General features: G+C 46.9%; 2 protein-coding genes across 8 annotated transcripts; both read left to right on the top strand.

Moving 5' to 3' along the window:
- The first annotated feature begins 11,828 nt into the window (after window positions 1-11,828).
- SERPINA12 (serpin family A member 12) lies at window positions 11,829-42,750 on the top strand. 6 transcript variants are annotated; one of them, XM_054447493.2, is made up of 6 exons: window positions 11,829-12,271; window positions 13,507-13,861; window positions 31,237-31,887; window positions 33,580-33,850; window positions 40,060-40,207; window positions 42,271-42,750. In XM_054447493.2, the coding sequence occupies exons 3-6, from the start codon at window positions 31,254-31,256 to the stop codon at window positions 42,460-42,462; spliced, it is 1,245 nt and encodes a 414-aa protein (XP_054303468.1). In that variant the 5' UTR covers window positions 11,829-12,271; window positions 13,507-13,861; window positions 31,237-31,253; the 3' UTR covers window positions 42,463-42,750. The 6 variants fall into 6 exon arrangements, with proteins under 6 accessions (XP_054303468.1, XP_054303465.1, XP_054303463.1 ...); XM_054447490.2 differs by lacking the exons at window positions 11,829-12,271; window positions 13,507-13,861 and adding an exon at window positions 25,417-25,555; XM_054447488.2 differs by lacking the exons at window positions 11,829-12,271; window positions 13,507-13,861 and adding an exon at window positions 25,417-25,555 and having other exon boundaries at window positions 31,221-31,887.
- Window positions 42,751-53,593: 10,843 nt separating this feature from the next.
- Window positions 53,594-67,072, top strand: SERPINA9 (serpin family A member 9). 2 transcript variants are annotated; one of them, XM_054447474.1, is made up of 5 exons: window positions 53,594-53,669; window positions 59,917-60,561; window positions 62,439-62,712; window positions 64,953-65,100; window positions 66,497-67,072. In XM_054447474.1, the coding sequence occupies exons 1-5, from the start codon at window positions 53,633-53,635 to the stop codon at window positions 66,698-66,700; spliced, it is 1,308 nt and encodes a 435-aa protein (XP_054303449.1). In that variant the 5' UTR covers window positions 53,594-53,632; the 3' UTR covers window positions 66,701-67,072. The 2 variants fall into 2 exon arrangements, with proteins under 2 accessions (XP_054303449.1, XP_054303448.1); XM_054447473.2 differs by lacking the exon at window positions 53,594-53,669 and adding an exon at window positions 55,269-55,419.
- Window positions 67,073-70,872: the final 3,800 nt, after the last annotated feature.

Genomic DNA, 70,872 nt, shown 5'->3' with positions numbered 1-70,872 from the left:
ATGAGATCTGGTTGTTTAAAAGTGTGAGAACTTCCCACTCTCTCTCTCACTCCCGTTCTTACCATATGATATGCCAGCTCCCCATTTGCCTTCCACCATGACTGTTAAGTTCCCTGAGGCCTCCCCAGAAGTCAGAAGATCCTGGTGCCATGCTTGTACAGCCTGCAGAACTGTGAGCCAGTTAAATCTCTTCTCTTTATAAATTACCCAGTCTCAGGTATTTATTTATAGTAATGCAAGAACAGCCTGACACCTTTCCTGGCAGCTGTGGGTCCCTGAGACCCTGGGATAGGAGAATAGGAGAGGAAAGACAAAGATAGCTCTCAACAACTTGGCCAATACTATTATCCTCATGAAGTCAAGAAGTTTTATGGCAGAGGTTCACATCATACCCTAGTCTTGATACTGTCAGTCTCACCTGGGTTTAGGTGGATCTTGGAAAGACTTTCTCCCTGAGGTGCCTCAGTGGGGGTGGGAAAGTTTTTTCTTTTTTAAAATAGCTTTATTGAGGTGTAATTGCTTTACAAAACACCGCTGCACTTGTTTAATATATATAATTTGATGAGTTGGACATATGCATCTTGTGACACTGTCATCACAGTCAAGGTGTTAAACATGTCCATCATGTCCAAAAGTTTATTTGTGTCCCTTTATGATTTTTTTTAAAAGAACACTTAATGTGACATCTATGCTCTTTACAAATGTTTAAGTGCCCAATATCATATTGTTAACTTTAGTCAGGGAGGGTAGATTTGGATGCAAAGATAGTCACTGGTTGATGCTGAATTAGATTCTCTTCATCACTAAATTTTCTAAGTTTTTTTAGGTTAAGAATCACTAGCATTTTTATTTTTAAAATATTTTTAATTTTTATTTTAGGTTCAGGGGTACATGTGAAGGTTTGTTATATAGGTAAGTTGTGTGTCACAGAGGTTTGTTGTACAGATGATTTCATCACCCAGGTAATAAGCATAGTACCTAATAGGTATTCTTTCTGATCTTCTCCCTCCTTCCACCCTTCATCCTCAAGTTGGTCCCAGGGTCTGTTGTTCCTTTCCTAGCATCCATGTGTTCTCATTTTTTAGCTCCCACTTATAAGTGAGAACATGCAGTATTTGGTTTTCTGTTTCTGCCTTAGTTTGCTTAGGATAATGGCCTCCAGCTCCAAGTTGCTGCAAAAGACATGATGTTGTTCTTTTTATAGTTGCATAGTATTCCAATATTCCATGGTATATATGTACCACATTTTCTTTATTCAATCTACCACTGATGGACATTTAGGTTGATTCCATGTCTTTGCTATTGTGAATAGTGTTGCAGTGAACATTCACGTGCATGTGTCTTTATGGTAGAACAATTTATATTCCTTTGGGTATATATTCAATAATGGGATTGCTGGGTCAAATGGTAATTTTGTTTTATGTTCTTTGAGGAATCACCACACTGCTTTCCACAGTAACTGAACTAATTTACACTCCCACCAGCAGTGTACAAGCATTCCCTTTTCTCCACAATTTCACCAGCATCCATTATTTTTTGACTTTTCAATAATGGCCATTCTGACTTACGTGATATGGTATCTCATTATGATTTTGAGTTGCATTTTTCTAATGATCAGTGATATTCAATGTTTTTTCATATGCTTTTTGTCCACATGTATGTGTATGTCTTCTTTTGAAAAGTGTCTGTTCACATCATTTGCCCACTTTTTAATGGGGTTGTTTGTTTTTTGCTTGTAAATTTGTTTAAGTTCCTTATAGATGCTGGGTATTAGACCATTGTAGGATGCATAGTTTGCAAATAGTTTTTCCCATCCTGTAGGTTGTCTGTTTACTTTGTTGATAACTTATTTTGCTGTGTAGAAGCTCTTTAGTTTAATTTGATCCTATTTGTCCAGGTTTGTTTCTGTTGCAATTGCTTTTGGAGTCTTTCTTATGAAATCTTTGCCAAGTCCTATGTCCAGAATTGTATTTCCTAGCTTGTCTTCCAGTCTTTTTATATGTTTACATTTTACATTTAAGTCTTTAATCCATCTTACATTGATTTTTATATGTGGTGTAAGGGTAGGGGTCCAGTTTCAATCTTCTGCTTATAGCTAGCCAATTATCCCAGCACCATTTACTGAATGGCAAGTCCTTTCCCTGTTGCTTGTTTTCTCAGCTTTGTCAAAGATCAGATAGTTGCAGGTGTGTGGCATTATTTCTGGGCTCTATACTTTGTTCTGTTGGTCTATGTGTCTGTTTTTGTACCAGCGTCATGCTGTTTTGGTGCCACTACTGTATTAGTCCATTTTCATGCTGCTGATAAAGACACACCTGAGACTTGGTAAGTTGTAAAGGAAAAGAGGTTTAATGGACTCACAGTTCCACGTGCCTGGGGAGGCCTCACAATCTTGGTGGAAGGCCAAAGCTGTGTCTTACATGGCCAAGGGGAGAATGACAGAATGAGAGCCAAGTGAAAGAGGAAATCACTTATAAAACCATCAGATCTCATGAGACTTATTGACTACCACGAGAACAATATGGGGGAAATCACCCCCATGATTCAATTATCTCCCACCAGGTCCCTCCCACAACATGTGGGAATTATCGGAGCTATAATTCAAGGTGAGCTTTGGGTGAGGACACAGCCAAACCATGTCAAATACCATGCTGTTTTGGTTACTGTAGCACTGTAGCATAGTTTAAAGTCGGATAATGTGATACCTCCAGCTTTGTTCTTTTTGCTTAGAATTGCTTTGGCTATTTGAGCCCCTTTTGGTTCCATATGAATTTTAAAATAGTTTTTTTCCAATTCTGTGAAGAATTTCATTTGTAGCTTGATAGGAATAACATTGAATCTGTAAATTGCTTTGGGCAGTATGACCATTTTAATGATATCAATTATTCCTATCCAGGAGCATGAAATGTTTTTTCATTTGTTTGAGACATCTCTGATTGCTTTGAGCAGTTTTTGTAATTCTTGTTGTAGATATCTTTTACCTCCCTAGTTAGCTCTATTCCTAGGTATTTTACTCCTTTTGTGGCAATTGTGAACAGGACTGAATTACTGATTTGGCTCTAAGCTTGAATGTTGTTGGTTTATAGGAATGCTACTGATTTTTGTATGCTGACTTTGTATCCTGAAACTTTGCTTAAGTAATTTATTTAGATCAAGGAGCTTTTGGGCAGAGACTATGAGGTTTTTTAGATATAGAATCATCAAAACAGGGATAGTTTGACTTCCTGTCTTCCTATTTGAATGTCTATTCCTATTTCTTTCTCTTGCCTGATTGCTCTGGTAAGGACTTCCAATACTCTGTTGAATAGGAGTGGTGAGAGAGGACATCCTTGTCTTGTGCTGGTTTTCAAAGGGAATGCTTCCAGCTTTTGTCAATTCAGTATGATGTTCTTTTCTAAGTTTTCACAAAGTCCCCATACTTCCCTGGGGAGCTCCCATAAGGAAAAGAGAGGACCCACCTCAAGGCACAGAGACCATTCTGAAAAGAGAGAATCTAGTAAGGTGAAGGGAGGGAGAGTGTCATGGCCTAAGTTTGGTCATGTCCAGGTCAGGGCTCAGAGACCCTGGGGCTCTGCTACCACCAGGCAGCCTGAAACAATATTTCCCTGGAGGATTTCTGTTTCAGCTGGAGGTAGAAACTCAGGATGGAGAGATGCAGCAGAAACAGAGTGGCTTTGGCTAAGCTAAGTCTTGCCTTGTGAGCCATAGTGGCTTGGAGTGGCAGTGTCTGGGTAAAGAAGACCTTTCCCAAAGGCCCTTCCCTTTGCTACCTGAGATGCAGACTTGGAGAGATCACAGAAAACAGGGAATAATTTAGAGGGGAGAAAAAAGCTTCCAGGAAACTCCATGATGCAAATGATCCTCTTCACTCTTGTCAAATTTAATCACATATATTTCATTTGTTTGACGCTTTCCTTAAGTAAGTTTCTTTGGATGATAAGAAGCCAACTGTGGCCCAAGGGCTGTCTCCTAGAACAAATGGATAGTGATGTAATCCAGCCCCTTCCTTCCTCTTCTCCTTCTCACAACCTTTTATACTTTTTTCATTGTTTTGTTTTTCTCTATTACTGCCAACTGAATTTTATCCCCTCCTTAGTCCGCTTGGCAGGACGAAGCCACCAAGAGCTCCAAATTTTTATCTCTTTCATTTCAGAGAGCAGTCACACTAAGCATCCCTTAGCTTGGAATCCAAATTCCTCAAGAAGGAGGCTAACTGACCCATCTCAGGTCAATCATCTAGACTAGTCATGTGCAGAGGTTGGGGACACATCGTACCATGATAGCAGCTGCCATAGTAAAGATCCAGTAGATGGAAAATTGAAAGTTTTCAGTTAAGGGGGTCATCAGCCAACAAAAACAACAGGTATCAACTATCACTGTTTAATTTTTAAACTTTAATGAACTTGCAGTATTTTATGACATAACAACTTTTAATATCTATTCATAAGGGGCAGTATATATACATTCCTCAGCTTCTTAGTGTAATACCTATATTTTCTCATAAAATAAAAGCAGAAAAATAATATCTACAGAAACTCCATGTCCATGTGTGTCTCCTCATTCAAACCCCTGATTTTCTCTTTTCCATGAATGAGTATGTGTAATAAACTGTTCTGATGGCAACAACAATATTCTTTTGCCTGTGTCATCTAGAGAAAGAGACCAGGACAATGATCTGTTGTGTTTCACAAACCTTTATGAATATGCTAAATTGTGTATCTACAGATACACAGAATCGTGCCCTTTCGTGGTTTAGAATGTGAATTATTCCTCAATAAAGCTGTTGAAGAAAAAGTCTGTGTAACCATCCTCCCAACAAATATTTCTTGATCATCCACCTCAAGCCAAGCACTGTTCTAAGCCCTGGAAGAACAGCAAGGAAGCATCTTTCCCTGCTGAGGTTACGTTCTAGTACAGGGAGGAGACAGACAATAAGCAAATAAACAAATACAGTGATAAGTGCTAGAGGGAAAAATAAGGCAGGAACAGGGGGTAGAGGTAGGGGATTATGTACTATTTGTTACATACCGTAGGTCACCAAGGGAGACATCTCTGAAGCTAGCATTCAGGCAGAGGCCTGAGAAAGTGAGGGGGTGGTCTGGAATCCCCAGGTTCCAGGCCCAGGAGCAGCTCCACGGGACTCACACTCCAGCCAGGGCTTCTACACTGTGACCCACAGCTTCCTCGGAGGCCAGCCAGTCAGGTGCCATGGCAGGATGGGTGGGGTGTTCCCTCTAACCCTCCACAGCCTGCCCTGCAATCAGAGAGCACCTCTAGTTTGTTTGTGCTTGTATTATTGGGGCTCCATGTAAAATTATTTTTGAAAAAACGGTTGTGCTGCAAAACCAAACACTGAAAAGAACAGAACTGGGTTTTGGGATGGGGGTAAGAGGGGCAGGTGGCCTTATTAGAAAATATTATGCTAACATGTGAGTGAGACTAGGATGAAGGCATAACAGGTGTTAGGAACTGAGTTATGTCTACTCCAGATAAAAGTGGGTTTGAGTTCCTAATCCCCAGCACCTCAGAATGTGATCATATTTGGAAACAGATTCTTTACAGAGGTAAAGTTAAAATGAAGTCATTATGACTGCTGTCTTTCCAAAGAGGGGAAATTAGAACACACAGACAGAGGTGCACAGAGGGAGATGACATGAATACGGCCACGTGACGACAGAAGCAGAGACTGGACGGATGCAGCTGCCGTTTGAGGAGCACCAAGCATTGTTGCCACCACCATAGGCTGGAAAGAGGCAAGGAAGGTTCTACCCAGAGTCTCAGAAGGAGCGTGGTCCTGCCCACACCTTGCTCTCTGACTTCCACCCACCAGAACTGAGAGACAAGTATCTGTCGTGTTAGCCTACCAGCCTGTGCTACTCGCAGCACACTGATGCTGCAGGTGACACATGATCCCAGAGCTCGGAGTGCTTAGTTCTGTGAGGAGGTGAGGGTGGAGTATGGCACAGGACACTGGACCTACTGAAGAAGGGCCACCTGTCAGGCAAGTATTGCAACAGCTGGTGACAGTGCTGAGGGCCTGCCCAAACCAAGCCCTCGCAATCAGCTTGGGAGGTGTGGCCACCTCAAGGACAGGTGGCATCAGGACCTGGTGCTGAGGGAGAGGGAGGGGTTAGGGTGATGACCAAGGATCTGGGTGGCATCCACTAAGATCATAAACACAGGCAGAGGAGTGGTAGCAAGGACTGGGGACAGGGGAGCCTACCTGGGGCTACTCGGGGCTGAGGGCATTTGGGGAGGTGTCCAGGTGACAGTTGGGCATACAGGGCCAGGAGAAGAGTTCTTCCCATGTCTGGCTCCTCAACCTTCAGGACTCAGAACAAACGTCTCCTCCTCAGAGAAGCTTTTCTGCAACACGGGAAGTTGCCTCCAAGTTACTCTCTGTCCCATCACCCTGTCTGTTCCCGTAACATTTGCCATCATCATTCATTACTTGCTTCTAGTCTGTGAGTATTGCTTCTTCTAGCCTGTCTCACCATTCTAGTCTGTCCATCCCACATTGTTTGCTGCTGGGTCTCCACTGCCCAGTGCAATGCAGCACACAGTCAGTGCTTAATTGGTATTCGCTGAATGGAAGAATAAATAGAGAAAGCCCAAATAGCCAGCGGGCTCTCTGGAAGCAGAGGCTGGGATGGCGTTAGGGGTACAAGATGCTTGTCAGGGATCCCCACCTAAGGGTGGAGCAGAAGGAGAAGCTGAGCTGCAAGGCCAGCCTGCAAAGCTTTGGCCTACTCACTCCTCAGCATGAGAGCGAGTGCTGCTCAGTTGAGTTCCCTGTTGGGCTCAAATGGCTGGACTTTGAATCTCATCTTGCTCAGCCCCTGGGTGACGCCTGCCCCAGGAAGGGCAGACCCTGAAGGAGCAGGCAGCCCTGACCACACTCGCCATGGCTGAAGGCAGTCCATCTCCACGCCTTCCAAACCCAAGCTGGACGCACAGATTCACAGGGTCTGTGAATGGGATGAAACCAGGGACAGAGAACAAATGTTGAGTCCACAAACAGCCTGTGGTCCTTATCACAGGAAGTGCACAGGTCAGGCACTGTGGGGAAGAGAGAAGGGTGTGGCCTCTTCTAACTCTGAAAAAAATTCAGGGAGGCTTTTGTGGGATGGTGGAGTTTGAGTTGAAGAGTTTGTTTTGTGTAGATATAGGAAGCTGGAATGGAGGCAGCCCTAGGGTGGGGAGCCATCTCTTCATATTTATGAGAAGGGATGTGCAAAGCTTAGCTGCAGTGTGGACATTCCTGGAAAGGTAGGTGGAGGCCCACAGATCCACAGAGAACGGGTCCCAGATGATGGGCCACAGACAGCCTATGTGAGGACAGGCTCTGTGAGAAAACAAGCTCTTTCCCAGCAAGGCCATTACGTTCTCTTTTAAGACACAGCAGGGAAGCTGAGTAATACAGGGTCTGCTTAGGAAACTGGAACGGGGCAGCCCAAGGCAGGGCATGCAGCTGGGAGGCTGGGCTTCTGCAGAACATCATGTTATGCAACTGTTCTAGAATCAAAGTCCCGTTTAAAGAAAAGAGAAGCAGAGTTCAAGAGAATGTTGGCATAGGGCATCTCTTTAGAAACCACTGGGAAGGTCATTAAGGAAACAGGATCACAAGTCACCCACAAGGTGACAGAAAAATCTGTCTTCTACCACAGTTGCCCAGAGACAAAACAGAGCTTTCATCTTCTAAGAAAACCCCTGATGGTCATTGCTGTCACCCTCCAGGGTGGGAGACAGAGCTGCTGGCACATTTTATCCTTCTGATTAGAGATGGAACAATGGGGAAGGCCATCGGAGGTGGCACCACCAAACTGGAGATGATGTGGCCAGGTTCAATGCCACCTGTCCCCAGTGGGTCTCCCTGGGCGGGAGCAGTGGGGTTGGATCTCATGCCAGGTGGCATTTCAGGTCCCAGAGGGGCTTCTGCCTGCTCGTACTCCCCGCAGCTACACCTGCCTACTTCTCCCGACCGTCTCACCTCCTCCCATGCCTAAGCCTGACACAGCAAAGACTCTGGAGACTGTGGGCCCTCTGGACTGTCACTTAATCTTTTACTAGATTAAGAGTTCCACTGAGGAATTATGTGCATGGTTTGATTTTTTCTTTTATTAAATTTCTGAGTTTGAGGACTGTCTTAGTCCATTTTCTGCTGCTATTCAGGATACCTGAGATGGTAATTTAAAAATAAAAAAGGTTTCTTTCTTACAGCCTGAGGCTGGGAAGTCCAAGATCAGGTAGCCATATCCGACCAGCTTCTTGTGAGGGCCTCATGCTGCGTCACAACTTGGCAGAAGACATCACAGGGCGAGAGGGTTGCACTGAAAACCAAACTGGCTTCTATAAAAAAGCCCACTCCTGTAATAACCCATGAATTCATTAATCCATGAATGGACTAATCCACTCATGAGGGCAGAGCCCTCATAACCCAATCACCTCTTAAAGGCCCAACTCTTAATGTTACATTGTTTCAACATGAGTTTCAGAGGGAATGAACATTTAAACCATAGCAGGGACCTAATTATCTAGATCAGCCAACTGGCACAGTGAAGCCATAGATGAATTACAGACATTTCTCCCACTGGATTCCAGGTACAAGGTGAGGCCATTGCACTTCCCCCAGGAGAGGCCTGCACATGTGGCAGCTTGGGGGAACTTGGGTTAGCCTTGTGTCCTCAGCGCCTGCCACAGTGCCAGGCGCAGAGAGGGCAGTCAGTAAGAACCCGTACATGGAGGAATGAATTAATGAATGGCAGTGGCAGGCCAAGAGAGGGGATTCCATCTAGAGCAGCCATCTAGAGCAATTTTCTATTCCCTGTCTCACTGTTGGAATGACCTGTTATCTCCTCCTGCTGTATCTTTCACTATCAAAGGCGACCTTCAAAGCCTTTTTTCTCACTCAGGAATAGAATAGTTGACCAAGAAGAGTTCAAAACTGGAAGTCCTGAAGGTTAAAATGTGTTTGAATTTTAAGAGGATGAAAGAGAATACAATAAAGAACTTTCTCTTTGGGGCCACATGAAAACTATGGTTCAAAACAGAAATAATTTAATAATTACTTAATTATTAATTGTTAATAATTATTTAATATTATTAGGGTAAGGATTTGTTCAGTGACTGCACCATCATCACAACCACCACCACCATCAACTCCATCACTACCACAACTATTATCACCACTGTCACCACCACCAGCTCCGTCATCACCATCACCAGCACCACCATCACCAGCCTCTCCATCACCACCACTGTCATCACCATAACTATAATCACCACCATGACTACCACCGCCCCAGTTATTATCAACACCATCACCACCACCTCCATCACCACTACCTCCATCACCACCATCATCTCCATTATCACCACCTCCATCACCACCACCACCATCATCTCCATCATCACCACCTCCAGCTCCATCATCACCATCACCAACACCACCATCACCAGCCTCTCCATCACCACCACTGTCATCACCATAACTATAATCACCACCATCACCACCACCGCCCCAGTTATTATTAACACCAGCACCACCACCACCATCACCACCACAACTATTATCACCACTGTCACCACCACCAGCTCCGTCATCACCATCACCAGCACCACCATCACCAGCCTCTCCATCACCACCACTGTCATCACCATAACTATAATCACCACCATGACTACCACCGCCCCAGTTATTATCAACACCATCACCACCACCTCCATCACCACTACCTCCATCACCACCATCATCTCCATTATCACCACCTCCATCACCACCACCACCACCATCATCTCCATCATCATCACCTCCAGCTCCATCATCACCATCACCAGCACCACCACCTCCATCACCACCATCACCACCACCTCCATCACCACCACAACTATTATCACCACTGTCACCACCACTACCTCCATCACCACCATCACCATCCTCTCCAGCACCCACTGTAACCACCATAACTATAATCACCACCATCACCACCACTACCACCACCATCACCTCCCCAATTATTATCACCACCGTCACCACCACTACCATCACCACCACCTCCATCAACACCACCATCATTATCACAACTATCACCACCAGCCTCACCATCACCTGCATCACCACCTCCAGCTCCATCATCACCATAACCACCACCACCTCCATTATCACCAGCACCACCACCTCCACCACCACCATCACCACCACCTCCATCAACATCACCATCACCACAACTATTACTTCCATCACCACCACCACCTTCATCACCACCACAGCGCCATCATCACCATCATCACCACCTCCACCACCACTCTCACCACCACCATCACCATCACAACTATTATTTCCACCATCACCACCACAAGCAGCACCATCACCACCACCTTCATTACCACCACCAACACCAGCACCATCACCACCAGAACTACTATCATCATTGCAACTACCACCACTCTCACCACTACCACCACCACCATAACTAATATCACCATTACAACCACCACCACTCTCACCACCACCATCACCATCACAACTATTATCTCCACCATCACCACCACAAGCAGCACCATCACCACCACCTTCATTACCACCACCAACACCAGCATCACCATCACCACCAGAACTATTATCACCATTACCATCACCACCAGAACTATCATCACCATTACAACCACCATCACTCTCACCACCACCACCACCATCACCACCAGAACTAATATTACCATCACTGCCGGCACCATCACCCTCTTCTCATGGAGAAAGTGACGTGTAAACTAGGCTTTGAAGCTGGGTCAGAATTTCCTAGGTGGACACGAAGCAGGTATTACAAACCCAAGGTCCACAGTGTGTAAAGACAAGAAGGGCTTGTTTGGGGTGGAAAAGGCTAAGAATATTGGCCCTTCCCTAATGCAAAGGTAAGAGAGGCTGAACAGGTGAGTGGACTGAGGGCTTGGGGAGTGGTAGACGTTCCATTACAATCCCAACATTTTTTCACTGTTGCTATTTAACAAACTTGAATTTTCTGTCACAGGCAAAGGAGTTTAGAGAGGGAAATAACACCTCTTCATTCATATGTTTATTTGTTAATTTGTTCAACAGGTATGTGTTGAGTGCCTTTTATGTGCAAGGTTCAAGGTTCAACGGATATAGTTAAGAAAAAAACCACAAAAATCTGTTTAAATAATCTCATTAACCCTCACGATAAACCTAGAATGTCCATTTTGGTATTGTTAGCAAATAAGGCTTCTAAGCCCTAACTCGATGTTCACATTCTTCATGGTGGTCTCCTGTGGGGTGTGCGAAGTCCATTTTACAGAAAAAACTGAAGTGTGAAGAGGTTAAACATACTATCCAGACACATCCAGCTAATCAGGAATATAGCCAGGATTCAAAGCCAAGCTGCTCTGACATCAAAACTCGTGACTTTTCCCTTTCAAAGTGCTGTCTGTGATAAATGCCTGAAGCTGTAACTTCAGACATCAGCCGCTGGTGAGTTATGAGCACTGGGATATTTTTGACATTTAATTTGATGTGCTTGCCAGGGACATGCTTTCATGTTCCTTTCTTTTCCCTCCTGCTTAAATGCAGGGAACAATGACAAAGTTCTCTCTTGTCAGTATTTTCCCATTTCCCCTTGAGAACACCACAGGCTCCCCCAGGAAGTTTGCTGAGCACAGCTGCCCTTGGCTTTCCCCAGCCAGCGGCCACGGAGGCTTTGAACACATTCAAAGGGCCATTTCTTCCCCACACACTCCAATGCAGGCTTTCAGCCTGAACTGTCTCTGGGAGACTGGAGGTGTCACAAGTTGGGAGGATCACTAGATAATTAGGGAGACTCCCAGGTGCCTGGCAGACAGTCCTCACCAGCCCCCTGCCAGATGTCTGGCTGGCATCTGAGGGGACCGAACATGGCAAGAAGCAAAACAGCAGCACAAGAAACCAGTTTCTTCATCTGAAACTGAGCAGGCTCCACTCCAGAACAGAACCCACAGTCCCAGGCGCTGGGCCTTTTCTTAAGTTGGGAAATCACTCATCTCCAGGAGAAAAAAAGAGCAAAAGCTTCCAGTACTGGGGATGTGGGGAGAAGTTTTTAAAAAATATCAGCCCAATATATGGGAAAATATGGGATGCAAGCATCCCCAGGTGTCAAGCGTCCGGATCCGTAGACACACTGGGACAATGGTGATCAGTATCACTCCCTCTGACTCATCAGCCCTACAGGGAAGACACCATGCTGGTGCACAGTCAGTGCCAAACCCATGTTTGTAAATGAATAAGGTGAGTGAAGTTATAGAGGGAGCTAACCAGAAATCTAGGAGGTACCTCTTGTAGGGAAGAACCCAGGAAAGCCGCCATGCTTGCTTTCGGAGACAGAGGTGAGTAGCGAGAAGATGCTGCTCGCAAAAAGCCTCCAAAACACACATTTGAAATTCTCCACTGTGCTTCCTGCTGTGACAGGCATTGCCTGGGTGCAAGGCTGTGCTACACATGGTCCCACTGTCTGATGCCTGTGATAGAGTGAGGAAGATACACACACACACTTTTATGCTGAGAGCTGTGGAACTACGTGGGGTCCTTGGCTGCTGGGACGCAGAGAGCCACGTGCTGTGCCCCCAAAGGGCAATTTTGTTCACATTTATGGTCAGCAAGTTCACTGCTTTTCCCCCGAGGCTTTTTCCTCCCCCGTGTTATCCCTATTTTACTATTTTAATGTGTGTGTGTGCAATAGCTACAGTGACACATACAGTTTTTCCTTCCTATAGAAACTGCCCCTCCCTAGGTGCCTGCCTGTGGGAGCTGTCATTTTATCACCTGTTCTGCCCTGACCCCTGTGTCCAGAAGTGTTTGACCCAAACAGGGGCACCTGAACCAGGTGGGGATGGTCTGAGCCTTGGAATTAGGACCTGGGGTCAGAGAGTGCAAAGGCAGCAGGTCTTGGGGACAGAAACCGTAAGGTATAAGCTTTGGAAGATGTTGGGGGAGATAGTTCCAGCCAGATGTGTCACTGTAGCGAAGAATTCTCACCCTCTGTGGTTCCAGATAAGAGTTGGCTACAAGAGAAAGGTACTTCTGGTTTGGAAGGCAGAAGTTAAGCAGGAACGCTCTGAGGTTGCTGTGGGATGCTAGGCGCTGCCCCCCTTCACCTGCTGGTGCACCTGGTTGTTGTGAACAGCATCTGTGCCAAGGGCTCTTCCAGCCCTCACCAGGCCTCCTCCTTCAGTTCTCCAGGTCTCAGGTCAGGCGAGGAGCACCGGCCCCTTCCTCGGGTCACTGTGTCAGCCAGGCTGGAGTGACAGATGTGGGTTCTGGTCTGTCCTTCAAGCTTTGACCAGGCCTCATTATGCCCCATCTCATACCCAGGTTTTCTTCTCCCTCCCCACCTGGCTGACCTGCAGAGGTTCTGGGCTGACCACCAGACCCAGGATGACAGCCTTCCACAGACTTCTCCCCAACTCCCACCACTGGGGGACCTAATCCCTGCAGTAACCTCTAACTCATATCACTCTTTGCAGTGTTGCTGGCCTGGTGGAAGCCCAGCTCATGTGGAGGAAGCCAGCTTGCAGAGAGAGCAAGAACAGAGCCAGCACACACATTGGAGCAAAGGCAAGGGCAGATGGAAAGTTCTGGTGACATCATGTCAAGGCTCCCATCCGAGGCGTCCCTGAACCCCACTCTCTCCAGGTGTAACCTGCTTGCTCAGCACTGCCTTGGATGCTGCGGGCTGGTACATTCCCCACTTGCAAAACTCTGCGGGGCTGGGTTCCTGTCTTTTCTTTCCAAATATCCCAGGAAGTGGATGGTTTTATCCAAATTCAGCAGATGAGTAAAAAGAGTCTTCGGGAGGTGCAATAGCTTTCCAGGAATGAGGTAACTGGGAGCAGAGCTGGTGTTCAAGCCCGGTCTGCTCAACTCAAAATCCACAGCATTTCCCTGCCCTGAAATGACCCACATCTGCACTGCTTGCCCGCATCTGCTCTGTTTGCCCGCATCTGCACTGCTTGCCCACATCTGCACTGCTGGTTTTTGGCCATTTGAGTATCAGCTCCTTGAGCACAGAACCTGGCTGTCTCTGCCGTCCCCAGCTCCTGGAGCAGGGCCCAAGTGGAGCAGCATTTGCTGTCTGTGCAGGTGCAGACCCTGGGATATGGGAACATGAGCGAGGCTCTGTAGGGCAGGCATCCCCGTCCACGGCGATGCTGAGTGGGCGGCTTCCTGCTCCTTCACTGCCTCTAGACATGGGGGTGGGGGGAGGGGATGACACAGGTGGATTTGATTGCCTCTTGCAATCAAATTGCAAGAGGTGATGTAGAAACTCTGGGTTCCTCCCGTTTTATGGCCACCTTCTCCAGGAAGCCTTCCCGGATCACCCAGACAGCCCTAGGTCTTCCTGACACTCTGACGCTTAAATTCTCATCAAGCAGCAACCCCTTGTCATTCTGCTTCATAGACTTTCAGTCTATGGCTTGTCACTCCCAATCATCTGCCTCTCCCACAGAAACATGTCACATAGTTTCAGGATCCCCCAGGCATGTCACCTTCAGCCCAACATTGGTAACCTTGGCTGTGCTGGCCCTTGGGGACCATCACTCCAGGCTTAGCAGACCCTGACCCAGGTGTCCAACTCAGCCACTGAGTCAGGCCCAGCAGCAGGTGTGTGGCTGGTTGCTTTGGCCTTCTTTTCTGGCCAGAGAGCACCATTTCTCTGGCCACCGTGGGTTTCCTCAGTCCGTGGAAGCTGGCCTCTGCCTTGGGGCCCTGATTCATTGCCTGTTCTCCCACTGGGCTGCAATCCTGTTTTGACATCCAGCCTAATCCTTGCCCACCTCCATACTCTCCCCTGCTGAACTGCACTCCTACCAGTGGCTGCAGAAGCCCTGAGTCAAATAACTACAGACTCAAAGCCCCACCACCTGCCTACCTCTGGCCACCAACTGCCACCACCTCCGAATTCCCTGGTCCTGCCCTTCCTCTGAGTCCTTAGATCTGGGACATTGCCCAGACCAAGCCCCTGGAATAGACCCACTGGCTCAGAGAGCATCTGGCTCCAACTGCCGGACACCTACATGGACCCAACTGCACTCCACCCCCAATGCCCAAAGCAAGCCCTTTAGAGCCACCTCCAAGGGCCCACCCAGGTCCCCAGCCGGCCCCAGCCCTGCTCAGTTTGCCCACTTCTTGCATTGAGTTCTAAGGTTGTTCTCCCACCTCCGCCAGCCATAACTAGGAGATGAATCTCAGCCACAACTAGGAGATGAATCTCAGCCACAACTAGGAGATGAATCTCAGCCACCAGCGGCTGGCAGAGAGTGCCCACCAGTAGCTGTGGTGTCCAGCTCTGTCACGTGCCTGCAACACACGAGTCCCATCTGGCCTGGCACACCCAGGGCTGTCAGTGTGTGCCAGGTGGGAGACAGCTGTGGCTGGGAGGGGGGTGGGTGTGGACACACTTGTGGTTCTTTGGGGTTGCTGCCAAAAACAACCGTCTCTGTCATCAGTGCTATCACAAAATAATAATTAAAGTTATATGAGGATAAGAATAATAGTGATTGATAATAATAAAACAACAAGTCAGCCGCCATGGAGTACATAAGCGGCACAGTCCAGGCACAGTCCCAGGGCTTTGCATGAATTATCTCAGCCTCTCAACAGTGGGGAGGTGAGTATGATTGCCCTCATTTCACAGGTGAGTAGGTTGAGGCACAGATGTACTGAGATGTGGGGTGGCCTTGGGAGTGTAGGCCCGCCCCATGCTGCCCTTCTCAAACCCATACCCCTTCTCGGACTGTGAGTTCCCCAGGGAGCCACTGGAGCAACCTCCAGGCTGTTCATCCAAGGAGGGAAAGCATTTTTGGTCTTGGGAAGTGATGCAGAGGGGCTGACTGGCTGAAGTCCCACTGGTCAGGTTATTCTGGCATTTGGAAACACCACTGGAAGACAATAGCAGCTGTATGGTATTTAGGTTTTCATCCCAACACCGCAGATTTCAAGCTGAGCATCCAGTAATTTTTTAAAAATTCATCCCAGAGTGGAGGAAAATGAAAGCCATTGGTCCAGCCCTTGGGGAACCCTGCAAAATTCCGAAGTCACAGAGCAGCCTGTGCATGGGCGGTTATGGTTTACACCGCACCTTTTACAGTCACTACTTTAATTTATCCTCCCAGTGGATTTCTCAAACATTTCCTCAGTTTTATGGGTGAGGAAATCAAAATCCTGAAAGATGAAGTAACTTGAGGAGGGTTGCATGGCTGGGAAACAGCAGCCATGGAACCTGAATCCAGATTTTCTGTCTCTACATAGAATTCTCTATAGTCTTTTCCCGCTCTCAGGTCCTCCTCCCTGATTCAGATTCTTGAGTCTCTACTGTTTCTTGGTTTGCACTGCTTAGAGGTATCTGATATCAGCCATTTGCATCTTTGTATTCTCTCTCCGAAAGTAATTGTCCTTCATTTTGTCTTGGATTATAAAGGCAGTTCTCTGTAAGAGGACTGTCTGGTATCAGCAAACAAGCCGTGGCAGCTCAGAGTATGCCCTTGCAAATAAGGGTGACCTGCTTACCAGCCCACACTTGGTTTCTATCAGCCTTCTTTCGCTTATCCTGGAAGGAGAGCTGAAAACCTGGATGACTGAAGGGAAACTTCCCTTCTTCCACCTGCATGGTGAGTCGTGGGATGGCTGCTTCCAGAGCTACCCTCGGTATCACTCCTCATTCTTATGCTAGTGGCTTGAGCTGGTAATGGAACCCACTGGGGAATGTGTGGAACATTCTTGGAGAATAGATGTGTGGGCTTGTGTATTTCTTCACTACATCTTCTCTGTGACTTGGCCCTTTCCTTGGTCTTAAGTAGACAACCACTCTGTTTTCCCAAATTTCCGAAAGCTCAGAAATGAGCTTTTCCCATCCTTAACTATATAATAGCACACAAAATAGTCAGTAGTTAGATGTGAACAGATAACCCTATTTGGGTAACTACTGACTATCCATCCAAATTCCTCCTGAATTTCAAGGATCTCAGCCATCCTTAACATTTGATTTTTGCTGTCTGATCCATTCTTGATAGCACATGTTTCATTTGAGGGGCAAGAATTGTCCTCCTGGGCTCCAGCAGTGTTAGGCACCCAACACCCTCACTCCTGACGCTGGAGGATGAGAATGGTGAGCAGAGTGTGACTTGGATGAACAGAATCAGCTCCCTGTCATCATATTTATCATTAGTAATGCCCATTAATAGTAATTAATTACTATTTTATTGACTACTACTATTATAACTATTGCTATGATTACTACGAATTAGTTTTAACTGATCCTCTCCACATGGGCCATTGCATTTGATAGCACTACCAACAATCTGATGAAATGAACAAAGCAGGTACTTCAGTAGTCCCATTGGGCAGATGGAAATACTGAGGCACAGAGAAGTGAGGTGACCTGGGTGAGGTGGCCCAGCTTGCTGTGGCTGTAGGACCTGTGCTCCACCTCAGTGTCACAATGCCCCCCTGAGATGGGACCCGTGAGTGGGTGGGGGATGGAGCTGCTGCTTTTTTTGTTTGGAGGCCTTCATTTGATTCAATATCTGCCTCTCGTGGGTGCCAGCGATGTTGAACTCACCCCTCCACAGAACTCTTGTTTTGTTTTGTTTTTGAGATGGAGTATCACTGTCACCCAGGCTGAAGTGCAGTGGCGCAATCTCAGCTCACTGCAACCTCTGCCTCCTGGGCTCAAGCAATTCTCATGCCTCAGCCTCCCAAGTAGCTGGGACCACAGGTGCAAGCCACCACTCCCAGCTAATTTTTGTATTTTTAATAGAGATGGGGTTTTTCCATATTGGCCAGGCTGGTCTCAAACTCCTGACCTCAAGCAATCCACCTTTCTTGGCCTCCCAAAGTGCTAGGAGTACAGGCGTGACCCCCCAGTGTCTGTCCCTTCCCTGGTCTGTGAGCTTATGAGGACTTGGGTTATTTCTCTCTCCCCCGCACCTGGCTTGCTGCCTGGTACGTTATAGATATTCAATCTACTTTTCAACTCAAGTTCTGCCTCTTTGGAAGGAAGCAGGAAAGGAGGATGAGGGAAAGGCAGGTGAGAGAGGTGGGTGGGACACCTTCCAAAGGAGAAGTCGAATGGCTCAGAGACGGAAAACTGAAGGTGGTGTCAGCTCTGTTCTGGGCTGCACGAACCAACCCGACAAATACTGGAGTGAGCCATCCCAGGAGCCAGCATTTCACAGCCGCAGCCTTATGTGGGGCATGCAGACAGTTCCAGAATTTCCTTGATTTCTCCCAAATTTTCTGCACTAGTGGTATCCACATATTTTTTTTCTGCTTTTATATTAAGAAATTCTTATGAAGCTGCACATCCATTAAATAACCATGCGACATTTGACAGATGACTCACTATCCCAAACCTCAGCTTTCAAATCTGTATAGTGGGACAATGATCCCTCATAGACTTGTAAGAATTAAATGTGTGTGTGTGTGTGTGTGTATGTATATATGTGTGCATGTGTGTGTGTGTACATGAGGTGTGCACAGAAGTACACATGCCGCTGAAATCAAATTGGTGGGCTACCTGAAAGTGCAGAAAAACATTCAATTATGGACTTTTTTGCAGTTTGCGATTTTCCTTCCATAAATATTTTTCTGAAATGCTCTTTTTAAATTTCAATAGTTTTTGGGGTATAGGTGGTTTTTGGTTACTTGGATTAAGTTTGTTAGTGGTGATTTCTGAGTTTTAGTGCACCCATCACCTGAGCATTGTACACTGTACCCAATATGTAGTTTTTTATCCCTCACCACCCCCTCCCAACCTTTTCCCCTGAGTCCCCAAAGTCCATTATATAATTCTTATACCTGTGCTCACAGCTTAGCTCCCACTTATGAGCAAGAACGTGTAATATTTGGATTTCCATTCCTCAGTTACTTTAGTTAGAATAATGGCCTCCACCTCCATCCAAATTGCTGTAAAGGACATTATTTCATTCCTTTTTATGGCTGAGTGGTATTCCATGGTGTGTATATACCACATTTTCTTTATTGATTCATTGTTTGATGGGCACTTAGGTTGGTTCCATATCTTTGGAATTATGCAACATGTGCGTGCATGTGTCTTTTTCATACAATGATTTCTTTTCCTCTGGGTAGATACCCAGTAGTGGGATTGCTGGATCAAAAGGTAGTTCTCCTTTTAGTTCTTTAAGGAATCTCCATACAGTTTTCCACAGGGGTTGTAAGTACTTTACATTCCCACCAGCAGTGTAAAACTGTTCCCTTTTCACCACATTCATGCCAACATCTTTTTTTTTTTTTTTTTACTTTTTAATTATGGCCATCTTTAAGAGTAAGGTGGTATCTCATTGTGGTTTTCATTTACATTTCCCTGATGGTTAGTAACATTGAGCAAATGCTCTTTTTTTTATATCCTCTGTTGTTCTGCTCTTCTACCAGCATCTAGATCTGGCTTGAATGACATTTAGCACGGACTTGGGTCTGTATTTTTTTAAGTGAAATTGATTGACAGCATGACTTCCAATAGTTTGGCTCTCTCAGGCAACCACAGATCCAGTGCAGTCTCCTGTTGCCCATTGTACAGGTGGGTACACTGAGAATCAGAGGAAAGGATGGCCTCTCCAGCCACCAGGTGCATTATGTCTGGTACCCAGACCATAGGCCCAGGCCCTGAGACCTCCCAGAGCTCCGGAGGGGGGTAGGGTTGGATGGATGGGCTGCCTGTTCCCAGGCTGCACCTGGGAGGTGCGAGAGGGCCATGTGAACATCTGTGCCAGGAGGCTGGTATTCTACAGCAGTGCCAGGGTGCCCACACCTATTCCTGTCCTGCCCCAGGGAAGGAATCTGGGGTGGAAGATTCTGCTCAAAGATGATCACAGAGATCAGGGCTGTGGAGCTGGGAGGGGATGGCGTATGTCACTCTGGTTTCTGGTGCACTCACTTTTATGAGGTTTACTCAGGTCCTAGCAAGCCAGGCCCTCATCAGTGAATCTACAGAGCACCTTGGGTGTACTTAGCACAGTGCCCCTTGCTATTTGGGATGGGAGAGAAAAAGTAGGCCTGAGCTTTCCCAAGGGGTGAGGAAGGGAACTCCCAGACGCATTGCTCTCTGAGTGAGACACTTGGCAGGGCCAGTTGGCCAGGCTGATCCTGGGAAAGGGGTGCAGGATCCTGGGAAAGAGGTGGCAGAGGCAGGCTCAGTAGGTCATTGGGCAGAAGTCCACCCAGTTTGTAGACAAGGCTTGTGGGGCTGGGGAGCCTAGAGGAACATACTTAGAATCTGGAGGCTGCAGGACCAGGACCAAAAAAGGACTAGGAGGCTGGGATCAGCAACACCTGGGGAAGGCCAAGGAAGACTGACCTGAGGGGAAAGGAGGAACTGGGGAGGTGAGGTTAGTCCAAGGGGCAGTGTGTGTGTGTGTGTGTGTGTGTGTGTGTGTGTGTGTGTGTGTGTGTGTGTGTGTGTTGTCTGTTTCTCTGTCTTAGAGAAGAGAACCAAGGGCCAAGGTGATCACTCAAATAGACAGACATTCTGCGTCCTTCTCATGCCTAGCCAGTTCTGGCCAAGAGTTCCATGGGTCTGTGCTGGCTGCCAAGATGCTGTGGCCGTGCTTTTATTTATGGTCTACCAGAAAGCTATCCATGGAACAAGGGATTCAGAACCAGAAGACCTGATTTTTGAGTCCTGAATCTGCTAACTGCCCAGCTATAGGAAACTCAGATTTCTCATGTGTAAAAATGGGTCTAGCAGCACCCAAACTTGCAAAGTTGGTATGAAAAATATATAATGTCTATGAATAACCGTATCTACTAATATGTGTATGGAAGTACCCTGTTCTGCAGAGACAAAGACAAAGAAGAAAATAAGATGAGGAAAATCAAAGCTGGCCCCCACCCACAATGTTTCAATGCATATTTACCCAATTTTTTTACCTTTTTGCTGATTGAGAAATACATGTGATTACTTATTGATATATATAAGAACTCTTAATTGCTAAGAACATTAGCTCTCTATCTTGCACACATGTTCCAATTTGTGATTCCAAATTTTACATATTCTGTAGAGTTTTAACACGTTGCATAAAGATGGTATATCCATATATGCCATATTTTCTTACATGGTTTCTGGCTTGTGTATCACGCTTAGGAAGTTCTTTCTCACTCTAACATTATGAAAAGGTTTTCTTCCAACACTTGTAATTTTATTTTTGAAATGATTTGTTTGTTTCCTAATAGCATTTATGGAATTGTTCACCTTTTCTTGAATGTTCTGAAATGCCATCTTGAATTTTTTACTATTTACAGAATGCTTCCCGTTTAAAAAAAATTTCTATTTCTCTCCTTTCATTTCTTACTTGTTTAGATTTTTGTGTGGAAAGATTTTCAACATTTTGTACTAGAAGCTTTTTAGGGTAACCTAGGATCTTACCGGAGATTTCTTAAAAATATTTTCTTTCAAAATCAATTATTTATTAATTTTAAATCATTTATTGATTAAGCTCCCCAATTGGAGTTGAATTCAATGACTGAAAATACATTGCATTTACTCAGTCTTTGCCTTATTGCTCAGAGGTACAGTATAATTTATTCTAGTGGGATTTGGGCTTTGCGGTGTTTCACACTCTTGGTCATTGGCTCCCATAGCTGTCTGTCATGAGCATCAACTGGGGATCCTGTGGAAACCAAAGAAGAGTGGGGCCACCCAGGGAAATGCAAAGTATGATCTGGGATAGTGGCCAGGAATCTCTTTCTCTCTCTCCCTACTCTACTATAAATGGACATCTGGGTTGTTTCTACTTTAGGTCTATCACATAAAGCTGCTATGGACATTGCAGTACACGTCTTTGTAAACCCACAAGCACTCATTTCCTGTTGGGCATATACCCTGAGGTACAATAAATGGGTCAAAGGGTAAGCATATGTTTACCTTTTATAGATCCTGCCAAGCAATTTTCCAACCAACACGTTGGTGTCAGTTTGCACACCCACCCACAGTGTAAGAGAGTTCCACTTGCTCCATGTCCTCGTGTTGCTGGTCCTTTTAATCTGAGCTATTCCAGTGGGTGTGTAGTGAGCTCTTCTTGTAGTTTTGTTTTGCATATTTCTGATAATTAATGATGTCGAGCACCTTTTCAGATGCTTACTGGCCATTTGGATATCTCCTTTTGTAAAGTATTTGTTCATGTCATTGCTTAGTTTTTAAGTTGTTGTCTTTTTTCAGTCGATTTGTAGAGGTGCTTAAAAACAGGCATGAGCCTTTTATCAGACACAGACATTACACGTACCACTCCCAGTCTGTGACTTGCCTTTGTACTGTCCTAGGTAATTTTAGAGGAACAAGGCTCTTAATGTTAATGAAGTTCCATTTATCATTTTTTAAAAATGGTTAATACTTTCTGCCTATCTCATGGTCACGAAGATTGTCTACTATAAATATATTTTCTTCTAGAAGCTTTATCATTTTGATTCTTGTGAGTTTTGAGGTTAAAATATATTAAAGACCAATAGTTTCATATAGTCCAATCTAATGCCTTTCGCATTTAGGTCTGTGACTTCTCAAATTAATTTTTGTATGTTGAGTAAAATGGTCACTGTTTATTTTTTTCCTGTATGGACATTCACTGGTGTTTTGTTGTTGTTGTTTTTTCACCATTCATTGAAAGGATCATCCTTTCCTTTGAACTGTAGTGATGCCCTTATCACATATCAGGTGACTTCCTGTGTGGCTCTGTTGGATTCTCTAATCTATTCCATTGGTCAACTTGTCTGCCTCTGTTCCAATACCTTAATACTGTGGCTTTATAGCCACTTTGATACCTTGTGGCTGAATGCTTTAAAAGACCTGGGAATCACTTGCTTTGGAGTGGGATTCTCAACCTTGAGTACTCATTAAATCCTCTGGAGAGAAGTTCTTAAAAGCACCCTCACCCAGGATTTATCCTGTATCAACTAACTCAAAATCTCTAGAGGAATGTTCTGAAAATAGATATTTTTAAAGCTCCTAGATGATTCTAATGCACTCCCAGGATGGAAACAACTGCTTTAGAAATAGTTTATTCCCATTTTGCAGTTAAAGAACCAGAAGCCCAAAGTCACATATACAATTTCTGGAGGCATTAGATTGTTCACTCACTTTCTCCAGGATGCAAAATCCTTGATATACTTCTCTTGCCCTCAGTTTTCTCCTAGAGAACACCTACTTATCCTTCAAAACCCAGCTTAAGAGTGCCCCATCTATGACGCAGTCCAGAGCACCCCAGCTAGGATCAGGCGCCTCCTGCATCTCCTCACCTCCCAAAGTTACCTCTACCTTGGCCGTTACCTAGTGTGACTTGTATCTCTGTGTTCTGTGTTCCCATCAGACCAGAGCTCTTGGAGTTAGGGTGTGGCATGGCCACTAACATGTTTCTTGCATCTGGGAGATCCAAAGAGTGAGGATGAGGACCAGAAATTCCTAACTCCCCTCTCACCCTACACAAGGCAATAATGTAAACAATATTCAGGCCACCCCTCAGCCTCCGGCCAGTGCCTTAGGCCCATTAACTTATAACAATAATCTTCCCAGGCTGGACAATCGCCTTCATCCTCCTAGCCCCCGATGAACACCAGGCACAAATCCATGGGACCTGAATCTTAACTACAGGCAGTCAGGGTAGCCTCAAGTCTAGGCTGAGGTCCCTTAATGGGCGTGTGAAGGGGGCTGCTCCCTCCCATGCCTATCTCCTTCACTGCTCTCCGCAGACATGCACCTCCTCCGGGGCTCTTTTCCCCAGGCAGGATGGGCAACTCCCAACCAAGGTGTAGCACCTGGCTGGCAGGCAGCCCACCTGTGGCTACCCTCTGCCCTTGGCCTACTGGCCTCTGGCACTGTCTGAACTCAGGCATCCCCAGTGCTGCCCGTGTTGCTCAGTGGGCATCCCTACACTGGCCTCTCCCTGCATGTCTCCCATGGGAATTTGCCCTGGAGCAGAGAGTGTCTGGGGCAGGCAGGGAGGCATGGCCCTCAGACTCACACAGGCCTCACCCTGTCATTAGAGGGCAGGTTTTCCCTCCCAAACCAGACGTACAGACCTGGATTCTGGGTCAGTGTCCACCTCACTGGCTCTAATCTTCCACCTCTATAGCCTCTACAGTCACAATAGGACCACCTGTACTCCTTAGTCTCAGCCTGTCCTTCTGTGTCCTCTGCAACCCCTTGGTGACCAGAGCCGGCCAGTGTGAAGTCTCGCTGTTCACATGGTGTCTCTGACCCATGCATCCCAGCAGGCAGGCCTTGCTCCCTGGACAAGAGAAGGTGGTGGCTCAGGGGCTTCTTCAGGGGAGGTTTCTGATCTGGGCAGCTCTGGAACCCACATCCCCATGTCCTTGTTCATCTAGGCCCTGAGTGCATACAGTCTGTGGCTGAACCAGGCCTGGGAATAAACTAGTGTCTCCTCTTTCCAAGAAGGTTTGTCTGGGTCACCTGCTCTGAATAGCTCTGGAAATGAGAGTCATGTCTTTGCTAAAAGCAGCAACCCAAAGGAAGAAAAAACAATACCCATGGCTCTTCCAAGGCCTCCTAGGTGTTTCGGTCAAATACGACCTACTGTGAAACACCACTCAATGGGGAAGAAATATGTGAATGTTTTTTCTGCTCACTGGAGCTCATTAGATTAAGCAGAATTGAAGATAGGCATGTTGAGCTTATTGCTCTTCCATCCCAGGATCAGTGGGTTTGGAATGTTCCCAGACGTCATCAATGCTTCTCTCTCCAAGTGATAAAACTGAAGATAAGAATTTTATTTTATTTTAAGCCTTTGAAAAATTAATCCTAAAGTAATATCTGTTTTTTAAAGACAATTTGGAAAATATAGAAAAGCAAGGGGGAGGCAGAGACAACAGAGCTCAGCCATAGTCTCATCACCCCAGCGCAAGAGAACCCAACCATAGTCTCATCACCCCAGCACAACAAATACGCAATAGGAAAACAATTTGGAATTTCCCATGATCATGAACTTTGAGGTGAATGTTTAATTCCTGTTATTCCTAACAGAACCTACGCATTTAGTTGTCTATTTGTCTGTCCTCGAACTTTTTCCCCGAAGGACTCCATGTGAGCTAAGGTAATTTGGAACACATGAAAAAATAGCAAAAGAAAATGGTGAGGGATACATGGGAATGACCCCAGGAAACCCAGTTATCAACCTGTTCCCGTGGGCAGCAATGATGATATTTGTGTTGAATATTCAGTATTAGGACTCCAGGCTCATCTACTTGTAGACTGTTCTGGCTTCCATACCCAGAGAGCGACTGGGAAATAGAGTCGTTGCAAAAGGTGTCTAGTGGACTTCATTAGGGAAGCCACAGCCCAGTGGGTGTGGCCGGTACAATATCATGCCGCTGCCTCCACAGGGAGAACTCCCAGGGAGGTGGTGTGGCCATTGCTCCCAAAGCCTCCATCACCTGCCCACACACGCCAGCTCATTTTATTGGCCTTACTCTTCCAAGAGGCCATGGAAGTATAAATAAAAAAGCAAGAAAGGCAGATGCATTTGGCTGGCTCAGTGGACTTCTGAATGTACTGTGAGTATGAGACCTCCCCTTCCAAAAGATCCGGTGCTTCTTGTCTATTCCACATGAAGCTTGCTTCAGATTGAGGGAGGATATAGCACTGTCCACAGGTGGGTGTATGAAAGGAAAATTATAGAAGATCTCCAAAATCCAGGTAAACCCCTCTTGAGGAATTTGTTGAACATCTTTGGCAGAGTGTTATGGATGTCTACTGCCCAGTGCTTTTCTAGAGAGAGAAGCTTCACGAATGTGGGAATGGGAGAGGTCTTGGGACATAAATGGCACCTCCAATTTGGGTCCACCCCTGCTGCATGATGCTGGCCACAGTCAGCCTTGTATGTGAGCTGTTTGTGAATTTTTATCTCTCTCTGAGGACAGAGGCTGGATCCATCAACTCACTGGTTCATGGAGAAAGTGAGGCGAAGCAGCCTGTTCAATGCATTTCTGCAGAATTGCCTTCACCACTGATGCACACTGCAACCACAGTCTCTTCCATTGTCCACTCTGGGCCTCATTTCCATCTTTATGACACAGATAGTCCTGAAGTCAATGATCTCTCAGCCTTTCCAACCCACATACCCTTCCTCCTAGAATGCAGTCACGGAAGGGGAGGAGGACCAGGTCAGGCAAACAGCTGGAAGGTTCTTGAGGGTTTGGAGAAGCCTGTGGGGCTTGTTGGGCTGAGAGTCAGTCTGCAGCATCAATATGGACCATTTCCTGGGCAATGCTCTAGTGCCCCAGTGCCTGACACAGAGTGAGGACTCAAACATATTTCTTAAAGAATGAAGGCAGAAATCTACAGGGTAAATTAACAGGTGGAATGGGGACATGTTCTCTACTCTTTGGTTTCCAGGAAGGAGGAGAAAGTATATTGCTGTGGTCATCAGAGTTTGTTTATGGGGCTTCTCTTACTTCTAACAGGGGAGAGAAGATATGTCTTACCACCACTTAGTTCTAAATGTGCTTTTAAAAATAATAATTTAATTTCTAATGTATATAGAGTAATTTGTTCTTAAAGCAATATCAGTCCTTTAAAACAGGTGAGCCACAGAGCAGGCCCAGAGTGGCTCTTCAAGCGCAGGGCTCTGGTGAGGGTCTTCTGTTGAGAGGTCAAGGCACATCTTTAGCAAGGATTCCTCAGATTTCTCAGCCCAAAGGAGGGCACCGGGTTTACCCAAGTGCTGCACATTCCAAGGGGCACTCTGAAAAGTTTCTGAGGAAAGGTGGCATCTCAGAGGGCCTGGGATTCCTAGGGCAGGAAGGGGTTTCTGGGGCAGGAAGCAGTGTCTGATGCATGCAGCCAAGTGTAGGAAGCATCTCCCCGATGAGCAGGGAACACACTGGTTGCCTGAAGCTCGCTCTGTTGGTTCTCAAGACATGGGAACTTGTCCAAAGCATTCTAAACTTTTTGGTCTCATTGGCTTGAGGAAGGATATTACATCAACTCTTTCTAGCCAGTCAGTTTCATCACAGCGAAGAGAGGTAGGGTGGTCAACTATCAGGAGAGGAGTGACCTGCCCGAGGACAGGGGGAGGTCTCTCTAAAGAAAACTGTGGTTCCAAACCACTGTGCACTGAGTAGACCTTCCATAGCCTGTGTGTGTTATCCCTGTTTAGGTATTGTTTCTTCAAACTGTGGTGATAATGGGGGAAGCACTTTGTAAAATTAGAAATATTATTATTGTTGAGTCTGCTGTCACAGCTCACTGTTGCTTCAGTTGGCTGATTGGGACGGTGTGGGAGATGGAAGCAGTGCCCTCCCACAGGGAAACCCCCTCTCGTGTAGACTTAAGCCGCCTGTGCTACCTGTGTGGACGCTTCCCACCTGGTTTGGATCTGTCTTTAGGATGAATGACTTCCGGGTCAGTGAGGTACTATTTTATCTAGTCATAAGAGGAGGAAATTATTTTTCCAAATTAATAGGGAACACGGGAGCAGGGTGGTCAAAGAATTGAAATACTGACTATAGCTTCATGTGTCCCATGTATACTCCATGGGGTTCGGTTTCTATCTTGTTCTTTTTTTTTCTTGGTTTTGTTTTAGTTTTATCTCTTTATTTATTTTGAGTGACAGCCAAACACACACAGATACACACACACACACATTCCAAACTAAAAGCCAACAAACAATTGCTCAACACAGGAGAGCAACCTATCAATTGATTGGGAAATAACCAGTTGCTCAGCTATTTTAATTGATGGAATTAAAAAATTAGCCTACTCAGGCATCTAACCCAACTGACAAATTTGGGTCAGTTTAAAGCCTGTGATGACAGATGGAAAGGCCTGGAATGGGGCTGGTGTTGGCTGTTTGGGGGAGAAAGGCCAGATGTTCGTACTCAGGGAGCCAGGGCAGGAGGCCCAGTGGAGACTGCTGTGACACAGGCATGCTGAGGTGGGAAGGTGCTGAGACCCAGCCAGGCCAGGGTGTGGGCTGTGTCCCTTGGGGGTGGGGGGTGGTGGCAGTGCCACCTGATCAGCAGCATCTCATGGGGGAAGAAACCAAATTATCACCACCTCCCCCTCATTTAATAGATGAAGATATTGAAAGCCTGAAGCGTGAGGAGACTTGCCTCGAAACACCTAACAAACACACAAGTTGGGGAGGACCACTATCCAGACCTGGAATTCCATAATCTGTTCTCGTTTCTGAAACTTGACAATGTTTAGGGATCAGTGACTGAACATCACTGTAAAACTGTGCGTGCCACAAAGTGTTCCCAGGATGGTGCTTTCCGCAGGTTCCTTCCCTGCTCCGGCCCTGCCCTGCCCGGCCTCCTCCAAGGCTCCTGCCAGGCTGCTGGTTTCACTGCTGCTGAGAATGTTTTCTCAGCTCCTTAAGGGACATGGCTTAACTTCTCCACTCCTAGGCACTGGGAACTTGCGCCCACTCTGAATAGCAGAAGCTTCTATTTTTAATCCAGGCAGCCTTTGTAAACAGTGCAGCCCCCTAAACCCTGAGATGGAATCCTTCCTATTTTCTTTTGTTCATCTGAAGCATCCTTGGGAATTTTACTAATTTCTCTTCTACAATCTGTTTTCAGACAGCCCAAAGAGCCCTTGTTCATCACCAGCTGTTATTAAGTTTCACCAAAGAGTGGTTTTTGGGGGTAGAAGGTGCTTAGAGAGCACCTAGGTTCAGAGAGGGAAAGTGCTTTCTGGAATGTCACACAGCTACGAAGTCATGAGAGCAGAGCACAGAACTCCTGCCTACTTAGTAGTCCTGGCATTTTAAAAAATATGTATCTGCCCGTATTTGTGAGGATGTTTTTGGCTTCAAGGAAGTGACCATGTAACTCAACGTCACTGGGGGTCCAGAGGCAGGGTGGGCTCTGGGGTCGGCTTTTTCCATGGACCCAGCTCCAGTTTCTCTTAAGAGCCCTTGGATGCATCCTCTGTGCTATGGCTTTGTCTTAGAGTCACTTCCCTCATGGGGCAAAGTTGCTGTTAGTCCCTGCCTGCCATGCCTTCCTGCCCAGGACATCCCAGGAAAGAGACAGGTCAGCACCCCAACATTCCAACAAACAGTCTTGAAATCCTCCCTCATTGCACCCCTTAAGCCACATGCCCCTCCCTAAACAAGGATCAGGGCAGAAATTCCCACCTGCACTGATTGGATTAGGTCTGGCTCCTGAACCAACCAATAGCAGGAGAGTTGAGATGCCCCTGCACCAATCAGGCCCTCCCTTGGAGCTGGGAGGGGCTTGTGTCCCTGAGGCACATGGGCTGCCTGAGAGAAGAGTATATTATTGAAAAGAAGAAAAAGAAAGAGAAGATGAGGAGAAGAGGATAAGAGGAGAAGAAGGGGAGGAGGGGGAAGAGGAGAAGAAGGAAGAGGAGGATCTATTGGGAAGCTGGGAGAATGGATGCTGAGGGAGCAATGAGCAGTATTCACTAGAATTTTCCAATACTATAGTACAAACTCCTTGAAGACCTCTGCTGTGATCAAGGCTCTATCCACAGTGCTTGGCGTAGAAGGATTTGGACATGAAGAACCTGGGAACTGGGGACACTCCTAGGTACAGGCCCTGCCTGGTGTTCATTCATCTGCTTATTCAGTCAACCAGAAAGAGCCAGGCAAGGGAATTTAGCTGTGCAGACCCTGTTGGTGGCTGACCCAGTTCCCTTTTGCTGGTGCTGCTGTGAGGGTTGGCTGCTGACAGCTCACAGCTGCCTTCCCCTCTCCAGAAAATTGTCCTTGGCTGATAAGACCTAACTGACCCAGTTATGCACCATGACCTGCATCCAGAGGACAGATCACAGCCACCAACTGACTGATTCTATCCAAAAGGCCAGCCTGGAGAGCCCTCCCGCTGTGGATCAGGCCAAGGCTAGATGTCACCTTGGCTCCTTCCCTTTTCCATCCCACTTCCCTCACTTCCCTACAGGGAAGACAACTGCCTCAATTCATAACATGTACCTAAATCCCCATCTCAGGTTCTGCTTCTAGGGAACCCAATCTAAGACAACCATGAATAACTTTTACTGTGGACAGGCTGGCTATTACCCATGGATTACAGGCATGTAAGATATAAATTACAGGAAGAAAGCAGACTAAATGATATAACAGATGACCAAGCAAAGAAATCTGCCTTCGTTTTACATATAAATGGGTGTAACCATCACTGACAGTAGTATGTCCAACCAGAGAAATCAATAAGCTTTTTAGGCCAACACGCTTTTGGCATCTCTCTGCAGCATTAGGGCTGGAGATTAAGGGAAAACAGTCTTGTCTCCCAGAAGCTCACAGTGCTGTTGGAAGATGTCAAAGCAGAGAAGGGGGTGAAAGGAGCAGCAGTCCAGAGCCAGGCAGACCTGGCTGTTCTCTCCCATGGTGCCATCCTCTTCCCTCCCTGGGAAGGGTGGAAGGAAGAAGGTTTCCTGGAGACCTAAGTCCTCCCGGAATGAGTATCCACCACCTAGAGAACATACGAGCTTAAACAAAGGGCTTGATCTCTGCAAATTAGTCATAATTCTTTTGGCTGAAGGGGAAAAATTCACCTCAAACCAGCCAACTCTAAAAGGGAAATTTGTTGGCTTTTATAACTTCGAAACATGGAAGTGGGTAGCAAGCTGAATTAAAGCTTAGTCCAGGGTCTCCGAAGATGTCATCGGATGTGTCAGTCCATTTCTGTCTTTCAACCTCTCTGTATCGCTCTCCTCTCCTTCTACATGTGGAAACCATGGCCACATTCAGCTTCAGGGCTACTTCACAAAGCTAGCTGCCCCAAAGTTTAGGGGGTTTTGCATTCCCTTAGAAAGACACTGAGTGGTCTGATTTTGGTCCACACTCTCATCTTTAACCAGCCAGTGTGGCAAAGGAATGAAGTATTATGATGGTAGGTCTGGGCCACATGCCTACACTACGGGGTATCCTCACTGTGGTCCAATGGAGGGAAGGAGAGCTGTTTCTCAAAGGAATTGGGACTCTGTTTCCATAAAGAGGGTACAAAAACAAGAGATGTCTTCTACATTCAGTCCTCCTATTTACAAAATGTAGAAAGTCATTTCTAGTCCCCAGGGTGATTATAAAGTTTAAATGCTATAAAGGGATCAAAGCACTCATAAACTGCTATGTACAAGACATACTAGTCACTGTATTTCTTCTTTCATCTTGTCTTCCTCTGGGTAACATGTAGGCAATGGGGTTATCATGTTCTTTTTTTCTGCTAACCTCAGGTCTACTACTCAACAGGATATTCTTCAAGGAAAATGAATCCCACACTAGGCCTGGCCATTTTTCTGGCTGTCCTCCTCACCGTGAAAGGTCTTCTAAAGCCAAGCTTTTCACCACGGAATTATAAAGTTTTGAGCCAGGCCCAAGGGTGGAAGCAAAGGATGGCAGCCAAGGAGCTTGCAAGGCAGAACATGGACTTTGGCTTTAAGCTGCTCAAGAAGCTGGCCTTTAACAACCCTGGCAGGAACATCTTCCTATCCCCCTTGAGCATCTCTACAGCTTTCTCCATGCTGTGCCTGGGTGCCCAGGACAGCACCCTAGACGAGATCAAGCAGGGGTTCAACTTCAGAAAGATGCCAGAAAAAGATCTTCATGAGGGCTTCCAATACATCATCCACGAGCTGACCCAGAAGACCCAGGACCTCAAACTGAGCATTGGGAACACGCTGTTCATTGAACAGAGGCTGCAGCCACAGCATAAGTTTTTGGAAGATGCCAAGAACTTTTACAGTGCCGAAACCATTCTTACCAACTTTAAGAATTTGGAAATGGCTCAGAAGCAGATCAATGACTTTATCAGTAAAAAAACCCATGGGAAAATTAACAACCTGATCGAAACTATAGACCCTGGCACTGTGATGCTTCTTGCAAATTATATTTTCTTTCGAGGTAAGGCTTTTGGCATGTTGGTGTGGAAAGAATACGATGACCACTAGACTTGGGTTAAAAACCTGGGTTGGCCACTTGTTTGCTCTGTGACCTTGAATTCATATGTGATTTATCTCTCAGAACCTCACTTTTCCTATCTGTAAAATGGGTACCATGATACATAACTCATACAATTATTGAGATTTAAAGTGAAAAATGTATGGGAAATGAGCTTTATGAAGTCTATCATTTTCATTATTGGTGATTATCCTAACACAACATTGGTTATAGAGGTTGGAATGACATTTTGTTCCCATCTCTTAGATGAGAAAAAAAATTCAGAGAGAGATTAATTGACTTACTCCAAGTTACAAAGCCCATCATTGACAGTCAGGACTGGAACACATTTCTCCTGGCCCTAGCACTGTGTGCTTTCCAGCACTCTAAGCAGACACCTGAGATGGTGATTGTATTGGTTATGGTGATGGTGATCACTTGGTGGGTCTCCTTATATGTATATTGTATAAATTCTCCTTATCAGACTTTATATATTTCCCAGATCTGATGGAGAGAGACAGAAAAAAAAGATGGAAGAATGTTTCCAAATTTCAGCTTGATCCCCCAACACCACACAGAACACGTGTACACAGACAGGTTGGCCAAAATAGGTGAGAATCAGAGGCCAACAGCCATCAGTCCAGACAAAATCACTGCTTGAGTGTCAGGAACATGGTACTAAATATAAAAAATTGAGGGTTCTCAAAATCCACAGGCAGATTGATGGCTAAAGAAGAAAAAAGGTGACCAATGGCAGTCTAAAACCTCTATCTGCCCAAACCAGAGAAGGAAAGAGGGGAATCTGGAATTTCCTGAAATCCCTATGTCCCTTAGATAATAATAGGAATAACAGTGAAAATAATGATGCTGATGATGACTAGCACCTACTCAACACTCACTATACACAGGCACTGAGCTGTGCTGCCTTATCCCACTACATGTCAAGGCATCGCTATGAGGTAGCGGTCAATATCCTCATTCTACAAATAAGAACACTGAAGTCCAGGGAGATTGAGACACTTACCCAAGGTTAACCCTTGATAACCTTTTGGACAGGTAGATAGAACAATGAAGCCAAGATTTGAACTCAGGGAGTTGGCCCTATAATGAGGACTCTGAGGCAGCAAGTTTGAAAGATCCAGGTCTGAGTTTATGCCAAATAGGTCAAGGTATCTTCAGAGTCCAGGCACCCAGGCTTCAGTGTTCACTGCTCTTTGGCAAGCTCCCAGTGGCAGCCTGTTTCACCAGTTTTCTTAGTTCCACATGAGAGCAGCTCCTTCAGGACTAACTCAGATTAGAATCAAGCGTTTCTACTCATATCAGACTCAATTAACCCTCATTAATTGTAATGCAGTCCCCTCTGTTAAGACATAATCAGTGGGCTTTGTCAGGCTTAGGGGAACCTGAGCTTATGGTAGTCTGCTTTTCCCCTCTTAATTTGGCAGTCTAGTCCTGGCTTCTTTGGGAACTAATAATTGCACCTGAGCCCATCTCATCAGAAATCTCCAGGACGTGGCATGAGGGCAAGGACTTCCCTGATATCCTGGACTACCCCCTTTCACCCTGAATCTGTGTGGACAGAGACTACTGGTTAGTTGGATTTAGTCACCTTTTTCCCTTGGGATAACATGTCTGTTTGTCTTTCTTCAATCTAAGCCAGGTGGAAACATGAGTTTGATCCAAATGTAACTAAAGAGGAAGATTTCTTTCTGGAGAAAAACAGTTCAGTCAAGGTGCCCATGATGTTCCGTAGTGGCATGTACCAAGTTGGCTATGACGATAAGCTCTCTTGCACCATCCTGGAAATACCTTACCAGAAAAATATCACAGCCATCTTCATCCTTCCTGATGAGGGCAAGCTGAAGCACTTGGAGAAGGGATGGCAGGTGGACACTTTCTCCAGATGGAAAACATTACTGTCACGCAGGTAAAGTGGGTGCCTAGCCCTCGCAGCTTTTTCCTTCTCCTGTCTTCTCTCTTATTTCTTCTGTCTGAGCTCTTACCTTATGGCCAAGTCCTCTTCTGGGCTCTATAATAAACTTATATCATGGTGAGAATTAGACTGGGGAACAAATCATAGGAATAGAGTGAAGTGCTTGGCTCTTTGAGGGAGATTCATCAAGACTGTGAGAGCACAGTAGATGGAGTCTTACTGGAGGGCGGTGGTCAGGGAGGACTTCACAGAGGAGATAGCATTTGAGCCAAGTCTTCAAGGCTGAGTGGCAGTCTGTATGAAAGGGGGAGGAGCAAAGGAAACTGCAAGGACAAACATGGGCTGTAAAAGAGAGCTGTGAGTTGTGAGTAGAATGATGTTGTCAACTGTGGTGTCACAACAAAACCCATGAAGTATCCAAAGTAAGTTATACAAATAATAGTTGAAGAGCCAAAGAGAGTAAATATTTTTCTTTTCAAACATAAACTGATATTAGATTAATGCTAAGCCTACAGAATTCCTCCCAGGCACTTGCTTACTGATAGATTTGGGGGGAAGAGGTAAGAGTTGGTGTTGGGTTTAAGTCTTGGGGACTTAGTGTCAGCATGGACATACATAGTGCCTTGAAAGTGGCTGGGCTAGTGGCCTCTAGTAGCCAGAGCAGTGAAGGAGATGTAGCAGAGTGGGCAGCTTCCACTTGGACAGGTGTCAGATGTCCTCTTCTCTGTTCTCTTTCCCTCTTCCACCTTGTCCCTGTCATCATTCCCCATGCATCTCCATAAAGGTATTTACTAAGAACCTCTGCCACAACTAATGTCCTGTCAGGCAGCAAGGACGGTACCAAGAGAGGTACAGATGATGCTAGGACTGAGCTTAGTAACCCATGGGTGGTAACTGAACTGATGCAACTCTTTTCATGCAGAACACTGTCTTGGAGGCATTCCAGAATGCATCTCTTATATCTAGAGTGAGCTGCAGACTCAAGAAAGGGAAATTCTGATTCCGAATGCTTCCAATTAAGTCACGGTACTGGGATGGGGGAGCCTAGTAGCAGAGCATCCCAAGAGCGTTGCCATCCCTTGAGATCTGCGTAGCCTCACCTGCCCTTCCCACTGGGAGCCAGGGAGCTGCAAGGGTTGGCAGGGTCTGGCCACTGAAACAAAAGGAGGGGTCCAGGTTACAACCTTTAGCTGAGACCTGGTTTTCTCATCTATGGTGTGTGGCCATAATATTGCCAACACCACAGTACTCTTGAGAGAATTAAATGTGCCTTAGCATAGCATTGCCCCACAGAAAACACACCCAAATGAAGTTCCTCTCTCCTTCCCATTGGCTAAAGAGGCAGAGCTCCAAGATTCTCAGCAGAACTTCGGAACTTCTGGTTTATTGAATGACAGGTGTCCTGCAAATCTGACCCTCTTACCCTCAGGTTGAAGCCCTAGGTTGGCTGCTCTTCCACTGCAGAAGATGTTCCCAGTGGGGAGGGCGGGTGAGGCTGTGCAGATCTCGAGAGATGGCAGTGCTCTTGGAATGCCCTGCCACTTAGCTCCCCCCTTCAATATATGTGACTTTATTGAAAGCATTCAGAACAATAATTTTCCTTTCTCAAGCCTGCAGCTCACTCTAGATATCAGAGATGCATTCTGCAATGCCTCCAAGCCACGTTCCGTGTGAAAGGAGTCACATCAGTTCAGTTCAGTTACCACCCACGGGTTCCCCCATGTTGTCTCAACATGGGGACATCCCCAAAGGGACTGACATGTTTCAGCCTGCACTCTACAGATTTTTAGAGTTCAAAGAGATGTCTTGGGAGATCTCCCTAAGGAACTGGGGGGTGTAGAAGGTGAAGAGAAGGTGAGAAATGGGAGGGATGCCAGGTCTTCCACCCCACTTCATCCAGAAGTCCTGGCTTTGTGAGACATGGACTCCAGAATATGACATTTCCTGTAGGACTCAAATTACAGTGGCTTGAGACCCTGCAGTTGATTTGCTGGAACTCACCATCCTGAGTGCACTCCACCCCTATCTCCAAGCCATGTCTGACAATTTCTCTATGGGGCTACGCTCAAGTGCTACACTGGGGGCTTCACATTCCCCTCACTGGGGCCCTCTGCAGCCCCTGGTATTGTGACCACCATCAGGCCACCACCAACCACACAGAGATGTTCCCTGGGCACTGCCACCATCTCTCTGGCTTCAGGCTTCATCTCCTTTTGCACCATTACACAAGAGTGAAATAGAACCTTTGAGATTTTGTGTAGGCTAGTTCCAGACTTCCTGGAGGTTTGGGAATAACAGAACCAAAGCTCCTCACAGGGACCCAGGATAACTTACAGCGCATAGAAGTGGCGTCTTGTGAAGTCGAAGTGTAGAGTGTAGGCTGCTCTCAGTGGCGTCTTGTGGAGTCCAAGTGTAGGCTGCTCTCAGCATCTCCTCCAGGGTACCTCCTTCCATTTATCTAGTGCCTGGTCTGCCTCCCCCATCCCTCTGGGACTGCTCTCCGAATCTCCTTGACTTGAGGCCAGGCCTCCCCACCAGGAAGGCCATGGAGAGGAAGGTTCCTCTCACCCCAGGGATGTCTTGCCTACCCAGTCACTTCTGGCCTTGGAATGACAGACAGGGTATTGTCCACCCTCCTGAGAAGAAACTCCAAATCCTCTTGCAGGACAGGGGGTTTGCCCACGGTCCTCAGGGAATTACGTTTGGTTAGAACATGGTAGGCAAATATTCCTACCTTCTGAGCTTATTATTTCTGGGAGATAAGTGGTCAAGTTGCTTTGATCTACAGGTGGGAAATCTAGTCCAGACAGCTCAGTGGACCGCTATGGGAGAGCAGAGGTGGACGGGCTATACCTATGCATTCTTTCTGCAGTCCTCTCCAGACTGGAGGGCCTAGAAGACACTGAGCAGAAAAATCACCTTTTCCCTAAAAGAAGTAACCAAGTCAACAGACACACACCAACTTACATGTGGGTAGAACATGTCAGAATTTAGGCTTCGGATGACTTCCACCGGCCTCTGTGCAGGAGGCAGACACCTGCTTTGGATTTGCATAATTTGAGGCCAGGTGCTGCTCTGATTTCCCCAGAGGAAAAGCTCTGTTTCCCAGGGTCCACCTTTAGGAGCAGAAAACTGCTGGTGGCTTTGAAATAGCCATTGTCCTGTTCAGAAGTGTCGAGGGTCCACTCCCAGCCTGGGTGCCCTCCCCCACATTTCCGTACATATTGGTATATGCACTCACCTGTCAGCACAGCTGCATTTAGTGCCTTCCCACGTTGGCACAAACTAAAGCCAATCTCCTCATTTACGCACTGGACCTACGGCCCCTCGCTACTCAGGAACATCACCCTAGAAATCCTGTCCTTGCTTTCCTACATCGGCATGTGTTTTTCTCTCTTCTGAATCATTTCCATCAGATACAAAGATGCCCTTATCTTTCCCATCATGAAACCTCGCAGGGGACCAGGGAAAACTTACAGCTCATAGAAGTGGCTACTATGCAGGAAGACAAAGCAGGTGTCTGCCTTCTGTGCAGGCAGGCCTGTATGGCTTGTGCTGGCCTGCGGGAAATCTCAATGCTATTATTTTTCCCAACATAACAGCTTCTCTTGACCTCTGCTTTCCCCCAGTTATTCCTCCATTTCGCCACTCCCCATTTGCAGGTGAATACCATGGAGCAGTTGCCTCTGTTCACAGCCCCTAGTTCCTCTCATCCTCTCCTAAATCCACTCCAGTCCAGCTTCTGCACCCACTTCTCACAGAGACCTCCCTTCCCAAGGTCCCAAGGGTGTCTGTGTTGCAGAGTGCAGTCAGTCTCAGGCCTCGCTCTTCGGCTGGTTGGTGTCCCCAACTCCTTAAGGTGCTCTTCATTTGGCTTCCAGCTCTCCGCTCTCACAGCACTTCCCACCTCTTCCCTCCTCAATCTCCTTTGCTGGAGACCCCTCTCCTCCTCCAGGTCTCAGAGGTGAGTGTCTCAGGGCTCAGTTCTCAGCCTTCTTTTCTGTCTATACTTACCCCTGAGTGAGCGCACAGGCTCAGAGCTTTAAACACCATCTCTATTACCACGACTGCCATGCTTCCATCCCCAGCCCCTGTTCTCCCCCAAATTCCAGAGTCATGGATCTTTCTGTTTACCCGGAGTCTCCCCTGGATGTGTAATTGGAGCTTAGTGTCAACACATCCAGAATGGCGTCCTGATCTGTCCCAAGGAACCTCCCCAAGCCTGCCCATCTCAGTCAATGGTGACTCCATCTTTTTAGTTGCTCAAGCCAAAAACCTTGGAGTCACACTGACCACTCTGAAATGCCTCATTCGGTCTGTCAGGAAACTGCTTTAGCCTACAGCAAACCACATCTGGAATTTGGTATCTTTCCGCCGTCTCTGGGGCTCCCAACATCTGACGACCACACTAGCTTCCAAATGGTCTCCCAGTATCAATTTTTGCCCATCCCCACTGTACACAACACCACCACCAAGAGTATGTTCTTAACAGAGGCAACAGAATGATCCTTTTAAATCCTAAGCAAGACTATGTCACTCCTCTGTTCAAAACCCTACAGTGACTCCCCATTTTATTCAGGAAAAAAAAAAAAGCCCAATTTGTCTAACTCTCTTGCCTGCCTCAAGGTTTGCTCAAACTTTGGACCAATCCTCAATTCCTGCAAGTTGATCTATTTATTTTTTTTCCATAGCACTTACTGCCTTCTGCATACCGCTAGTACATGTATGTAGGTTTAGGTGGTACTTTTTGTTGTGTTGATTCTATCACCTGTCTCCCCTGCTAGAACACACAGTCAGGAGCAGAGATCTTTGCCTGTTCTCTGCATAGATGCATCTCCAGCACCTAGAACAGCACCTAGTATACAGTAGGGATTTAATAAATGTTTGTTGAGTGAATGAATGAGTGGAAAGGTAAATTTGGGAGTCGTTGGGCCTGTTGATGATATTCAAAGCTGTGAGACTGAATGACATGCATGGGGAAGGAGTGAAGGTGGAAAAGAGAAGGGGACCAAGGTCTGAGCCTCAAAGCAGCAGTATAGCTGGTAGACATGGGTGGGGTGGAGCCAGACAGGGGCAGGAGTGGTGGGGAAGGAGGAGAAGCCTCAAGGGGTGGACTTGGAATGCTTCACCTTGGGGAAAGGGATTACCGTCAGGTGCGGCTCACTGAGAGCTGGCTCTGGGACTTGGGGCTGGTTGTCAACGGTGACTCTGGAAAGAGTTGCTTCCATAAAAAGTTGAGGTCAAAGAGCTGACTGGAGTGGACTGAGGCAATCGTGGGAGAGAGTGGAGATAGCTGCTATAAAAGGAAGGAAAGAAATGAGCTGGAAGCTGGAGAGGCTATTCAGGGCCAAGAGAGATCTCTTGGCGTTAGTTTTTGAGGATAGGGTCACTCTAGCGTGAGGCCTCCTCCAGAGGAGGATCAAAGGGGCACTGTTTAAGGATGATGCAGGAGAGAGAGGACACATAGGCAGGAATGAGGTCCTTGGGTAGGTGGGAAAATAGGGTGCAAGGCCAGGTGAACAGGAATCCAGGGTCTGCAGGTACCTCAGGAGCCCCTGGGCCCCAGGCTCCGGGCAGGAGGCTGATCGCGGTTCAGCCACAGAGGATGTGAAGCTGCTAGTTGGAGGGCAGGAGGATGGACACCTGCTAAGCACCAACTGTCTGCTGAGCGCCTTGTCTGCATTTGCCTTAGCACCCCTAGTGTCCCGCAGGAGCGACGATGATCATCTTCCTTCTCACACAAGTGACTTAGAGAGGGAAGGTCACGGAGCTCATGAGAGGCAGAGTGGATTTGAACTCAGTTCTGTCTAGCTCCAGATTCTGGGAGCCTTGTTCCCTCCAGTGTCAGGTCTTCCGGGGTCAGGATGGGCTCAGGGCTCAGGCATGGCAGCGACTACAGTGGGGACATCATCAGTGACTGTGGCTGAAGGGGCTCTGAGACGGGGGAACTTGAGACTTGAGAACACTCCCTGTAGAGGGCTCTGGGGCAGGTGTGCTGGGAGGCAGGGACACGGTTCAGAGAGCTTATGGTGTTTTGAAACCAAGGTCCCAGGGTTAAGGAGCCTCTCCTCATTCTGTGGATGGAGAGAGATTGGAGACCTCTGGGGCTGGGAGGACACATGTTTCATTCGTCATGTATCCTGAGGCTTGCCCTGCAACACAACAGGACTTGACCACTCACCGTTGTCATGTCAATTCCCCAGGGTCGTAGATGTGTCTGTGCCCAGACTCCACATGACGGGCACCTTCAACCTGAAGAAGACTCTCTCCTACATAGGTGTCTCCAAAATCTTTGAGGAGCATGGTGATCTCACCAAGATCGCCCCTTATCGCAGCCTGAAAGTGGGTGAGGTAAGCCTGCCTAGCCTGGACTCCACTCCCTGCAACACAGGGGCCTTCCCCCAGCCCCGGGCCAGAGCCAGGGTCACAATGGCTGTCAGAGCCAGGACTCCACCCACTAGTCGGGGCGGCAATGAATGCAGCTGTGTCGCTTACCAACCCCGTGATCCTGGGCAAACCACATAACCTCCCCCAGCCTCATGCTTCCAGTCTTTAAAACTGCTGCTATTTTGGAAATCAATTCAATGTAGCAAATGTTGATCAAGGCCTGGAACAGTTATCAGGCCTAGAACTGGTCTAGGTCTAACCCAGACCCTCTCCCAAAGGCCACATCCTTCTTTCTTTCTTTCTTTCTCTTTCCTTTCTTTCTCTCTCTCCTTTCTTTCTTTCTTCTTTATTTCTTTTTCTTTCTTTCTTTCTTTCTCTCTCTCTCTCTTCCTTCCTTTCTTTCTTTCTTTCTTTTATTTTTTTTTTGAAGGAGTCTTGCACTGTCGCCCAGGCTGGAGTACAGTGGCGCCTCTAGGCTCACTGTAACCTCCACCTCCCAGGTTCAAGCAATTCTCCTGCCTCAGCCTCCCGAGTAGCTGGGATTACAGGCGCCTGCCACCATGCCTGGCTAATTTTTTTGTATTTTTAGTAGAAACAGGGTTTCACCATGTTGCCCAGGCTGGTCTCAAACTCCTGATCTCAGGTCATCCACCCACCTTGGCCTCCCAAAGTGCTGGGATTACAGGCGTGAGCCACCACGCCCAAGGCCACACGTTTCGTATGAGTTGGCGTAAGCATGTGCTGCATAGGAAGAGATGACCAAGCAAAGGGGCCTGTGGCCTCTGGCAAAGGTGAGCACCTGACTGTCTGGGGCAAGAAGAGAGCACCGTATAGGTAGAGTCACCGGATTTAGCAGATTTCAATAAGGATGCCCAATTAAATTTGAATTTTAGATAAATGATGAATAATTTTTTTAGTGACAGTATGTTCCGAATATTTCACGGGACACACTTACACTAAAACATATTCATTGTTTATCTTGAATTCAAATTTCAGTGGATGTCCTGTATTTCACATGGCAACCCTACTTTGGGGTTAAAAAGGCATTGAAGGAGGGGAAAGATTTCAACAAGCAGAGATGGGTGCGGGGATGGGTGCAGCAGTGTGGCCAAGGCTGGGGGTTTTTGGATATCATGGAGTAGTGGGTGGTGGGGATTGGGTGCTTAGTGGAGATAAAATGGGAAGTTCAAACCAGTCTGGGAAGGATCCAGCTTGCCAAGCTGAGCCCGCTGCTCTGAATCAGATGGCACAGATTCCACTGTATTTTTCATGTTGACATAAGAAACACAGTTACTAGAATTTTCTCACTTTTGAGCTTTCCTGCCACAGACTTCCCACAAACATTCAACACCAGCTCTGAAGGTCTTGTTGAGTTTAACGGCTCATTTCTTTCTGTAGTTACGTTTGCTGATAGCTGTGATTCTAACACAGGATACTATCCTGTTTTCTGCAAGTAAAATTGTGAGAATTTTGTAGGCTAGAAAGAAATGTGCCAGGATTTCACACACGCCCAATAGTTTCCCAGTACCGATCACCTGTTTACAGACGTTGATGCCTTTGGAGTGGATTTGGGATGCAAGTCATCTCAAAGAGCTAATCCAGAATCCTTCTCCCTCTTAACCATCCACCAGGTGGATGAAAGGAGGTGCTGGAGGCTTCAGAGTGGGGATACCACCACCTCACTTTCACCCAGCTGCAGCCCAGTAGACCTTTTCTGCCACGGCTATGGTTGATGCTTCCCTGCAACCCATGAGAAAGAGAAGCAAACCCCACTCCATCTCTCTCCCCAACCAACTCTCGTAACTGATGCTCCCCCTGCACCATCTTTTCCTTCACGCAGCATCTGCTTGTCAAATATTCTCCAGCATTAATGGCAAAAGAGCCAGGATCCCTGGAGTAAACCAAGTTGCTTCTGTGCTGGACGGCTTGGGCCAAGTTGTCTCCCTCTCTGATCCTCTCTGGGCCTCCGGCCCACTATGGTCGCCGAGCAGCTTGGCAGGCCCTGACTTTGCCCTTGGCTTCCGTAGGCTGTGCACAAGGCTGAGCTGAAGATGGATGAGAGGGGTACAGAGGGAGCCGCTGGCACCGGAGCACAGACTCTGCCCATGGAGACACCACTCGTCGTCAAGATAGACAAACCCTATCTGCTGCTGATTTACAGCGAGAAAATACCTTCCGTGCTCTTCCTGGGAAAGATTGTTAACCCTATTGGAAAATAAAGGAGAATTCCTGCTTGCCGCAGACCCCGAACATGGCTTGGGGTTGAACATGTTCCATCTTCCTGAGATGGAAGTCACAGGCACATTTCAGTTTAGTCTCTCCCCGTCACCATCTCCCTAGACTGCCCGAATGAGCAAAACTGCAAGTTCTAGAAGTCCTGTACCCCATTTCCTCCCTGCCCATTCAAATGCTGGGATGCAATGCCCCACCCCCAACCACTTGGTGGCATTCTCCTCTCCCCTCCAGCGGGCAGAGGGACTCTGTGATTTAATAAACAAATGTTTCTCCCCCCCAACCCTGCCCCAGGTTGACTGGCTGTTGGTGGATAATTTGGGGAAGGTATGGGCCACAGCAAGTACCTGGGGTCTGGAGTGAGAGACTGGGGTTCAAATCCTAGAATGAGGTATCTTTGGGAAAGCCACAAACCCTCTCTGAGTCTGTCTTCTTATTTCTGAAGTGAAGGTCCTGCCCCTCCCTTTGGGGCTCCAAGGAAGCTAGTTCAGTGCTTTAACAAAGTTGGTCCCAACTCTGTGAGTCCTTGGCCAATTATCCGCCCCGGAGTGTCCACGTGGGAGCTCTGGGCGCAGCCAGGAATCCAGGTGGATGGGGAAACAGGGACGGGGCCAGTCCAGCCCCTCGGGCAGCATTAGAAGGACGAAGTCTGGTAGTAGCCGCCAGCTTTGTCCATTTCAGGCACAAAAAGAACATCCTGGCACCCTCCCTCCCCTGTCCCCTCCCTATCTTGTTATCAAAGGCAGATCCTGCGGTTTAAACCTGTCAGCAAGTTCAATTGAAGAGTGAGTGGGGGTCTCTGCGCCCTCCCCAGAAAATGTGGCCCTGCAGGGCCGCCTGTGGCCACTAGAGGGCACCAGGTGCTCGCAGGGCCGCGCACAGGTTCCTGGCCTGGGGCAAGCTCATTTCAGGCATCTGGTTCCTTCCCCACCTGCAGGGAATTCTCAGGGCTTTCGGTGTTTGGAGAGGAGAGGATACTGGCTGGCTTAGCACTGAGGAGCCTCGACTGGCACTACTTATCATTTCCCGGGCGTGTTTAGCAGTTTGCAGCTCATGGTGTCCTTTGTGTTCTGGTCACAGATGCTCTCAGAGCAGCCAGAGTGGGCGTCCCTATAACAGATGTGGAAACAGAGGCTCAGAGAGGTGAAGTGGCTTTCTCGTGGCCTCAGGGTTAGCCGCGTGCAGCAAGTGCCCCATCTTCTGATTTGGGGCAGGAAGGGAAGAGTCCCCAGAGGCTGGTGGAGAAGGCTGCCTGCGGGGGACGGGGGAGGGGCAGGGCTGGTGGACGGTGGTGAGCGCTGAGCCTGGGAGCCCAGAGTGCGCAGCCCCTTTTCGAGAGGGTGGGGGTGAGGGAGAAGGTTGAGACCCGGCACAGGGACACAGACGTGGGAAAAAGGCTGGGAATCCCGGCCGAGCCGAGCCCTTTGCCGACGTCATTTCCCCTGCCCCAGCCTGAGGGGTGGGTATAGAAAAACACAGAAACCCTGAGCTACGGTCTCAGGTGCGCAACATATGACACTGGGGAAGTGACACTGCCAGGAAAGCCACCGAGTGGCCAGGTGACCTGGGCATATCACTAAACCTTTCTGAGCCTTAGCCGCTTCATTTATTGAGAGAGGATCATAATATCTACCTCCAGTGGCTAAGCTAGAGACTAATACCCTCTATCTACCTACCTACCTCTGAGGATGACGTGAGGTTGCATGGCCATCGTGCCTGGCACGTGGGCATGCAGTAGAGAGCCCCTGCTGCGGTCCTCCACCAGCCCCCTCCAGTGCTTCTGCCATCTCCTCTAATGGGAATTCCCTCCTCCAGCCTAACAAACTCCTACTCACCCTTTAATACCCAGGCCACTAGGACCTCTTTATGAACTCTTCTCTACCTTTCCAACATCTTCCAAGGCAGCCTCTTCCAAGCAGCCTTCCAAAACCCTCACCTCCACGCATGACGATGGCAGGTGGGTCTGAATGTTCCCTCCAGCCGCCTGTGGGCTGCAGTCAATCCTCCATTAAATGATGACTTCTGGGCTGCAATCTCTGAGCTCATTGTTGATATATGTAGACCGGTTCCTGCCTTCCTGGGGTTGATAATCAGTGAGAGAAGCCACCATGAATCCAATAAACACATGTTTGTCACGAGCTGCGGTGGGCACAGTGAAGGAGACGTTGCAGAGCTTGCAAAGGGTGTCACAGAAGGGTCGTGTCCAGTCCGGGAGTCGCATGTCACAGATGGGTCGTGTCCAGTCCGGGGGCCCAAGAAAGGCTTTCCCAAGATGTAACATTTAGGAGGAGCTCCAAATGCTGGGAACTCATCTGTTTTTAAACTGTAGTTAGGAATTAAAACTGCATATAGAGGTGTTTTTTCCAGCATAGTTAATAATATGTTAAATACTGATTGGTATTTCTAAGTATACCAATAGAAATCAGGCATAAGCTCGAGTTCTTTATTCATCTTCCTTTTAACTAATTCTGTTTTTGAAATGACGGTTGCATATCTTAAATATTTTTAAATATCACGTTCTGCTTTCATAGCCACATTTGTAGTATTCGCTGCAAAAATAAATTCTATTTTGAAGAAGAAAAAAAAGAGGAAGAAATAAGGGTGTGAGCCCAGGGAGGCCCCACCAAGCAGCGAGAACAGCATGTGCAAAGGCCCTGAGGTCAGAAGTGGCACAGGTGAGGAGCTGAAATGAGATGAGTAAGCAAGAAGGGGTGGGAGCGGGGCCGAGAGGTAGGTGGGAACTCGTAGGCCACAGAGGGATGCTGGTCTTTAATTGAAGAACTATGGCAGGCTGCAGCAGGTGTGCAGTTTGAGAGTGACTCAGGCAAGCCCATGTGTTTTATGTCCCTCTGCCTGCAGACTTGTGTCCTTGTATCCCCCATACCCAGGCCGGTACCTGCCACAGAGCACACACGCAACACATATTTGCTGGAAAGAAAAACTGCCCTGCCAATCATCTTTGTCCAGACACGGTCAGCCCCCTCCAAAGCTCCCCTCTCCTCTGGGATGGGAGTCACAGGCCTTAGTCCCGCAGGCCTGCCCACTAGGATGTGGCCATGCCTGCTCCTTCTTGTAGGTCTGTGTGCCACCTCCCTACATCTTCCCACCCTGCCTGGATGCTCTCCTTGCTCCTCATCCTCTCCCACTCCCACCACTTCCCTCCAGCATGTTACTCAGTCTTTCAGGGAAGGTTCACCCCTACTCCTTCTCAGAAGCCTTCCCACGTCACATATTTGTGAGCTGACCGACCTTGTGAATAAATAAGTGAATGAATGAGTGGATTTTGATTTTGACATAACCGACACTTCCTAGATGCCTATCAAAGCCTGACATGACACAAGTGCTTTCCCCATCTCACTGGCCCACAACCCTTCCGGTTGGTGTGACCATCCCATTTTACTGATGAGAAAACGGAGGCTCAGGAAGATCACACCAATTGCACAAGGTCCCACAGCTAGACTGCCACAGAGATGGGAGCACACACAAATCCCCTGAGCACTTGTGGCTTTTATTTGTCCCATCAGTTCATCCATCCATCCATTCAACAAATATTCACTGACTGTCCTCTCTGTGCAGGGACAAAGAGGGGTTTTAGGGGTTTGTGAATATAGAAAGATCCTTGCCCTTGCAGAGGTCTCGTGTTACTCGGGAAAGGCAGGAAATTAACAATAGGTGTGATCAAGAAATAAGGACATACCAGCCTGGCCAATATGGGGAAACCCCGTCTTTACTAAAACTACAAAAATTAGCCAGGCATGGTGGCATGCACCTGTAATCCCAGCTAATTGGGAGGCTGAGGCAGGAGAATCACTTGAACCTAGGAGGCGGAGGTTGCAGTGAGCCAAGATGGCACCACTGCCCTCCAGCCTGGGTGACAGAACAAGACTCCATTAAAAAAGAAAGGAGAGGAGAGGAGAGAAGAGAAGGGACATTAAGTGGAGTGGGTAAGGGTGACTAGAGGTGCCAGTGGCGCTGGCAGGGGTCACAGCCAGCCTACCGGGAGACTGAGACAATGGGTTTTATGGTTCTCTCCAAGATCTCTGCTGCACAGTCCTCTGGAGTCTTTAGCCTGGGAAATGCCCGTGCAAATGAAGGGGGCCAGCCCCTCCACACTTGTGGGTAATTCTCATCAGGTGGGACGAGAGACTGAGAAAAGAAATAAGACACAGAGAGAAAGTGTAGAGAAAGAAAAGTGGGCCCAGGGGACCGGCGCTCAGCATACGAAGAACCCGCACCGGCACTGGTCTCTGAGTTCCCTCAGTATTTATTGATTACTGTTTTCATTATCTCAGCAAGAGGAATGCAGTAGGAGAGCAGGGTGATAGTGGGGAGAAGGTCAGCAAGAAAACATGTGAGCAAAGGAATCTGTGTCACAAATAAGTTCAAGGGAAGGTACTATGCCTGGATGTGCACGTAGGCCAGATTTATGTTTCTCTCCACCAAAAATCTCAGTGGAGTAAAGAATAATAAAGCAGCATTGCTGCCAATATGTCTCGCCTCCCGCCACAGGGCAGTTTTTCTCCTATCTCAGAATAGAACAAATGTACAATCGGGTTTTATACTGAGACATTCTGTTCCCAGGGGCAGGCAGGAGAAAGAGGCCTTCCTCTTATCTCAACTGCAAGAGGCCTTCCTCTTTTACTAACCCTCCTCAGTACAGACCCTTCACGGGTGTCGGGCTGGGGGATGGTCAGGTCTTTCCCATCCCACAAGGCCACATTTCAGGCTATCACATGGGGAGAAACCTTGGACAATACCCTGCTTTCCAGGGCAGAGGTACCTGCGGCTTTCCGCAGTGCATTGTGCCCCTGGTTTATTGAGACTGGAGAATGGTGATGACTTTTACCAAGCACACTGCCTGTAAACATTTTGTTAACAAGGCACATCCTGCACAGCCCTAAATCCCTTAAACCTTGGTTCCATACAACACATGTTTTTGCAAGCTGCAGGTTGGGGCAAAGTTACAGATTAACAGCATCTCAGGGCAAAGCAATTGTTCAGGGTACAGGTCAAAATGGAGTTTCTTATGTCTTCCTTTTCTACACAGACACAGTAACAGTCTGATCTCTCTTTCTTTTCCCTACAGCAAAGATGGACTTGATGCACAAAAGAGGGATTCACCCTAACCAAGAATGAGGGTGCCCAGTGTCAGAGGCCCAGGATAGATAGGCTGCCTTGGTGTGGTCCAGCTTGACCTACACGATACCGAAAGCCTCTGTGCAGCCTCCGAGCAGGGGCCTTTCTGCCTCTTCCAGCATAGGCTGGGTGCCAGGAGTCTGGTTTGCTATCTGCCCCCACTCTGCCTGCAGCATTGCCTGCCTGGGCTAAGGTCATTCATGTGGGCGCACGACAGAAGTGACAGACTGGTGTATTGGCAAGGATGATCACAGACGGGAAGTCCTAGTTCCTGGCCCTGCTTTTCCCAGACACTGACTGTGTGGCTGGAGTAAATGCCTTCTTCCTCTTGGGCTTCCACTGCCCATTTGTGCAATGATGAGGTTGCCCTGGATGCCCCCAGAAGACCCTTCTATTTTGGGCAATACTTTGACGTTCACATTGGAAATGATAGAACTGGCTCCAAAGTTTTATGTATAGTCATTCTCCTATGCATTTGTTTAGCCGATAAATACTTACTGGGAATCTACTATGTGCCAGGCTGTGTTCCAGGGATGGAGAAGCCAGGATGGACAGGAGAGACAGGGACCTTGTTCAAGTAGTGCTGAGGTCACATGGCCTGCTTCCTCCCCATTTTCTAGTCTCCCCTTCAGAACCAGCCAGGAACACGTATCCTACCCTGCTGAGTCACCACGTCAGTGCTCAGGTGTTCCCACAGGGGTGCAAAGCCAAGGTGCCCTTTCTCTTTGGGAAACCAGCTCTCCGTGAGTGCTCAGTTTCTCAAATTTTATTTACTCCCAAACCACTTTCATGATTAGGACTAAATTCCCCTCTCTTTTGTACATTATTTGCTCAAGGCCTATCCTTAAATCAATTCATGTTAGGAAAAGAAAATTTGTTTAAATAGAAAAATTAATATTGCAGTCATACATAGAAACTAGCACAACTTGCCACAAGTAGAAAGTAAAAATGCACACAACAAAACTAATTCAGTGATTAAATTCAACCAAGACTGTCACAGATTGCAGGCTCCCATCCTGTGGTTTGCTCACCCTTGTTAGAAAGGAAAGTCAGCAAGTCTGAGATGGTGGTAAAGATGGGCTGGCATCAAGCTGAGACTCACTCCTGGGGGAACTCAGAATGATCAAAAGAGAACTGGAAGAGGGAGGACTTTGCCAGTGAGTGATTCCACATCGTGGGCAGAAACCACCTGAGATTGTTTACCTTGTGAACAGAGCAGTCATCTCCCTGATCCCTGGAGACCTCGGCCAAGGTTGGAATGTTTTCCTGATTTGTGTCCTTGACTGATTGGCTTTTCTTTCTTCTTTTTAAATTTTGGAATAATTTTAGCTTCACAGAAAAGATATGAAGAGAGTCCACTGAGTTTCCATGCATCCTTCAACAGCTTCACCTAATGCTAACATCTTCCATGACTGTGAGACATCGGTCACAGCTGAGGAACAAGTGTTGCTAGCTTACTATTCACTAAACTACAGAATTTATTTGAATTTCACCATTTTTTTAAATTAATTTTTTTTTTCTGTTCCAGGATCCGATCCAGGATACACATCACATATAGTGGTCTTTTATTTTAAAGACTTTGGAAAATGCGTCAGGTGGCTGGAGGTTGGTGGGAAGCCCTGGAGTTAGACAGGCTGAGGTCAAATTCACAGCTGTACCATTTATTTGGTTTGTGACATTAGGCACATCCATTAGTGGCCCAGTCCTTAGTTTTGCATCTCTGTGATGTGGGAATAGTAATACTGATCTTTCAGGGTCTTGGGAGAATTCAATGCTATAGGTTACATGAACTCATTTGGCACCTGCTGGGCACGTATCCATAGAATATTGGCTTTTAGAGGCCTCCAGAGCGGGAAGGGTAGTCCACTGGGTGGGCTTCAATGGAGAGTGAATGTTCTTCCAGCACAGACAGATTTTCCATAGTTGTTTTCTTCACCATGATGTGAACAGAGGAATCACACATTCCTGGGCAAGGCAGAAAAAGGGGCCCTCCAGGATGAAGATCCCTGCTTGGGCAGGAATCCCATGTGTCCCATGATGTTGAAATAATGATCTCTTGCCAAAAAAAAAAAAAAAAAAAAAAAAAACCCTGGACTAATTAACAGACAGACAAAACTCCTCAAGGCTTGGGGTCCTGTCTGGATCTATCTCCCTTCCCTATCTCCACCCTCAGCTTGGTTCAGATTCCTAGAAGTCAGGGGATCACACTGGGCAGGCTAGGAAATGAGCAATGTTGCAGCAGAAAGGGTGGCAGGGAGCTGCACTTCCTGAGACAGATCCATGGTGGGGACTGTGGATCTCAGCTGGGGAGGCTTCTTGACAATCTGAAGGGTACCCTCTAGCTAAGATGGCACTCCAAGGGTAGCCTTGAGGCACCCAATCTGCTCCACTGTTAGGAGAAACAATGGGTGAAATATTGAAACAAGTATTGAAATAGAAAAGTTCAAAGATGTAGCCAGATTTTAAAAATAGTATGAATATCTCCAATAAACCAGAAATGGAGCAGAAGCATAACAATGTGTGAGGCAGGCAAGAGATCCTGTAGCCAGAGTCCTAAGAGGATCCCAGAAAGGCCTGGACATAGCAGGAGAGGCTCCATGGAGGAGTATGGACTTGGGACAAGGCTCCATCTTGATGGGCCCATGGGGATCTACTCCTGGCTGGTTGCTATTCCAGCAGCCTTGGTTTTATGAATCTGGGAGAAATGGGTCTTTACTTTCAAGGTGGCCCTCAGGCCCCAGGAACTGAGGACCTCAGGGCTAGAGGAAACCCTGAAGAGCTTCTCTCTGGGGCAAGGACAGAGGGTGGAGTGAAGGGTGGGAAGAGGAAGCACACAGCCCTCCCCACTCTCAAGTCTTCTCATCTTTCCCTGGAAAATCTGATTAGGTAGTTCTGCATGGGACCTGGGAATTTGCATTTTAATGAGAGCCCAATTAAGCTTGGTAAGTTCCATACTTCTTTAGGCTGCCTCTCTGTGTTTTACCAACTATGAGTCTTTACAAAAGTCCCTGGGTGTGGGTGAGCCAATAGTGCCTGGCCCTCAGGGTTCCCAACATCCCTCCCACTTGCTCCTTCCCATGCAATCTGCTCCCTCTCTCCCTATTACTTACTGATCATAGTCCTGACCCTGGAGGATGCCTCACAAAGTCCAGACTGTCTAATCAGGGAGACCGACATATAAGAAGATAAACTGCTCTGGTTTGCTCCAGGTGTTTGTAAAGGGAGGGGCAGACTTTCTGTGGGATCTAGAGAAGACTTTGTGCAGTGGGTGATTTTGAGCTGGAGCTGGCAGGATGGGAAGGAGTGTGTCAGGCAAAGAGAGTGAGATGGGTAGTCCAAGCCAACTGAGATATATGTGTAATCGTAGAGAGTAGAGGAAGAAACAGCAGGATGGCATTCATTTCAATTTATTGTATTTTGATTTTTATTTAGGTACAGTTCACATAAAGTACACAAATATTTCTGCCCACTATTTCTTCAAAATTTTCTGTTCTCCACTGTCCCTCACTTTTTTTTGACTAGAACTCCAATTACACATATGTTAGACTATTGATGTTGTCCCACAAGTCACTGGGACTTGTTTTTTATTATTATTATTTTCCAGCTTGCTGTCTTTAATTTGAATAGTTCCTATTGATATATTTTCAAGATCACAGATCTTTTCTTCTATAGTACTAAATTTGCTGTTAAACCCAGCCAGTGAATTTTTCATTTCAGATATTAAGTTTTTAATCTCTAGAAGTTTGATTTTTCTCACATTACAGTAACATTTTTATTATTTAAGCATATTTTAAGTAACTGTTTTAAAGTCCTTGTCTGCAAATTCCTTAATCTCTATTATGTCTGAGCCTGTTTATATTGCTTAATTTTTCTTCTGGTCATGGGTCACATTTTCCTAGTCCTAGAATGTCTAGCAATTTTTGATTGGATGCTGGACATCATAACATTACAATTTTGTTGTCTGGATTTTGTTGTCTTCCTTTACAGTGTTTGACATTTGTTTTAACAGGCAATAAGTTACTTACAGATCTGCTTGAGCTTGTCAAGGCATGTTTTTAAGCTTTGTTAGGGTGGGTCTAGTGCAGCTTTAATTCAAAGTTAGTTTAGCCCTAATGCCAAGATGTGACACTTCTGGGTCTCTACTGAATGCTGCTCCAGGTCTCCCCACTTTGGGTGGTCATAACCTTAATATATCCTTGTGCTTTGTGAACTCTGGAAAATATTTTGTTTATACCTTCACAGTAGGTTTATTTTTTCGTCTGTGTGTGTGTGTGTGTGTGTGTGTGTGCATGTGTGTGTGTATGTGTGTGTGTGTTGACCAGCCATGTGGAATTTCACTTTACGCATGCAGAGCTTAGTACTTAGCTTTGGACTTAAAGAGACCCCTATGCACGTTTCTAAAGCTCTCCTCTAGTACTTCACTGAACAAACTGTAGCTTCCTCAGTTTTCTCAAACTCTAATGTCTGTCTCCTAAGCTCAGCAAGCCTCCCACGCCCTCCTTGGGTTTTCTTCCACACGTCCAGAAAGTGTCCTTAGGCAGGAAATTGGGACAATTGTAGAGCTTATCTCATTTTTTACCTTCCCTGCCTGTTCTCTAATGTCTGAATTGTTTTATATATTTTTCGAGTACCTCAATAGTGTCATAAATTTTGTCCAGTTTTCTATCTGTTTACAACTGTTTGCAACCAATATCAGTTACTTTGTTTTTGCCAAAAGTGTAAGTCAACTCAAACTTCACATATATCCCTGTGTAACTTTACCTTAAGTAGCTACAGGACTTTTCATCACCCTGAGTTCCCCTTGCTTATTACCAGTCAGGATTACTCTTCAGAGGTAAACGGATTATTTCATTTTATTTCAATTCATTTATTCTTTTAGCAACCACTTACTGGACCATGAGTATTGGCCAAAGAGTGGGTATACAAGTAGACAAAATTAAGGTAGACAAGATCCCTGATTCATGAATTGTTCAGTCACATAAATAAATGTGAAACTATGACAATGATAAGTGTTTCACTGAGAAGTTGATGGTACTATAAAAATAGCTGCTAGGTGAAATTTTTCTTATTTGAGTGGTCAAAGAGAGTTTCCTTGAGGAAATGACACGAACTAGGGCCTAAATAATGAATAAAAATTAATTAGGGAAAAATCAGATGAAGAGAGTTGGAAGGATATTCCAGGAGTAGAAAACAACAAATACCACGTGTGAGCATAAAAAAAAATCAGCAGAATGGGCTAACATGGATGTCAAGGGCAAGGGGCTTCATGATCCGTGATGAAGTTAGAAGGGCCAGCAGAGCCCAGGCTATGCAAGTTAAGACTTCAGTGTTTACTTTGGGAAATGGGAAGCTATTGAGACATTTTAAATAGTAAGTGACACAGTCAGGTTTGAGTTTTAAAAGACTATTCTAGCTGTCATGTGCAGAGTGAATTGGAGGAGCAGGACAGGGTATGCAGAGAGAGCGGTTAGGAAGCTCTGTGGTAGCCCAGGCAAGACACAATGACAGCCCAACTAGCCTGCTAGAGTGGAGGCAGAGAAAAGTGGATGGACTTGAGCAACATTTAGGAGGTAAAGTTGACAAAAATGGGGATAAGTTGACATGAAGAAGAAGGAAGTGCAAGGATGCCTCCTAGGCTCAACTAACTAGGTGAATGGTGGACCCAGTGACAGAAATGTTGAAAAGAGGTTTCGGTTGTGGCTGTTGCTGGGAGATGGTTCTTGGGAAGGAGTCTGGGTTCACTGTGGTTCATATTGCATGTAAGGTTTATTTGCAACATCAGGAGGAGATATCAAGTAGGCAGTTAGATATGTAGAGATCAGAGGAAAGGATTGAGCTGGAGAATAAAAATAATATATCATTTGCATGTCTAGCTAGCTGGAGAATAAAAATAATATATCATTTGCATGTCTTAGTAATGAAGTCGTGGGTGTCATGGCATGAGATCAGCTGGAGGGAGAAGAGAGATTAAAGTGAGGAGAGAGCTACAACCAAGTAAGCAAGTGCCAGGGCTCACCAACCATGCAAGGACAGGGCAGGAGAAGAGGAACCCGCAAAGGTGGGTAAGGAGGAGGTGCAGAGAGATCGGGAATGTGGTGTCACTGAGCCAGAGGGAAGGACTGGATCAGAGCATGGTCTTCAGTGTCAAATGCAGCTGGGAAGTCAAGTAAGATGAGAACCTAGACACATTAGTTGGCTTTTAGTAGCATCTGGGTCACATTTTTTGGTTACGGAAGCCAGGCTGGAGTGGACCAGTGAGTGAGCTGGAGGTAAGGCCACAGAGACCATGAATACACAGCTCTTGAAAATTTGGGCCACAAGGGAGGAGTATGGAAATAGGGCAGCTGCTAGAAGCAAATGAGAGGGTGAAAGGAGTGTTTTTGTTGTTGTGTCGTTGTTGATTTCTTTGTCTTAACGAGCAAAACTTGAACAGTTTCCAAACTAACAGCAAGGATCAGCTTGAGAGGGAGTGTTTAAGTGCAGAAAAGAGAGGTGGAAGGGTCCTGAGATGGAGAGAAGAGATACTTTCTAAGGCCCAGGAAGGGGGACTGGACCTCAAAGGAGGGCAGATCCTCTGCTTTGTTGGTGGAGTGGAGGTGTAGGGGAGAGAGAGGGGCGACTGGGAAAGTAGGGATAGGCAGAAAGGATGCCCTTTGAAGGAAGTTGAGACAATTCCTTTTCATAGGATCTCTCTTTTATGTGAGATAGGAGGCAAGGTTGTCTGCTAAGTGTGTGTGTGTGTGTGTGTGTGTGCACAGGTAGGCACACACGCATATGTAGCAAGGTGGGCATCCATTCCACCCTGGAATAAAAAGGTTAAGGACATGGAAAAGGTGAAGATTTTCCCTGAAAATGGGAGAGTGAGCTGATGAGTTACATGTTGCCAGGTGGATAAAGGCTGGTGGTTGGGAACCCACAGTGGACGAGGCTGCCTTGCAGAACCCCTCTTCCAGCAGCACTTGGCAGGGAAGGAGCAGACAGGTAGGTTCTACCACACATGGAGCCTTGCCACAGGGCTGGGACATGAAGACACAGGCCTGGGGGTGAAGCACATTAGATTAAAATGAAGCCCTTGACACCCAAGCTGGTTAAAGAGGCAAACGAAGATAGGGGATGGGGTGGAATTGAGGAATGAAAACAGCTGGGTCCTCAAAGATGAAGCTGGGGAGGTCAGTCAGGGCCCAATAAATAAGCCTCTTGAATGTCAGGGGCTTGAGCATTTTTCCTGAGCTCAATGGGGAGCCATTGAGGAATTCCAGGTGAGGTGAATGATACACCAGATCAGCATCTGGAAAGGTCACCCTATCTGCAGGGTGGAGGAGCGCTTGGAGATGGGAGTGAGTGAGAGACAATGGAAGGTGGAATGCAGGCTGTGGTAGCTGGGAAGGAGAGGCCCAGAAGAGGCAAGCCCTGGGGACGGCAGAGTGTCCCTGTCACCCCAACGAGCAGTGCACCCTGGCCGAATGCTCACATAAACCCAGGCCACAGCCAAAAGAGGGGCAAGGGCCTCGGCAGGGCTGGGAGACAGAAGGGGTGGCCAGAGGAAGACAGAAGTTCAGGGTGGGGAGAAGCAAAGTGGGGTGTATTGTGGATTTTAAGAGCTGACTGAATGAGCTTTGGCTATGGTTTTCCCCCAAGACAGCAATGACCTGGGGGCCCTCAGATATAGATCTCAGACTCAGAAGAGAGGGCCTTTTGAGACCACCTCTTCCTGAAGTCTTGTGAAAAGCAGAGACTTACCTGAAGTCACATGGAGGCCAGTACCATCGATGAGTCAGGACACTTACTAGCCAACTCCCCGACTTCAGGTGGGTCTCCCCTGCTCAACCCAAGCCCAAAAGAAACAAGACTTGGGGCGTGGAGGCTGCGTCTAATAGGCCACCTCTGCTGATGGGGATGGGGATTCTTTGGGAGGCACAACCCAGTGTCAGTGGGGGTCCCCTGAGAGCCACTTGCCCCACCGCCAGCCTCCACAGAAAGGGGCACAGACCCCTGGTGCTTGTGGCATCCTGGCACCTGGCAGTATCTGCTTCCCCTCCATGTGGCTGATGTCCTCTTCCTTCAATCTGGTCCCCTCTCCCATGGTCATGAATAGCCAGGGACAATCCTATTCCTTCACCCTGATTCCAAGGGAGGGACACAAAATCATAAGAGCCACAAAAGAGATGCAGCTTTGGTCTCCTGCCCACCATGGGCTGTATGCCGCACTGGGCATTCTGCAGACGTTGTCTCGCCCTTCCTCAGAACTGCCTTCCTTACAGATCGGGGTCGACGCAATTCAGAAGATGAAGCAATGGGAGGACAATGCTGTTCTCTAAACAGAAAGTACTGCTCTGAGGTTAGGAGGGGAACCATGATCTTGCTTAGGCTCTGACTTCTGAGTGGCCGTCAAGATCAAGTGCTGCCACTTCATCATTGAGGCTAGAGGGCCTGCAGACCCCAAGTTAACACAGTAGACCCCAGCTTGTCACAGGGAAGCCTGCAGATGCCACACTCTTACACGGCTTCCTGAAGAGCCCCAGTCTGTCACAGAGCTCATCAAATAAGAGAAACTCGGGGTTTCAGTCCCATATTCCAGGAGGCCTCCCTGGTTTTTTGCTGTTGTTGCTTTTTTTTTTTTTTTTTGAGATGGAGTTTCACTCTTGTTGCCCAAGCTGGAGTGCAATGGCCTGATCTCGACTCACTGCAACCTCTGCCTCCCGGGTTCAAGTGATTCTCCTGTCTCAGCCTCCCGAGTAGCTGGGACTACAGGTGCATGCCACCAATCCTGGCTAACTTTTGCATTTTTAGTAGAGATGGGGTTTTGCCATATTGGCCAGGCTGGTCTTGAACTCCTGACCTCAGGTGATCTGCCTGCCTCGAAAGTGCTAGGATTATAGGCATGAGCCACTGCGCCCAGCCACCACCCCAGTTCTGAGGCTGGTGTAAATGCTTCTCCATCTCAGGGCAGCGCACCAAGTGTCTACTGAGCTCCTACATTGGACACTTTTCCATGCTGGCGGCGGAAGGGGGAAGGAGGACAGGAAGCAGGTGTGTAGAGCAATGAGGAACACAGACAGGTGCGGGGATAGTCTTGAGAATTCTCTGCTGCTGAGGTTCTCTGCAGCCATCCCCCAGTGGGTTCCAGGGCACAGAACCAAGTCCGCACATCCCTTCATGGGGCCCCCTCTCTCTGCAGCTGGTCTCTCCCACTCCCCAGCCCTTCCTGCCGGCTTCTGTGTTACTGAAATCTGTGTCAGAACCTTTTCTGTTCCTCAGAGCTGCCTGGCTCTTGTTCCCTCTGGGCCCTTGCACAGGTGGTCCTCCCAGCCTGAATCTCTCTCTTCTCTGCGTTTGCCCTTTACCTTGCTAACATTTTTCAAGTTTCAATCAGCTGCCACTTCTACTGGAAGCCTTTCTTATTATGGAATAGGTGTTCCCAATGCCTGTACTTACTTATCACACACACACACTTCTTGTGCCTAGTGGTGTTTGCTAATTGTCCGTCTTCCCAGTGGGCTCCTTAAGGACAAGGACCCTGTCTCTGTCCCTCATTGTAGCCCCAACACCTCCTATGGTACCTGCATAATAAGTGTACATGTTCAACTCAATGGACCAAATGCATGAATTACACATTCAAAGAACCTAGAGATTATCTAAAGGCATGCGTGTGGTCAGTGACTTCTATTCTATTTGGTAATAGAAGTCGAGTAAATTTCAGAAGTGCCAGAAGAGAGAAGGGAGAGAGTGATGAAGTCACAACAGGAGAGGGGAGCCAGGGAGGGCCTCTCAAGCTGGTAATAGCTAAGTAGAGTCTTCCAGAGTGAGAAACAAGGGCTTTTCCATGAACAAAGGAAGGTGGCATCCAGGAGGGGCATTTGTAGCAGAGTATGCTATGCCTGAGCAAGGGGTGGGTGAGTGGGAAGAGAAGGGAGGGAGGTGGACCCTGGGCTGTTTGCTATTGGTGTTGACTGCAGAGGCTGCAGATAAATGCACTGGCCAGCAGTGGGGCTGAAGAGAGGGGAAGCAGTCAACTCTTAAGGCCACATGTCATAGGGTTTCCAGAGAACTCTTTAAGAGCCAGGACCCTGGCTATCTGTCCCCCATTGTAGCCCCAACACTTCTATCTCCCAGTAGATTGTCTCTGTGCAGAGTCAAATTGGTGAAGTTTCTTAAGAAAAACATTTTGAGCAAACATGACCAGAGGAGGGAGATGAGTACAGAAGCCTTCAGGATTGTCCAGGGGAGAGATAAGGAGGGTTTGGACCAAGGGAAGAGCAAAGAGATGGAGAGAAGCTGGGGCTTGCGATGTCTCGGGGAGGAAGAACGATGTGGGGAAGGAGGGTGGCCAAAGAGTGCAGAGTGACCATCAGTCTCCTGACTTGGAAGATGGCAGCATGGGTAAAATGGCCTTCTTGGAGAAAGGGAGAGATGGGGCACTCAGGGTGGGGGCAGCTCCGGAGGTCAGTTCAGAACAGGTTGGCAAAGAGTCCAGTAGGTGGATGGATGCATGGATGCGAATGTAACTTAGAAAGAAAACTCCACTTTAGTCAAACAGGCAAACACAAAACTACAAAACAGAAATTGCCCAATCACGTAAGTGGAAATGGACAGAAATGAACAGTTTTGCAAAGAATTACTCATTCAGTAAAAGGGTTCTTTATAAAGTTCATCTAAGTTAAATTATATCTGGTAAAATAAAATGTGATTCATTTACATATTTCATTTCCACAGAGAAATTGTTGGGAATGTGGCTGTCACATTATGCTTGGTCTGATATAGACAAGTGACTATGTGTGGCAACATTTTTGTTGCTTTCAGCAAAGTTTCTCTTATCTTTTCCTTCTCCATTTCTGGCAAAATAATTGTTCACTTATTGACTGAATTCTTGCTCCAGTGGATAAAGTCTTTCCTTCACAATCAGGAGTTAACACTTCATTCCAGTGCTCCTAGGAGAAGAGTTGGTGGCAGCCATTCACACTGTAGTATAAATGACTAAAAAGCAAAGTCTGATGAAGGGCAAGGGGGGTTATGAAGGCACTGTGCTTGTGAAAAGGACAATGGGGGGAAGGACATCAAGGTCTTGGGGGAGAAATCATAAAATTGGTGAGGACAGAAAAGCCTTCAGACAGATGTGACCTATTGGAGCACACACCTGCTTTGCTTTCCCCTCTGGCTAAGCACAGACCCCACCTGGCCTTGCATTGGATTCATACACCTTCCTTCTCTAAAATGACCATTTACTGTTGTATCTCAGGGTCAACTCACAGGGTTGGAGCTCCTCTGTAAAGGTGTGTTAAAGTAAATGAAATCTTTCTGATGAAACTGAACAGGTGAGGGTGCTGTAGGCAGGGCTGGGGAGACCTGCGAGCAGTACTTGATAGAGTTGCTCAAATCAAATTCTCTCTGACTTCAACAAAACAACAGTAAAAGTAATGTATTGAGCGCTCACCATGTGCTGGGTCCCATGCTGCACAATTTGTGCCTTATCACACTCAGTCCTCTGAACAACTCTGTAAGGTAACTATCTCTGTTTTACGAAAGCGAAACAGAGAAGTCCAGAGAGGTTACTTGTCCACCACGAATGTCAGGGTTGTATGCAAGCCCAGCCCTGTTGGGGTTTGAAATTGCTATCAGGTCATTTAGTCTGAAGTCTCCTTGGTGCCAAAGCCATGTCAGCTGAGGCTTGAAGGGGAAGCAGACAGATGTGGCTAGAACTGCAGCTGATCAGTAACTAACTGCCAGTGCTCAGGGCACCTGAAGGAGCACAGCAAAAAGGACAGCCTTTTGCTCTAGGTTTCCACTTTTTTAAAGATATGAACACATTAGTAAATGCCTGTGTCTGGGAACAGGCAGCCAGGGTGAGAAAATAATCAGATCTACACAAAATGGATAAAGAATGTGTGGAGGGACCTCCAAAGGGTGAGAAACCACTTCTGGCTGCTAAGAGGGGACTTTATAATCTGGTCTCACACGCTCAATTCTTAAAAAATAAGTCCATGAAGCAGAAACATCAAAAAGCATGGGATTTGGAATTTGAGACCTGACTTTGAAGCCCACACAGAACACAGACAAGTCAACCCTGTTGTTTGGGGTAAGTTACACAGACTCTCTGTGGCCTGTTTACTCATTTGCAAGTAAAACAGCAATGGTAATACCTACATCACGGGACTATTGCGAGCCTCAAAGGAGATTATGTGAGAGAGCTCTGCTAACCGGCCTATCTGTCCTCATTCTGCTGCTGATGGCATGGGGTGTTGAAGGGTCTCTGATTCAGGGCCTGGACCCTCAGTTTACCCCCTCAGTGGTTCTTACTTCTCTTGCAGATGTATTTTGTTCCAAAATGGCATCTTCCCTTTGTGGAGTACTCTTTGCTGTTGGCCTCTGTGCTCCAATCTACTGTGTGTCCCCGGCCAATGCCCCCAGCGGATACCCCCACCCTTCCTCCACAGAGAGCACCCCTGCCTCACAGGTGTATTCCCTCAACACCGACTTTGCCTTCCGCCTATACCGCAGGCTGGTTTTGGAGACCCCAAGTCAGAACGTCTTCTTCTCCCCTGTGAGTGTCTCCACTTCCCTGGCCATGCTCTCCCTTGGGGCCCACTCAGTCACCAAGACCCAGATTCTCCAGGGCCTGGGCTTCAACCTCACACACACACCAGAGTCTGCCATCCACCAGGGCTTCCAGCACCTGGTTCACTCACTGACTGTTCCCAGCAAAGACCTGGCCTTGAAGATGGGAAGTGCCCTCTTCGTCAAGAAGGAGCTGCAGCTGCAGGCAAATTTCTTGGGCAATGTCAAGAGGCTGTATGAAGCAGAAGTCTTTTCTACAGATTTCTCCAACCCTTCCATTGCCCAGGCGAGGATCAACAGCCATGTGAAAAAGAAGACCCAAGGGAAGGTTGTAGACATAATCCAAGGCCTTGACCTTCTGACAGCCATGGTGCTGGTGAACCACATTTTCTTTAAAGGTAAGGATTTGAGAAGTTGATTTTTATTTATTTATTTTATGATGATGATGATGATTTTTGCTTAGTGAAATACACAAGCCAGACAAACCCTAGACTGCAGGGTGGAGAAATGGGAGGGCCTGAGCTCTAATTAGCTTTGCAATTAGCTGGCTGCAGGACCTAGGATAGCTCATGTTTACCAGTTACAGTGGGGGCTCATTTAGTTCACTTTGGGTAGACAGATTAAGCGTCTTGAGGTGCGTTTACATTTGACTCAGTGGGAAACCCATAGGAAAAGTCTGGAACTACTTGAGAGAAAGGATCTCTTGCCACCAGCAGCTGTCCCACTGCCCCTTGAAAGTTTTAGAGAAGGAACATGGAACTCTCTGACAACCCAGTTTAAGAAGCAAATCCAAGAGTGTGAACACTTTCATAGGTGTAGAAATGTAGACAAGCTGATGTGATTGTCATTCGTATCCCATATATATATGAAGACTCCTTCATATATAACTGCATATAGATATAGATATAGATATAGATATAGATATAGATATAGATATAGGTATAGATATAGATATATGTTAGAGCTTTACAGTTTCACTGTATTGCAGAGAATGCACATCAGCTTTAAAGTCAAACAACTTGAATTTGAATTTCGCCTCTGCCCCATACTTGCTCTATGATGCTCAGCATGTGTCTCTAAAAGATTTACCATGTGTTGAGTGCCTGACCTGTACCAGTCTCTGTGCTGACTGGATAGTCTGATGATAAAGCCAACTTTATAGGGTTGTGCTTGAGATAGAAGTGCCTGGCATCTCCAGGCAGAGTTTTCATGGATGCCACCGTATCATCCCTCCCTTCCTCTGTCCCTCTCCTCCCCTTCCTTCCTCCCTCTCTTCATCCACCTGTTCACTCATTTATCCATGCACTAGTTTATCTGTCCATCCATCCAGGCATGCAACTAGCCAACCAGCCAGCCATCTATCCATTAATGTATTCATCTATCCATCTACCCATTCACCAAGCTATCCATCCATTTGTCCACCCATCAGTTCATCCATCCATCCATGCATCCATTCATCCACCTAGCTAGCCAACCACCTGTCCATTAATCTATTCATCTATCTATCCACCCTATATCTGCCAATTCACCAAACTATCCATGCATTTATCCATCTGTCATTCATCCATGAATCCATGCATGCATCCGTCTATCCACCCAGACAGCCAACCATTTATCCATTAACCTGTTCATCCCTCCACCCTGCATCTACCCATCCAGCAAACTATCCACCCATTTATCCATCCATCAGTTCATCCATCCATTCATCAGTTCATCCATCTATCCATCCATCCATCCATCCATGCAACCATTCATCCACCTAGCTAGCCATCTAGCTAGCCAACCACCTATCCATTAATCTATTCATCTATCTATCCATCCATCAGTTCATCCATCTATCCATTCATCCATTAATCCATCTATCCACCCAGCCAGCCAATCTTTTATCCATTAGCTATTCATCTATCCATCCACCCTCCATCTGCCAAGCTATCCACCCATTTATCCATCCATCCTGCAAAGAGGAAAGAGAAGGAAAGAAAACTGGTATGCTTTGAGCCCTTACTAAGTTACCTTCACTTTATGTTGTTCTATTTAACTAATTCTATTTTTAATTGAAATACAATTCACTTGTCATAAAATTCACCGTTTTATTGGTTTTTAGTATATTCACAAGTTTGGGCAACTACTCCGCTGTGTAATATCAGAGCATTTTTTTGTGTCACCTCAAAAAGAAACCTCATACCCATTAGCAGTAATTCCCCATTTCATTTTGCTGTCTTTGCCTCACTAATTGCACTTTGATATAAAGACTTCTTTTCTTCCTTTGTGCTAGCCAAGTGGGAGAAGCCCTTTCACCCTGCATATACAAGAAAGAACTTCCCATTCCTGGTGGGCAAGCAGGTCACTGTGCCTGTCCCTATGATGCACCAGAAGGAGCAGTTTGCTTTTTGGGTGGATACAGAGCTGAACTGCTTTGTGCTGCAGATGGACTACAAGGGAGATGCCGTGGCCTTCTTTGTCCTCCCTAGCAAGGGCAAGATGAGGCAACTGGAACAGGCCTTGTCAGCCAGAACACTGAGAAAGTGGAGCCACTCACTCCAGAAAAGGTGAGCATCTATGTCAATCTCCTGGGCCCTGAGGCAGGGGATGCACACATTCAAAGATGGGGGAGAGATTGTGCTAACAGCTGTTGGATAATCACTTCTGCACAGTCAGCACCAACTGCATGCAGGACAGAGAGCCTGGGGCTGTCTATACATGTTCACACTTGAAGTTCACTATCACCTGATGAGGAGTCTTAGTACCACTCATTTCACAGATGACGAAATGGAGGCTCCAAGGGGGTAAGTGAATTGCCCAAGGTCATGTAGCTGTTATATGCTAGCAGAGCTGGCTCTAGAAGCCAATCTGATATTGAAATCTATGAAATGATCCCGTAAAAGCAAGCAAACAAAAGCATTAGTGGTCACATATAAGAAAGAGGATAACAATATTACCAAATCCAAAGGTTGGTGAAAAGGTAAAGTAACCTGCTGTTTACAAAGTGCTTAGAAGAATTCCTAGAAGATAGTAAGTGTTCAGTAAATGCTAGCTAATAATGTTATTATTAGTTCTGTAATTAGTATGGTGAGTATAAAAAATATGGAGAATATCAAAAAGATTAATCATGAGATAAAAAAGGAATGTCAAAGTTTTATATTCTGTCTCTTAGCAATATATTGTTGGCATTGTAGAATGATTTTAGCAGCATTCCCTGGTGCTCATAGTCTGGGAAGAGAGAAGGAAGGCTGCAGTGTAACTGGAATTCAAGAAAGAGATTGGGCAATGCTCCAGGGGAGGGCAGGAAAGGTGCTGAGGAGCTTCTGAGCAGAGAGATCACTTTCAGCTGGGACCAAGGGACAGCTTCAAGGAGGCAGTGGGGTTTAGCTGTACATGTGGGTGGCATATGAGCACACAGAGGCTCGGGAAGGGCAGCTTTGATAGAGGACACAGCACTGGCAAAAACTCAAAGTCAAGGATGAAGAGATGCTGCCGGGTGTGTCAGCGACTTCTTCTCTTCTCAGGCTGCAGCTGGGGCTGGGGATAAGAAGAGGAGGTAGCACAGAATCTCAGGGAGGGAGGGACAGAGCACAGAGCAGCAGATGGAGCACAGAGAAAACAGGGAAAGGGGACAGTGGCAGGGAAAAGAGAGCTATCCCTGGCATGAGGGGTCACAAGACACCTGTCAGATGAGGACTGAAATGTGTCCATCCAATATTTTTGTGCTTTCATTGCTGTGAGTCGCTAAGTACGTAACCTTGGGCAAAGCACTAAAAATAAGCTTTACCGTCTTTAAAATGGGGGAAGTGCTGTTGAGTGTGCCTGGGACAATGTCTGGCATATAATAAATGTTCAGGCTGGACTCACGCCTGTAATCCTAGCACTTTGGGAAGCCAAGGCAGGTGGATTGCCTGAGCTCAGGAGTTCAAGACCAGCCCGGGCAACATGGTGAAACGCTGTCTCTACTAAAATACAAAAAAATTAGCCAGGCATGGCCACGTACACCTGTAATCCCAGCTACTTGGGAGGCTGAGGCAGGAGAAATGCTTGAACCCACGGGGCGGAGGTTGCAGTGAGCAGAGACTGTGCCATTGCACTCCAGCCTGAGTGACAGAGTGAGACTCCATCTAAAAAAAAAAAAGTTCAATACATGTGGGCTGTTTACTCTCGGTTCAGGGAAACCATTGCAGAGGAAAAAAAATATTGTGCTAAATTATCAGGTGGTGCTGTTCAATATAGTAGCCACTAATCCACCTGCAGTAATTCACACTTAAATTAACTGAAATGTAGTAAGATTAACACTTTAGTTTCTCATTTGCACAAGCCACTCTTTAAGTTGCTCAATAGCCACGCAAGACTACCGTACTGGAGAGTGCAGGTCTGGGATCTTCCCAGCACCACAGGGAGTTCTGCTGGACTTTGCTGCTCTAGGGCATTAGCAGGGCCTGCGTCAGGAAGTGCTGGTGAGGAGGTACTCTGGACAGTGAGTGGGTGGTTGATGAGCTTCCATTGCTACTTGATGTCTCCTGTTGGTTTCTGCCATAGACTCCCTTGCTGACCACCTTTTCACCTCCACACCCACTTCACTGGGGGGCCCGTCTATCTCCTTGCATGTTTTTAGTGCTGGACCTGCTCAGCTGGGAGGCTTATTTCAAGAGCAACCTGGGTTTCTTGGCTAGGATGTGTTGACCTTTTTAGCAGCAACTAGCAATGGTTGGAGGAAGAACGGAGTCTCCCAAAATGGCATCTAGGAGCAGAGATGCAGACACCATGGTGACCTCATTGTTTCCTTTTCCCTACTCCACAGGTGGATAGAGGTGTTCATCCCCAGATTTTCCATTTCTGCCTCCTACAATCTGGAAACCATCCTCCCGAAGATGGGCATCCAAAATGCCTTTGACGAAAATGCTGATTTTTCTGGAATTACAAAGAGAGACTCCCTGCAGGTTTCTAAAGTGAGTTGAATGAGAATATTTGCAAAAAAGTCCAAGCTGGAAGCACCTGCAGAATTAATCAATGCTCTTATTTCATTGATAAGGAAACAGAGGCCTGAAATGTGAAGTGAGGTTCTTCTGCGGCCAGAAGAACCGAATCTTGCGGCCTACAGCCACCATCCCTCTGGCACACAGCATCTGTTATCCCTCTTCACACAAACATTCTGAAGGCATCCTCAGCAGGCAGCTGCTCCCCCCATGCCTGCTGCAGGAAAGGAGGTGCTCCCTCAGGATCTGACCTCACCTTCTTCCTCTCTGAAGTTTAGGCCCTCACACAGGCATCACAGTGTGGCTGCCCATAGGACATTTGCACCCTGTAGATGTGTTGTCTGGCCTTCAGTGTGTAAAGAGAGAGAGAGAGAGAGAGAGAGAGAGAGAAGAGTTTTAAAACGTAGTATATTAGATCTAAAAGTATAGATTTCTGATCCTCTTGAAACAAATCACTGACTCTAATTCCCACATGGCAACAGTGAGCCTATGTGTCCACATAGCAGCCATCACAGGAGCTGAGCTGTGAGTGCCCCTTTTAACCAGACAGTACCCTCCAGGTAATCTGGGCACCCCATGCTCTTACAAGAAGTCTCCATCAGTTAATTGGGGTTACCTGCCTAGCCCCTGCACACATATGGGTTACTGATCCCTGATCTAAAATTTTATTTTGATAGTGGATTATAATAGTCAGAAGTGATCTTGGGGCCACTTAAGGGGACCTTTGTCATTGGTTTTCAGAAAATGCTGAGAGGCCCCACTGGAACATGATGAGCATAATGGACATTTTCTCAAGGAAAGTGTATCTGTGAGCCTATGAAAAATAATGCCTATAGTCACAGGAGCTCAAGCCTCCCTGAAGCTTAGAAATCCAGGAACTTCAGGTTAAGAATCTCTTCCCTAGAAGACAAAGAAGGGATCTAACCTTAGTCATATCAAACCCATGTCTGCCATGCAAGAACTGCAGCAATTACTACTGCTGGCAAGTCCACAAGCACTTGCTTTGTATGATCTCCCTTAATTTACACAATAACCTTACGGGGCACGCGCAGTTATTATTACCTTTTATAGATTGGGAAACTGAAGCATGCAGCATCTAAATAATTTTGCAACCATAAGTGGTAGAACTGAGACTCACTCTGGGCTTCCTGCTCTGTGTTTGTAACCATCTCAATCCCGGTGTAAGGACCAATGGGCCATAGTCAACACCCACTGCAATGTATTCAGTAAACCCAATGCCAGGCATTTGAACCTTGAATCCTTTCAAGGTAGACATCACCATTTCAGGGCAAAAACACTCAATTTAGTTTACTCAGTTAAGTAAAAGTGTCTCTACTGGGGCCACTGATGTTTGTTTTTCCCTTGGCAGGCAACTCACAAGGCTGTGCTGGATGTCAGTGAAGAGGGCACTGAGGCCACAGCAGCTACCGCCACCAAGTTCATAGTCCGATCGAAGGAGGGTCCCTCTTACTTCACTGTCTCCTTCAATAGGACCTTCCTGATGATGATTACAAATAAAGCCACAGACAGTATTCTCTTTCTAGGGAAAGTGGAAAATCCCACTAAATCCTAGGTGGGAAATGGCCTGTTAACTGATGGCACGTTGCTAATGCACAAGAAATAACAAACCACATCCCTCTTTCTGTTCTGAGGGTGCACTTGACCCCAGTGGAGTTGGATTCACTGGCGGGGACGCCACTTCCAAGGCTCAATCACCAAACCATCAACAGGGACCCCAGTCACAAGCCAACACCCATTAACCCCAGTCAGTGCCCTTTTCCACAAATTCTCCCAGGTAACTAGCTTCATGGGATGTTGCTGGGTTACCATATTTCCATTCCTTGGGGCTCCCGGGAATGGAAATATGCCAACCCAGGTTAGGCACCTCTATTGCAGAATTACAATAACACATTCAATAAAACTAAAATATGAATTCATCTGTCAACAGGGTCCTAATCTGAAAATGATTTACTAGCAAACTCGTGGTGGCTGGGCTGTCATCCCATGACATCTCAGAGGCTGCATGATTTTTTCCTTCATTTATTCAGCAAAAACTTATTGAACACTTAACATATGCTAGGACTAAATCAGACAGACAAGATTCCTGACCTGTTAGGCCTAAATGGGGGAGACAGACCCCCCTACAGCAACAATGAAACCAACCCTATAAACATGGTCATAAGAGCTTATCGTAAGTGCCATGAAGGCACTGAACAGGATGACTGAGAGTGAGAAGAGGACAAGGGAGGGGTGTGAGCATGAAGGCTGTGAGTCAGGAATGAGTGGCATGTTGGAGGGACAGAGAGCAGGGACCTTGTGGCATCATGTGTGGCAGATGGAAGAAATGAGAACACAGAGGCTCAAGGAGGTCGGCTGGTGGAGGCCGTTGTTAGCCAAGGAGAGAGTCTGGGTTTGTGGGGAGCGCCAGGACACCGGCTGAGGAGGGCTAATGCATGGGCTGTGAAGGTCTCTCCGGGTGCCGTGGACCAGTTTTCCATCTCCTCGCGGCTGGCTGCCTTCCTGACTCCGACGACGTCGTGTGTGCACACACAGCCCTCCGGGTGCTCAGCCCCTTCCCTGCGGGTTTGTAACGGCAATGGTCCTGCTCCCATACTCTGAGTCCTGAGAGCAGCACAACGAGCAATGGGCCATGGTGGCACCACAGCAAAGGCAGCTCGTGTCCTTTGAGTCAGACACACCGTCCCTCCTTCCCTCGTTGCCTGACAGGCTGTGCTGGCACCTCTGTGTCACCCTCATTACCGAGGGCATCTCTGGCAGCCTCAGTAGAGCCCTTGCTCCCGTCAGATCCAAAGGCTCCTCTTCTGGGGGCCCCGGTGCCCCACCCACCTCAGATGTGCCAGGGGCCTCTTGTAGGCTTTCTCATGCTATTTTATAAGGAAATAAACAAAACAGAAAGGAGTTATGCTGGAGAGCTGGCAGAAGTCCCAGGGGAACCTAACCCCCTGGCCCTCACGCTCCCACTTTATTTCACAAACAGAACAAGCTGCCACTGCACTCCAGCCTGGGCAACAGAGCAAGGCCCTGTCTCAAAACAACAAAAACAAACAAACAAACAAAAAACAAAAACAGAAGAGCTGACACTCAAAGAGTAAAAACAACTAACCTAGGCCACAGGGCCTTCCTATGCTGACTTAGAACAAGGACCAATGGCCAGTTATGAAGGGCTCCCGCAACGCTGCCTGGAGCAAGCTTTGTTTTATACACAGTGCTCTTCTCTCAGGCTCTCCATTATAAAGGCCATAGTGGAGAAGCCAGGCATCCTTTCCAGGAAGGAGCATACCTGCTCAGACATGGCTCCAGCCTCCTGCAGAGTAGATGTCCTATAGTAGCACAAAGGAGATAGTAGGTGTGAAGAAGTGACTAATGACACTTGTTGTTCACAACTAGCTCTTTCTAGAAACTATAAGGAGCCCCAAGTAGTCAGCAGTGGGTGACGGCTGTCAGCATCCCTCCGACAGCCTTGCTTCTGGTGGTACTTTACAGTGAAAGCAAGCTTAGGTGGCATCCTGGTGTCCACTCAGCCTTGCATTGGCAAGCAGATACAAAAACAGCCATGGGACATTTTCTATCAACTTGCTGAGGTCCCAGCTCTGTTTTTTGAAATGCCAATCCTTTGCATTTGTTTTTAAATGTACCTCACATTTTGTTTTGAAATCATTTCCACTGGGTATGGTAAGGTGACAGACAGAGTCACCTGCCTTTGAAAGAAGAGTTTATTACTTTGAGCACCCAAGAGGAAGGGGCCTGCCCCACCACACAGGGCCACATGGGGAAGCACCGGGGCTGGTCCAGAGGCACAGGAGTGAGAGGAACACGTGGCCAGAGACTTTAGTACTGCAGTGTGGGGAGTGGTTAGGTGGGACGTCCCTATTGGGCAGGAAGTGAAGTATAGAGGTTGAGGCTTGTGATTGGAGGATTTGTAAAATGATTCTTGCATGCCCATGAAAACACAGAGAGGGCATGAACATAATCAACTGTGGCTGTTAGTCTGGGCCATCATTTCAAGATGCAAAATCATCAGTCACAGAATATCAAGCATGAGTATTACAGCATCGTATGAAAGTTTCACTCAAGGCAGGAGTGGCAAATGCAGATGCATGGGCACCTACACCTCCACCCCATTTAGAGTATCAGGTTCGACCTACTGGGAGACTTTATGTTTTACAAGTGCCTTGATTGGAACCACTGTGCCAACCTCAATGACCTTTTATTTTAGGATGAGTTTCACTTGTACCATTAAATAATTGTACTTTTCAACAACAATGTTTTATTGTTTTTAATTATGAATAAGATGCATGCTCTTTGTAAGAAATTTGGAGAATACAAAAATCTACAAAGAAGAACTTAAAAGTCATCTCAGTTTTGTCATAAAGAGATTCTCTCATAAATAAATACTCATTTAATTCTAAGCTTGTTCTACTTACTTGGGAGACATGGGTGATCATGAGCCAATGATTCCACTTCACAAGTTTCTCAAAGTAGTAAGAAGAAAGATCTTTCTCTGTTTGTGAAATTTCCTTCCAATTTTTTTTCATCACCTATGCTGGAGTGCAGTGGCACAATCTCAGCTCACTGCAACCTCTTTTGCTTCCCAGGTTCAAGGGATTATCCAGCCTCAGCATCCCAAGTAGCTGAAATTACAGGCACTCGCCATCCTGTCAGGCTAATTTTTGTAGTTTTAATAGAGATGGAGTTTCAACATGTTGTCCAGGCTGGTCTCGAACTCCTGGACTCAAGTGATCCACCTGCCTTGGCCTCCCAAAGTGCTGGGATTACAGGCATGAGCCACCGCACCTGGCCCCTTCCAATCATTTTATTCATACACAGATTATATTTTATTTGAAGCATCAACAAAATACTGGAATGGTTAGGTGTTGTGGTGAAGGCTTGGACTGGGGGATAGGATCCAAGTTCTGAGTGTGGCCCCATCCGTCCACTTAATGAGCAAGTGACTTAACCTCACAGAGCCTCAGTTTCCCATCTACAAAGTAGGGATGACTGTGCCTCTCTCACATTCTTGCAGTGAGGTTGACCAATAAAGAACATAGCCTAAAAGAAAAAAAAAAGAGGGTGAAAAGTGGCAGACAGAAGGCAAGACTAGATTGCAGCTCCCACTTGGACAGAGCACTGTGTGGACCTTTGAAAAAAATTTCAAAGGTTCAAGACTCACATCTTGAACATTTGCTTCAGAACGAATGCAGGAATAAACCAGGAAAGCCAAGACAAACTACAGACCCTCTGAAGGAAGCAGGTTGCTCCTGCAGAACCCAAGAGACGGTCCAAATATTGTGAGTGCCCAAGATGTGAAAGTGGGAAAGGGGGATTGTCCGTCACTGAACACACACCCTCACTGGGGCACCTGAAGGTCTAGATCATGGGAGAAGGATCTGACCTTATCTGGAGCTGAGTCAATTTAGAGAGCCAAGCAAAATATAGGGGTAGAGGAAGCAGCAGGAAAAGCCCTGTGGGTTTTCCACCCTTGGAAAGCTATTTCAGACTTGTCTCATGGGTGTTCTTGGGGAGGGCTGCCAGAAATACTGGGAAAAGACCACAGGGAGAAGGAAACCCCCAGCTGAACTTTGTAACAATTCCAACTGAACAGGAAGTCTCCCGGCCAGAACTCAAGGGAGGGCCTGAATCTGGTGTGCAGACTCCACAGGCAGATAGGCGTGAAAGCCCTACTTGTTCTCACAAGTGGGAGGCTGGTAGCCTGGGGCAAGTTCT

The sequence above is a fragment of the Pongo pygmaeus genome, chromosome 15 (genome assembly GCF_028885625.2).
Source record: "Pongo pygmaeus isolate AG05252 chromosome 15, NHGRI_mPonPyg2-v2.0_pri, whole genome shotgun sequence".
NCBI lineage: Eukaryota > Metazoa > Chordata > Mammalia > Primates > Hominidae > Pongo > Pongo pygmaeus.
The sequence above is the reverse complement of the archived record's forward strand: the minus strand, read 5'-3'. Positions and strand labels throughout refer to the sequence as shown.

What these genes read in the sequence shown, in the direction of transcription:
- SERPINA12 (XM_054447493.2), top strand. Translation starts at nt 31,254, where the DNA reads ATGAATCCCACACTAGGCCTGGCCATTTTTCTGGCTGTCCTCCTCACC. An exon ending in AAATTATATTTTCTTTCGAG is followed by an intron (nt 31,888 to 33,579) that starts GTAAGGCTTTTG and finishes CTTCAATCTAAG; the next exon opens with CCAGGTGGAAACATGAGTTT. An exon ending in GCAGCCTGAAAGTGGGTGAG is followed by an intron (nt 40,208 to 42,270) that starts GTAAGCCTGCCT and finishes TGGCTTCCGTAG; the next exon opens with GCTGTGCACAAGGCTGAGCT.
- SERPINA9 (XM_054447473.2), top strand. Translation starts at nt 55,362, where the DNA reads ATGGAGGCCAGTACCATCGATGAGTCAGGACACTTACTAGCCAACTCC. An exon ending in GAACCACATTTTCTTTAAAG is followed by an intron (nt 60,562 to 62,438) that starts GTAAGGATTTGA and finishes CCTTTGTGCTAG; the next exon opens with CCAAGTGGGAGAAGCCCTTT. An exon ending in AGCCACTCACTCCAGAAAAG is followed by an intron (nt 62,713 to 64,952) that starts GTGAGCATCTAT and finishes CCTACTCCACAG; the next exon opens with GTGGATAGAGGTGTTCATCC.